Raw genomic sequence first — 72,089 nt, 5'->3', positions numbered from 1 at the left:
CCTAAATATATACAGAGATTTCAAAATCTCACATGATAAAAGATTAAATAATATTTGTTTAACTATATTTTAATTTAATTGATTTATTGTGTATGTATATAATTTACATATTTCTTTAAAAAACTTAATCGTTATATCTACAAAGTCTTATTAACTCATACGATAATACAATTATCTTTTAATAATATGAAGATTCAAAAATCTTACATGATTAAAAGATATAATCGATAAATGTGATTACAACTTAAATACATTAATTTGATTAATGATTTTTTTTTTTAAATTGTGTATTATATGATTATTTACAAAAATTATTTATTTATTATAGAAATTGAAAATCATGACTTCTGCGAGGATTTGTTATTGCACATGATGATGTGATTAATTTAAGTCTTTACGAAGATTCTTAAAATCTCACATGAGACTTAAATAAATTATTCATTTAGATTATAATTAAGAGAGTTAATTTTAATGGTGGGTTATTAGAACCCATATCTAATGTACACAAAATTGATTCTCATACTTGTGAAATCTTATTGATTTACATAGTATGAAATCATTCTAAATGCCTATGGAGATTCTTAAAATCTCATATGATAAAGAGATAATCAAAATATTGTATTTGCAATTGGTGCATAAGATTAAGGTTGGCTAATTTATGCAATAAAGGCAATGGAAGGAATAGAGAAATAAATTATTTTAACAATTTACTATTCTTTTGACTTGATGATATATTCTTTTAAAAAAATCTAGATTTGGCCTAATGTTTGGTTGATATTCAAAGAGGAAATAACATAGATAATGGCACCAAAGTCTGAACGTTTAAACTCAAAAATGATATTCACTTGACAACACTGCCACCAACCACCCAATTCACTTCTAATAAAAACAAATTGATATCTCATTCTAAAAAAGAAGAATGAGACGCGAATCAAGTTTAGGTTGGTCTAACAATAAGATTTCTTCAATATTTGAACTAGAGTCATCATGCGAATAAATCAAATCAAAACTAACTCAAACACAATTAAATTGGTAGCTAAAGAAGAGAAATTATCTAGGAGTTTTCTTTCAAATTGAAAATAACCAAGAATGTAATCAACACCTGATACATATTTTACATATTGGGGAAGAGAACAAGATCAAGTGCAGTAACGCAAATTGAAATCTAGATTAAGAAAACAGGAACATCTAACTCAAAAACACAACAATGGTGTCATTATTCACAAATTCTTTTTCTGGCAAATGGAGATTGCATTTTCACTTACAAGTTTTAAACATATTCAGTACATCAAACTTTTAGCAAGATCAGCCCCAAACCACAACTAATCCCATAAATTATCAACAATATTCTCACAGACTTTTTTGTCAAATACCTCTCGGGCATGTTCTAAGTTCTACATAAAAAATTTTGATTCTTGAATTTTTAATGCCTAGACATATATCCAGATCAATCTACACCTCAATATCTATCAGTGTGTGTGTGTGTGTGTGTTCCTCAAAAAATCTAGATTAAGTGAGATGACATGATTTAAACTTTTACCTGTTTTTAAGCTACGGATTCATTCCTCTCCTACTCCAATCTAGCTTGAACTATTCTGAAAGCTTCCTATTTAGAGTGCTCGACACACTCCTTTGACCCTTTCATCATTCTCCATCCTTTTCTTCTCCAGATTGTTCTTCCTCCTCTGTCTCTATTTTTTTAGAAGAATTCTCAAAAATTCCTCTCAACACCTCGGACTCTCTCAGACTCTCGACTCTTCCCTTTTACATCTCTTTCAATTCCACAGGTCCAGTTGGAGCTTCTTTACCTTCCTTTCCAGACATTTAGACACATTACAATAGAAAGGCAATGTGAGAGTTACAAAATTCTCAAGTATCTCAAGTTTGAACTACTATTGGTCTAGCCATCTCGTGTGCAGAAAATAGTTTTCTTATTCTTATCTATATTGAAGTTCACATAAAGTATATGAGTATTCATAATAGTCGTTCATAGAAATGAATAAAAAAATTTACAATATTTTGATAAATTAGACCATCTCCCTTAATTATAATAATCATATGGGACTATTGCATTTGAAAATTATAAGCATTCAAAATGTAGCACTAAGTATAACCAAGACATCTCTCAATATGGATCCACATAAATAAATTTCACCTCATACATTTTTCACTAAGATTTTTCTTTAGGGATTATCTCAGGCATGTTAGCGCACACACTACAATATAATTTCTATGCATATTCTCATAGCACAAAGCATTATACGTATAAAGCAATTCCCAACATTTTGAGTAATGCTTTCCATTTGAAACGCATATACTTGAATTATAAGTTGAAAATAAATTTAAATAAATATGATATCAAACCAATAACTTGTTTCTCCGTGAAATCTAAGTTCAAAGGGATTAAAATCAAATAAAGTTTAAGATTAAAAGAACATTAGACCACAAAATACGCAAATAGTGGGCTACCAAATTTAAATTCATTTCAAAACTAATGTTTTCTCTAAAATCAAAACATAATGACTTTATACAAAAATCATCATTCAAAATACCATGGAATTGAAAAACTTAATGATAGAAAATATTTAAAATAAATTATCCAGAAACAAAAATAAGAGAAAACATTTATAATAAATAAAGCTGTAAATCTCAATAAGACAAGAGTCTTACTTTGTTCCAATTTTTTATTTGATGATTGTGACTTTCTTTAAACTTTGTCCTAGCTTTCTTTCTTTTAGGTTTCTAATGTATATCTATTTCTCTTAATTCCTTTCCATCTCTTTTTCTGCATTCTCACAACCTTTTATCTTTATTCTTTCTGTTGATATTTATTCTCTTGCTCTTTCGGTGTTGGTGACTTGGAGAGGAGGGATTAAGGATTCTTATGGAACAAGTAACCTTAAGTGGCATCTTATCGAAGGTTTTTGTTTTTTGGCCTAAGTATCTTATCGAAGGTTTGATATTTGCTCCTTCCAAAATAAATTTCTATTTTGTCACATGTATCCAGTGGTTGCTTATTCCTAAAGAAAAGTTTTTTTCCCCCTAGACTCCTCATATATAAATTCATGATTAATTAGATGTTTATAATATATACTAATTAATAATTTTTAAAATGGGGTGCTACATTATCCATCTTCCTGCCCACTGCTAATGAACGCCCCCAAGTGCCTCGCTAATTTCCACCCGAGATCAATTGCTCATTGCCCTACTTTCGGCTTCAAATTATTCATTTTTATTATTTAAAAAAAATTCCTTTATGCCCCACTCCGCTGGAAATGGCGAAATGCATGGGAACTACTGCGTCTTCCTCGCTTTCTCAGTTTACGTTCTCCATTGCTTCATATCACTCGCCCCACCTGAAAGGCCAAACTTGTCGTATTGGAGCACCCGAAGCAAGATAATATTGAATTTAAACGTACCGGGTAGATAAAAATATGATCATATAATGATATTTTGTGACTGCATTCAAAACAGAATGAACAAACCCCATGTTCCACATTATCTACATCTACAGAAGAAACACGATAAAGAACGAGGTTAGTTAATTGACTCAAAACATAATTATCAGCCCCCCACAAGGTTGTGTTTATATATTTATAAAATCAAATTAAACTGTCTTCACATGCGATGCTGCTGTAGCCGCAAGAGTCTGGAATATGCCCCTCCGGTCGGCTCACCAGTTCGCCATGGCTGCCTTGCTCTACGATGCGTCCGTCTTGCACCACCCCGATGCTGTCGACGCCCCTTATGGTTGACAGACGGTGAGCCACAAGCACCGTGGTTCGACCCTTCATCAGCCTCTCTAGTGCCTCTTGAAGCACACACTCTGACTCCGCATCAAGCGCGCTTGTGGCCTCGTCTAACAGAAGTATTGCAGGGTCCTTCAGAACAGCCCTGGCTATGGCGATCCTCTGCTTCTGTCCACCGGATAGCTGAACCCCTCTCTCCCCGACCGGAGTCTTGTAACCCTCCGGCAAACTACTCACAAATGGGTGCACGTTGGCTGCACGCGCCGCTTCTATCACCTCTGCTTCCGACGCTCCTTCCTTGCCGTAGGCTATGTTATCTAATATGCTTGCTGCGAAAAGAGCTGGTTCTTGCTGGACCAACCCAATCTTGAGCCTCAGTGACTTCAGGTTCAATCTTTTAATGTCCTTTCCATCTATCATCACTTTGCCTGCGGTTGGATCGTAGAAACGTTTGATCAATGCGATCACTGAACTCTTGCCGGACCCACTTGCTCCCACGAGAGCTTGGCTCTGCCCTGCGCGGATTCTGAGATTGAGATCTTTGAACACCATCACATCGGGTCGTGATGGGTAAGCGAAATCCACGTGTCTGAGCTCAATTTCTCCGCGAATTGATTCCACCGGGTCAGCATCGGGGTCGTCTGGGTCGATCTTAGTTTGGCGGTCGAGGATTGCGAAGACGGAACCGACGGCTTCACCGCCCCGGATGATCTCCGGAGCGAGACTTACGGTTTCTGCAACTGAATTGGCTGTGATGACGAGGACGACAAAAACTTTGATGACCTTGGAGAAGGTGGAGGCACCTTTGCTGACCAGGTGCGCACCGTACCAAAGAATGAGAGCTTCGGAGGCGTAAAGAGCGAGCTGGGAGAGGCCAAAAAGGAGGCCGGAAGTTTGGCTGCGACGGAGGCTTCGGCGCTGCGGGACATGGAGCTCTTTACAAAAGAGAGATAAGATCTTGTTTTGAGCGTTGAATGCAGCAACTGTCCTGATGTTGCTCACTCCCTCTCCGGCGATCATACTTGTCTTCGCATGTGCCTTCGCCGTGTCTCCGGCAAACCCTTTCAGAGATAGTTGCTGTCCAATTCAAAACATTGAAAATGTCAGTCGATCGATCAATAAACTTACACTCGAGTAAAACAGTAAATTCATATTGCTTCGAGTTTTTTAAGCTGGAAGGTTATAAGGGGACAGTAATTGCAACGGTAATTTAATTTGATTGAAGGTCATTTGGGTGCTGTCACCAAACAGTTCTTGACAATTAATTATTTAATGCCAGTGGGGCGAGTTAATTCAGCCGGAGGGGAATGCCTGCATTAAGACGACGTTGATAGATTGCAAAAAGTAGATTCTTGACCAATCAGCGTCATTCTTGCACAACTTTGCTATCTACAGAACAGACCGTTTCAGAAATTTGCTCGCACCACTATAGTTTGAAAACGAACTCGAGGCATGGATTCATGATAGAGGCATGGATCGACCCAGAGGAAACAATCAGAAAAGATACGTGTGAAACTCCTATACAAAGTTGAGGTTCCCAAACAAATCACAGGCAAAATTTCATCCCAGGACGTTTATGATTACGTTTTATCATTAAAATCGTGGTTTTGGTTTCTGAATAATTTTAAAGTATATTTTTCTGAATGAGTAACTCCGTGAACATATTTTAAAAAATTTAAAGGCCACAATGGATTGTTAGAGTGGACAGTCGTTGGCGTTGGCCCATTAGCATCGAAATTGATGGCAAGGTACGGAATCTAAACTGGAAATGGATAAATTTACGAGAGTTAATGCTTTCACTGGAAGGAAGCACGTGCACTGTTCGATAATGGTGAGACCTTGTCGATTTCCATTTGTCGTTTAGTGCCAGCTCGTATGTAAAGTTAGATTCTGAATTCTGATTGAGTAAAATGGGTATCTGACCCGGGTAAAAATCTTAACCAAAGAAAGTGCAGAGTTACCCAAAGTCCCACAGGGTCAAAAACAGATATATAAATAATTTCACGAAAGGAAAGAGGGGATGGAAGCATGAGTTTACCTGTGCAAAATTAGCCAGAACAAGTAAAGGGAAGGTAGCGAGGATGAGCAAAGAAACCCTCCATTCCACGATGAAAGCTACTATAAATGAAGTTAGCAGAGACGTCGTGTTCTGCAGAATCACTGAGATCCTCTCAGCAATTGCAGACTTGACATCAGCAGCATCCGTCGCAAGCTTTGCTGCTACAAGGCTTGAATTGTGCTCCTCCTGATCGAACCATCCAACTTCATTCCTTAGTATTGCTGGAATGACACATTTGTGGGCAACATCATGAGTATAGCAATATATTATTGCAACAATATAGTCAAACCTTAAGGTTCAAGTATTAAACCATACCCGCAAGCATCATTCTTCGAACCCTCGTAGTGAGATTTTCTCCCATGATACTGAAGAAGTAGTGTTGTATCAAATATGCACCCACGGCATAAAGACCAGCTCCAATGTATATGAAAACGAACTCCTTGGTCTTTTTCTCCATGGATGCATAATTCTTATAGTAAAATACCTCAATCATGTTGCTCATGACTATTGCAAAAGTTGGTCCAATGAAACCGGAGAGAACAGAGCCCACAGCTCCCATGATTGAGTAAGGCCATTCTGGGGCATTTAACTTGAGCAGTCGGAAGAAATAACCCTGAGGAGCCGGATTTTTCTTGTCCGTTTCTGCATTAGACACCATCTCAATCCGACCATCGGCCCCGGTGCTGTACTGGTAGCTCAGGTTCCTCAAGCTCCCAGACCGGAGGCTTAAAGACTTGGTGGATAGCGAATGGCTCAACCGAGACGAGCGAGTCCGGCGAGTTGATGGGTTGGACAAGTCTCTGTTTCCAACCATTTCTTGGAATCGAATCAGTGACGCATAGGCCCCTGCCTTGGTGATCAGTTCTTCATGCGTCCCTGTCTCAACTACTTGTCCTTGTTGTATAACGGCAATGGAGTCCACGTTTCTTATAGTGGATAGACGGTGGGCGACCACAACAGTTGTACGTCCAACCATAAGGCGGTCCAATGCTTCTTGCACAATACTTTCGGAACCTGCGTCAAGAGCACTTGTAGCTTCGTCTAAAAGAAGGATCTTTGGATTCTTCAACATAGCTCTCGCTATTGCAATCCTCTGTTTTTGACCACCAGACAACTGAACTCCTCGCTCTCCCACCTGTCATAGGACACACAAGCCATAGGTTTTTAACATCTAAATTTAAGTATCCAGAACTTGGATCCATTCCAAGAGTTTTCCAATATACCAACCTGAGTGTTATAGCCATTTGGAAGCAAGGTAATGAAGCTATGAGCGTTTGCAGCGGAAGCAGCAGCTTCTACCTCAACCATGGTTGCATCAGGTTTTCCGTAAAGTATATTCTCAAGAATGCTAGTTGCAAACAGGGCAGGTTCTTGATTCACCAGCCCTATTTGACTACGTAACCATTTTAACTGCAACGTCTTTATGTCTACATTATCCAGTAAAACCTCCCCTGTGCGGCCATTCGAAGCAGCAAGTGTCAGACAAATAACCACAAGCTCCAATGTTTAGTAACGAGCTAGCAAAGCATGTTTAGTTACCTTCATTGGGATCATAGAACCTCTCTATCAGAGAAACCACAGTACTCTTTCCTGACCCACTTCCGCCAACAACGGCCACTGTTTTCCCCGCAGGAAAAAAGATTGAGAAATTACGAAAAACAATGACGTCTGGCCTAGATGGATAGCTGAACGTGACATCTTTAAATTCGATATTCCCATGAACGTCGGGCAAACACTTCCCCTCTAATGCATCTTCCACTATGGAGGGTTTCTGCTTGATTATCTCCATCAACTTGTATCCAGCAGCTTTGCCTTTACTAAACGCCCCTAAGTTTGAAAACGACTGCCCCAGACTCCTATACATATCAATATCAGCAAACACTTGGTTAGAAGTTAGAAGACAAGTCATCAGAAACAACACTAAAGTCGCCAAGTAGGGGTCTTACATGCCACCAACAATGGCCGAGAAAATGGCGGTAAAAGCCTTGCCTCCGTCGGTCTGTCCATTCCTGATAAAGACACCGGCATACCAAAAGACTAAAGCCCAGGACATACATGCTATCCCATATGTGCACCCTAAGCCTAAACCTTTAGCCATTCCGGCCTTGTATCCCAGCTTCAGCGTGTTTTGTATTGCATCGGAATAAGAATTTAAGGCCTTGCTCTCCCCAACATATGAGTAAACAGTTCGAACTTGAGCAATTGCCTGTATAATTTTGCACATAACAGAGATTAGTTACCACCCCGATTAACAGAACGAGTCCCTCGTGAGTAACCTGATTCCTTTTCTCGTTTGGGACCAATTTCTTTGTCGTGTTTATGGAAAGCACTTTATGGGCAAGCTGTTACGGTAAAGGATCTGTCGTACAATTAGCCTGTATTACACTTAAAATATTAGATCATAACATAGTTTTGTTTGAGTTCAGATTCTTTAGCTAGTCGACATGGTACAGAACCGACAGAAGAAAGTCATGATGGATTTCAATATTTTATTGGAAAAGTTGAAAGCGAGGAGCTTTAAGTTTTAATGCCAAAGCTTCACATGATAAATCATCATTTGATCTAAAATTCAACAAAGGGTGAAAATTCATGTGGAAGGAGAGCACGCGCTCACTGCACTCAGAATATCTATCAGTCAGAACGCAAAAAGGAGGAAAGAGATTTTTCTTTTTCTTTTCTTTTCTTTTTTTTTTTTACCTGGATCCCAGGAGAAAATTATTGTCAACGAAAGAAGCTTTACAGATGAAGCTCACCTGCTCGGCGATTATGCCGGCATTGGCATAGGAATGACGACTCTTTGAGGTGAGGCCAGTGAGTGTATAAGCGTACAAGCCACCGGCAAAAGCAATGCCCGGAATCACCGCCACACTCAGAAGCGCCAGCCTCCACGCCGACACAAAACCTACCACTAAACCCGCCAGAAAAGTTGAGAGATAGTGTATGAAATTCCCTACCTGCACGCATAACCCACAATACAAACTTCATCGAGCGCAGGATTTCATTTGAACTATCAAATAGAGGAAATTCAAATTCACTGAACCTTCTCACTAATAGCATCTTGAACAAGCAGAGTATCCGTGGAGACACTGAAAACAATATCCCCTGTTCTAGCGTCTGTGTCGAAGAACCCGACGTCCTGTTTAAGCACTGCCTCCAAATACTTCTTCCTCAACGTGCTCACTTGCCTCTCCCCGGTATACATCCAACAAGCAATTTCTGGCCATTCCAATAGAAATACAAAATCCATTACCGGCAGATAAAAGAAATTAATGTTTTCCTTCTTTTTATCGGCTAAATCCGCAGCTATTTCAGCTGTTATCGCTAAAAATTTCAAACAATTAAATAAATTAATCAAATGTGCGTCATGAATAATTAATCAGCCAATGGAGACACCAATGAAATATAAAGCAAGAAGATTAAAGTTGTGAGATTGAGGAGTGAAAGGTGATGCTAACGAAACACGTGGGCTATCACCCACTCTGCTCAAGTGAACTGGCTCCACTCGTTATATAGTATGGACCAAACAAGTGCGACCGATCTTCTTCATGGGTGAGGACAAGCAAAATCTATAAGGAGAAACGAGTGAATTAAGGAGGAACGATGAAAAAGAAATGTCGTACCCGCATACGATGACATGCAAACGACAAGACCCAGGTACACAAAATACAGCGCATACTGCAATGAAGATCAGCAGGGCAAACACAGTGAGAGAGGAGCTTTTAGATCTCAGATCAGAGATAAAAATAAAAATTTATGGTAGAAAAAAAAAGATTGATATTTGAGAAATTTGAATGAAATGCGGGCCCGGCACCTTTGATACTTCTTCTGTCATTTTCTTCAAATCCATCTGGTTCTTGCCAAACCCATTTACCATTTCACCGAAAAGAAGAAAGAAAACAGGCATGGAGGAGCCATGAACTATAGCTCCTAAGCTGCCAGAGATCATGAGTAACCAGTCATACTTATCTGCAAAAGAGAAGAGGTGGTAAAAGGGCAGACTCTGCTCCTTCTTCTTCTCTGCCGCAGCCAATGCTTTGGGCTCCGCAGCTTCCGCCATTACAACACTACAAAGCACGGTCCCCCAAAGCGAGAGAAGATGAGAGTGATTCAGATTCAGGGAGATTTCAGACTAATTCGCTGTTCAATGCCACGAGGAAGAAGATCTGGGCGAGGAAGTCCCTTCACTCTGGTGAATTAGTGTCCCGGTCATTTGGGTTCAATCAACTAGACACACTTCTCTAGCTACCACTTCCTTTGCCGGAAGGGAGGGGGCAGAGAGAGAGAGAGAGAGAGAGAGAGAGAGACACCGTGGTCAAAGGAAGTGGAGAGAACAAGAATGAGGGAGGAGACAGTGGTGGGAGGTTTGATCTTATATCGAAGCCCGTTTTAACTGTGGGTGTAAATTACAGTCGGCGATCAATCAAAGGCTTGGGGGGGTTTCGTACCAAAAAAGAAAAAGGAACGAGCAAAACATTTACAGAAGAAAATCATTGGGTTTTGTGCATTTGGAAATATATTGTGTTTGGTTTATCATTTTTACATGCCTCTTTATCTGTGAACGCGACCTGTATTTGGCTTTTTGCATGCGAGAACTCCAGGACAGGGTAAAAAAATAGTAGAAAAATAACAGGTTTGATAGTGACAGTGACGGACTTGGCGAAATTTTCAATACTGGAATGATTTTTTCAGAGGATCTTATAATGCTGTCAAAAAAAGAATCGTGTTTTTTATTTGCGTTTAATAAGATTTAAATAATTTAGATCCTTCAAAAATTTGAATTTTGAACCTTTTTATTGTAGATTTTGTTAGAGCTTGAACATTGAATGTAATTCTTTATTCTTCTAGTTTTGGAGATTAGACGGTAACTTTTGTAGATTTCTTTCGGAAGTGAACTGCCAAGAATCCGGAAAAGCTTTATTTTATTCTTATATATATATATATATATATATTGTCTCCGTGAGGGTCTGATCAGTTGTCACATGCGTCATGCCACTGCAGAACCTTTGTTTACATTTAAAAGAAACTTCGTTCAAATTTCAAAGTGACATTTATATTCTGTCTGAGATTTTGATGAAATAATAGTAGGAAAGCAGGCTCCTTAAAATGGGTGAGGTAAATATTTTGAAAAAAAAAACTAATAATTGCAAATGTTACGAGAAACTCTCATCATGGAGGCAAGTATATGAAACCAAATATTTAATTTTTTATGGGATCCAAAATTTAAAATATACGGCGTGGTTCATGGTCCGGTCAAGTTGAATTGCTCTTGCACAGCGTGGGCGTATTTAAATTCTTGAGTTGCTATATAGGAGTAGCACATATAAAGACCCCACCATAATATGAACTTGAACATATGCGATTTTGAGAATTTCTTCTATTTATTTGTTAATTATTTTTTTATTTAAAAATATAATATATTTTTTTAGGAGTTGTATATTTAAAAATATAAAATATTTTTAGTCTTTTGAGATAGAAGAATTATTTTTTTTAAATGTGAATGACTTTATATTTATTGTAAGGTGTTTAATAAAAGTAAATATGAAAAGATGGATTAATAAAAAATAAATAATTATTTCATTAAAAATAAGATTTGATAAAAAATATTTTATATTTTTAAATTAACTAAGTGTTAGATATTGATCAGAAAGATACAGTATAATCACAGTCACAACCTTAATATTTTGATTTAATAATTAGTGAAAGGGAAAGGAGTGGAGAAAGGTGAAGGACTGGGCCCCATAGCTGAAGTGGGAATGTAGGCTGTGCTACTGCATACATAAATGATAATGACACATGGACAGCCACTAAGGTGATCAAATAAATCATTCGGGACACAACATGAGGAACCCTATGCACTACACTGCACTACACAAATAAACAAATAATGTTGTTCACTTCCTATTTATATACTCTCTGAATGTTCATATTATTCACTTCAAAATAATCTATATTTTTCAAATACAGCCTAAGAGAATTTCCCTACAGGCATGCCCATGCATAAATCTTAAAATACACATGATATCTTTATAATATTAAAATAATTAAGAACTTGGAGGTTATGACCTTGCAATCTCCTGCTTCTTGGTGGCTTACGTGTTACTTTCTCTAATTCTTATTATAAAATGATAGTCATATCCTTAAAATTATTAAAACCATAATAGATAAATAAGGAGTAAAATTGAAAAAATTAATCACTCTAATTTTATCTTATAAATAAGTATGAAAAGCCTTTGAAATTTTACCTTGCACTAAGAATCCATTCAATATTGGTATCCTTTCATTCAAAAATATAAAATATTTTTAATTGAATCTCACACCCAATAAAATAATTATTTACTTTTAAATTAATCATATCTTTTTATATTTATTTTTATCAAACATCTTATAATAAATATAAATCATTATAATATGGAGCACTTTAAAAAATAATAATTACATTGTAAAAAATTAAAAATATTTTATATTTTTAAATATTTAACTTTTTAAAAAAAATTTTATAATTTTAAACGGTAAAAGTATAATTTAATAAAGAACAGTGAGGGAGGGAAAGGGCAGCGGATCACTTTTTGCCTGTGATTCTGCCTATGATAACCTATAATTGCATTCATTAATTACAGTCATGACATAATATCATTGTCACCGTCACGCATCTCAAAAACATTCCCCTCTCCCCCTCCCCCCTTTCCAAAATGTCACATCCATCGTCTTTTCCCACTCGGCCTCCTTATTCCTGGCCCACTGGGCTCACCCCATCATTCCCCGCCAGGCCCAACTTCGTTGTCTATCATCTTATCTCTTTCTTTATTCTTCTCCAACCATTCGGAAATTGATGCCCCAAAGACTAGGGAACTGCTCACCCAATCCTTCAACTTCCCTTTTTAAAATATACAAATTGAATTTTGCATTTGCAATACTCTTATTATTATTATTATTCAATTCTACATGTCTTTTGTTGTTATTTTTTATCCTGGGGCATCGAAAACATTTTATATCAAAAAAATTGTTTTTTTTTTCAGTCAATTTCATTTTTATGTACTAAACCGCCCTGCTCTCTAAAGCTCAGGAGTCCTGATATTATAGTTTTTCCAAAGCTCAAAGAAAATACAGGAAAGTGAAAGAGACCACGTAGTGGATTTGGCGATGATGTAGCCCCTTTCGGGAACAAGTGACTGTTTTGGTAGACTAATATTGTACTTGTGCGTGTTTTGCTTGTAGCATATATAATGCATCGTTTGACATGCTTCGACCAATCAGGATCCTTTTTTCTTTAAAGGAAAAAATTGCATTTTAACGATCAGTTATTGGCTGAGGATATAGAGTCAAGACTCAAGATTATGGACCTAATTTTATAGTCCGAGCTCTTATTTCATAGCCTAATTGTACTTAAATGAACAGACTTTGTGTGCATTGAATATTAATTAGTTGCTGTAAGGTGTGCATTCCCTCATAATGCATCATGATTGTTTTACAAGAACATTTATAAGGTTATACTAATTCTTCATCATATGGGCAGCGAAGACTAAATTGACAAATTGATTGTCGTACGCTCTTTCTGCCCCATCTGCTCCATTCATGTCTACTATACAGTTATACCACTTTCTATGGTTTTCTCGGCTGATGTTCTCCCCCGGGAAAAAAAAACGTGTCTTCTTTTTTCCCTGAAAAGGGTGTCCTACAACAATATAAAAAATGCAACTTTCCTTCCTCTTCCAACTTATTCTGTGGGTTTAGATATGGAAGCATGATAATCAGATCGTGTTGCTAATATGATCATATATATGAAGCTTTTTAACTGTAAAACCTTTCTTTCAAGAGCATATGGGGATGGCATAGGGTCGTCGGCCCATCTCTTATATAACAAAACATTTCATAAACCAAGTCGTCAGTGTTTGCTTTTGTGGGGACCTTGATGGAGTCATCATGATTTTAATGATTTGACCAAACCAACTGTACTGGGTATGACACTTCAGATTTTCAAGGCAAGAAAAAACTGTTTCAAGCACCAAGGGCAAATGATGATGGAAAGCACAAGTAACAAAGTCATTTGGATTGTTCACAAGAAACTTGTTTCAACTTTCATGAGTGCTTATGAATTTCACAATGGAGACCGTGTCTCGCTGTTTGGAAGAAACTTCAGACACAATCTTGTTTTCGCAATAAAAACTGCACTAAGTACAAACCTTGCTTCTTTTGGAATCTATTAAGACGAACTTAAAATATAGTTTTTTGTTGGGTCATGAAACTCAACACTTTACTTTTGAATGAAAAAGTGCCAAAGCCTTTTTTTTTTTTTTGAATGAAAAAGTGTCATCCCGCTTTGAGAGAGAGAAACTCAGATGCTGTGTACGTGTAGAAAAAACAGTAGAGTATAATTGGGTTTTGGAGGCCCATGAGAAACAATTGGATAGCATACAGAACTGCATAGGGTTTCTTTCTTTTTCTTTTCTTTTCTTTTTTTGTTTTGGAATGGAAATGGCAAGCCTAAGGCTCGAGAACTGCATAGGGTTTCTAAAAAGGGGCACAGTTGAATAGATTTGGGGGACTTACGATAGTGCAGAGCCTCTCTCTCAATCCTGATATACTTCCATTTGATGGAGAGGAATTTAAAACTAGAAGCTGCTCGCATTGTCTGTGTTATCATTTTCAAATAGCTATGCCATCCTCCGACCCTATGAGAGGAAAAAGGACCCCCTGGGGGGGCGGGGGGATTGCAAGTGAAATCAAACCTGTAACCTTTCCCTTAAGGACGGTTCTCCCTTCTCGAGAAGTCTTCAAGTGGGCATCATTTAGTTGAATTTTAGAGTAGCATAAGGTGAAATGCAAATAGTAAGGACTTTTTTCCCCTTAAATCTTAAAATAACTTGTTAGGGGTTTGATTTCCACTTAGTTTACAAGTGTGCGCCTTCCACCCCACCACCCAAAAGATGTACATCTCAATAGAATATTAATTATAGACTATACTTGGCACATTATAAACTTTTTTAAAGATAATAAAAATAGAGATAAAAATAGAATATATAATTTTTTCAAAATAACAAATCATCTCTATTTTTTATATTCTTCCCTGTTTTTCTTGGCTTCCTTCATTTTCTTATACTGTCAATTTATAAAATTTATGAGTTTGTTTCTTTTTCTCCCTAAATAATTATAAATTTTTCCTTTAACCTACAAAGCTATCAACTCCCCCTATTAACATATTTCAAAAGTGTTATCTCCTCTTTAAACAATAATGACCAAATTAATAATTAAAGCAAACTTACAAAACTAAATTAATAAAAATTAAACTTAAGGAATCAAATTAATAAAAGAAAAATCTAATGGACTAAAAGTATCATTATTAAAGAACAAACAAGCTTTACAATGATTTCTATCCCTACTTTAATAAGAAATATTAATTACATAAAAAGGTGGCAAAAATATAATTACATAAAAATACAGACTACTTAAAGCTACAACATTGAACTCTTTGGTCATGGAATGATGGTATCATGGAAAAATGATAATGCATCAAAACATGCAAAAGTGAAACATGTTTAGTGTTTGCCCCCTTTTGTTTTCGTTCCTTTACAAGATGATGTTAGCTGTGAGAAGGGCCATTGATATGATGGGATCCTCCAAGCAATATTGCCAGCAGAATACAACATATATATAATTTCACAGTCCACGTCAAAGTACAGGAGGGGCACACCTCATTCCTTACAATAAAACAATGGGCAGTGGAATGCAGGATGCCTCTAATTTGGTTTGTCAGCGTCCGTGGCCTATTTCAAAGGCTTGGCCAGCCCACTAGCTCATTGTGCAGTTCTCTATCTCTAACATTTGATGCAATTCATGCAAAAATATCCTGATCTTTTTGAAATAATTCACTGATCTTCGACTCTTTCCTGCACATTTTGATGAATCGCCAAAGGTTATGGTCTACATAGAATAGCAAGAATTTCTAGGTGATAGGAATCAGAATAAACGGCAAGTCATATGTTGAAGTGATAGAGAACCTTGGATCCGCTCAGGGGGGAAACCCAATTAATAGTGCATTTACGATTACTACCTTAACATATATTAGTATTTGCCAGGAAACATGAAAAAAAAAAATCTTCCTCCAGCAAGACAGAATATCTCTATTATTCACAACATTGACAACGATTTACGTGTACTCAGTTATTTTCTAAAATATTTTCAGGCAATAATATATTTTCTAATAGCCTGTGCGCTCAGTTATTTTCACGATTATTATATGCATGACTGTATTGGGGGACGAAAAAGACAGATACCATCCTGAACTACGGGGAACTCAGCGACTTCATTTTATGTCTAAATCCTTTTTGATCTCTTCCTGGGGGTTCATCTACTTTAAGAGCCAATCTTCACTGTTAAGTTTTCTGTTGGCCAATGACTTCATTCTAAAGCTATTCATAAAAGGGGAGGAGAAATACAATCACCGCAGCAATTTACATGAATTTATTAACTCCTATACAACAAGGATGCATCAAAAACATTGGCATACAAATGGTTGTACAGGTTGTCGCTATGAATTTTGCAAGCTCAGAGAGCTGATAAAGAAATCACTTTAATCCTTGGGGGGGGGGGGAAGCTATGATCCCAACAAATAATTCCAGAACACAGCGGAAACACCTGCATAAAAGAAAGCTACAAATGGACTCATTTTTTAACAGAATTACCTCAAAAGTAGCTACATCAAGCAGCTGCTTTGTCTGACTACTCAAGCTGCAAGGACTTTTCATGATGTTTCCTGAGTTGCAGAAAGCACAATTTATCGCCAGACAAGTAAGAATTAAGTGAAATCTTGAACAAGGGTAGAATTCGCAATGTGGATTATAAGCGGTAGATGGAGGAAAATAAAAGGTCACAAGCAGATAAACATACAATGGCAAACATACAGAAGAATAGATGTGACAAGAAATGAAGAATGCCGAACTATTCAGCCAGGTGAAAAATAGGTATATGCCATTCTTCGGATAGCAGATGAGAGTCAGCCACTCAAAATGCAGAGTCAATAAAAATTAAGAAGTTAAAAATAATGCTTTCATGCAACAACACCCCCCTCAAAGAACAAAAAAGCAAAACAAAACAACAAAAGATTTACCGTGCAGGGCAACAATATTGTCATAGCATCACAATCATCCCCTCTAAAATCTTAATCACCCACTCTTGAGTATCCTCATCCAATAAAAAAATAACAGAAAAGAAAGGAAAAAGTACACTACAAAACAATTCCAACGGAAAAAACAACTCATCATTAGACCAGAATTTTATGGAATGCTTTCATCCATTTAGCCACCCACTACACTAGTACAAAATCCACAAGCCACAATTATATTCAACAACCAGAATTTATAAGACCCGCTAATGAACCAAAGGGAATATAGAAGTGCATGCCGCTATCAATGACCAGAGACCTTATGTGAGAATGTCACATGCAACGCTGCTAGAAATGAGATATTCACATACTAATGCAAAAATTTTATTTGAAGAAAAAGGAGAAGTTTATTATCAAGAATATAACCATAAAAAAATAAATTTGATCCAGGTCTAACATAGAGGAACTTACTTGTTAAATAATTTAATGGGCGACCGTGGCCTTGTGTAACCATAACCCTTTTTTTCGGTTTTTAGTTTCACTGCATTGTTTGATGCTGGCTGACCTTCCATTTTGGCAGTGTTTCCTTTTGCTGCATTACCCCTTGATTGTGGCTTCCAATTAGCTCTGGCAAGAGATTGACCAAGTAACTTAGCAATGTCATTGGCCATTGCCTCAGCCTTCTTCACATACGGAAAATTATCCTCGTTAAACTGGTTTGACAACCACAAATAGGCAGATAGCACCTGATGCCTAGTCTCCAGGTCAATAAGTTCTGCATCATTCTGAGCACAACCTTTTGGCATACCCATAGCTACATTGACTGGGGCATTCTGACTGTAAGTTGTAGCAAACCTTAGTAGGTGGTACATTGATTTTGGATCTCTAACATTAACAGGAGCAAAACTGAAGTTAAACCGATCTTTCAAAGATAATCCTGGAACCTTATCCAACATATTAGCAATTTTCTTTATGTGATCATATCGACACATAAAGTATGAATGATCCAAACGACAACTTTCACCAAATTTTTCAAGCAGCTGGCAAAATGTTAGATTGGGAAGTTTTCCAGCAAACAATTCAATCTGTTCACAACAAGGAAAAAGACCCACCTTCTTAACATCATCAAAAGGTTGTTTCAAACAATCAATCAAGTAATCCAAATCATCTAAATGCAAGGTGGTGGCGAGTCCATCTGGATAAATACATCCTCTTCTACCAGCTCTTCCGGCAATTTGCTTAACTTGTGATGCTGGAACAGGAACAATTTTGTCACCATTATACTTTGAAAGGCTATTAAAAACTACCCTTCTAATATTGAGGTTAAGGCCCATCCCCACTGCATCACTAGCAACTAGAACATCATACTCATTACTCTGATCATTAAACAAGCTAGCTTGCTGTCTCCGAGTTTCTGGTGGCAAGCTTCCATATATGACACAACAACGATGTTTGGTGTGTTTCTCAATGGCCAGTTTAACCTCAAATATCTCTCTCCTTGAGAACGCAACTACACAATCACCAGACCGAATATTTCGAAGATCTCCTAGAAGGGTCTTTGCCTCAACCACTAATGGTTTAAACCTCTCATATTGTTGCTCACGCAATTCATCCCCAGTTTCTTGGCATATCTTTCGAACAATATTCAATACACTAGGATCTCCACATAGGTGTATCTCATCAGCCTTCAATCCAAGCAGTGCTCTTGTCCATGCATGGCCTCTATATGGATCTGCCATCATCTGAATTTCATCAATAACAGCCACGTCATACAATTCATTTGTTGAAACCATTTCCACAGTACATGCAACATGACTGGAAAATGGGACATACTTCTTTTCTTGCCCAGTAAGGAGACTGCAGTAAACCCCCAGTGCATTGACCTTGTCAAAAACTTCCATAGCCAATAATCTGAGTGGACTACAATAAATTCCCTTGTTTGCTCCCATAAATCGTTGTAAAGCATTATATGTCTTACCACTATTCGTCGGCCCACAATGATAAATTATCTTTCGTTTCATAGCCCGTGCAAAGGGAAACCAAGTGTCCGGTTTTCTGAGGTCTGCCGACTCATACATTGTCCGGAACTTCTTGATTTCATCAGGAAACTTTTCTAAGCAATATTCAACAAATATAGGGAACAAAAACTTCACAGCAGCATCAGACGGACCAAGTGACACTATGAAATTAGCAAGATCAGCCGGACATGCCATGATAAAAAAATCCCGGAACTTGTGCACGGCAGTGGGGTAAAATGACAAACCAATGTAAATAGCAAGAGCCTGATTGGATGCCCACCCAGAACTGGCAAAGTAACGAAACACTTCCTGCATAGTTTCCCAATCTTCTTTATCCATGTTTGGACCCCCTTTAGCATTACAAAGCTGATGGTACAAGTTTACTGGATCACAAGATGCCATTTGCACATATTTTTCACTTTTTGTTAATCCATCAGCATCAAGGTTATTTCCATCATTTTCCAATTCAAGAACTGACGAACTACATGCATCATTTGCATTATCCTTGGCTTCATCCATAGCAGAAACACCTGCATTATCATCATTTTCAAGTTCAAAATCGACAGGCTTCCCAGAATCTGCATCGTATTCAAAATCTGATTCGGCAAGGGTACTATCCTTCATGTCATCATTGTCGCTGTCATCCAATGATGAAAATGACCTAGGGAATAGAATTTTTCCACTATAAACCTTTGAACTTGACCTAAAATATATCAGAGTTAGTGGGTTTACCAACCGGGTCGAAAAAGGATGAACCAGCACATTATAAGTTGAGGTAAGGGGACCCTCAGGTTGCCCTACATAACTGTGATAATGATTCAAAAGAAGAGCTGGAAGCCTTGAAACACTTCTTTTACGATTACAAATTTGAAGCAGAGAAAAGGCAGGGCCTTTAGCCATTGGAGTTGTGTTGTAGAATCTTCTGCTTATATTGTAAAGTGCGTCGAATTTACTGGAGAACTACAGTTGATTAAACAGTGTCTCAATGATTACAAATATCTGGCGTTAAAATCAAAGGAAAGACCTGAAATAAAAACATAATCAGAACTAAAATAAAATTAACCGACAATTCCAGAAATAAAATGAAATCAAGACCAAATGCAGAAACCAAAGGAAAGCAAAAGCCAGAAACAAAAATTCCAAAAATAAAATGAACTAAAGTGAAAAGGGGAAAAACTTATAAAAGAGGAAAAAAAAATCACAAACACAAGGAAAGAGGTTAGATTAAAACAAGCATAGCAAAGCAACCAAAATAAAAATTGAATCAGAAGCAAAGAGCAGACAATGGTTCCACAAAAAAGAACCAACATGTGTTTCCAAAATAAAAATGAAAAGCGTACAGCATATCCCAACAAAAATCTGAAACCAATAATCCTACAAAATATCCTTATACATATAGAAAGAATCAATAATCAATAAATAAATAAGGAAAACAAAAAAAGAAGGCAGAACAATTCTGACTTGTTCCATTACTTGCAAGATATGACAACCAAGATAGAGAAGATTTGAGGCAATTTGAGACTTGAGAGACGTTGAGAGGTTGATGGAGTGGACAAAACAAAGGCAGCAGATGCATCTAGTTTTAGTGCTCAGCAGGGTGTTGAGTAGGGATAGAGTTGGAAAACGGGCAGGCCCGACCCTTATAGGCTCGACCTTTAAGGGCTCAGGCCCTTAAGCCCGGTTTTCCAAAATTTTCCCAAATCCTAAGGCCCACCCTATGTATAGGGCTCAAGACCGGGTCCGTAAGCCCAATTAAATAAAAATTAAAAAAATATAATTATAATTTGATTAGAATATTTTAAAATTAAACATAAAATAAATCAAGGTAATACTCTAATTGGCAAAAAAAAAAACAATAGTTTGGTTAAACTTGGTAAGAATCAAAGCACCTATCTAAAACAATCAATGATCAAAGTATTAGCCACCAAGCACTCATGACAAGGAAATAGCTGAGTGGAAAGCAGATCGTGAGAGGCATGAGGGAGAATAGATGCAATAGACATAAGGGACGATAGGCCAAACAGATGCGAGAGGAAGAGCCAAGTGACTCTGAATAAGGCAAAGATCAGAGATGAGGCAAGGATGATCGACGGCTAACAGGAGTGCAGAGATGCCGATTGAGGGAGAGATAAGTGACAGCTGACAAAAGAGCAGATGAGTGACTGTGAAATCTTCAATATTCAGGTTGAGAGAGTGAGAGTTTCAATCAAACAAAAAAGGATGAAAGATTAAGAGTCGATCAAAAATTAGAGAAGTTAAGCCTTAGGCTTTTTCTCTACGCACAAGTTTTACATAAATTGCAATAAAATAAAAAGATAACATGGCTTAGAGGGCTGCTCAGGCCCAAACCCATTATTTCAGGGCTGGGCCCAAAAGCTTGATTACCTTAAAAAAAAAAACCCTATTTTTCAACCTCGAACCTTTATTTAAATAGAACTTACAGGCCCGACCCTTGTTCCCAATTCTAAGTAGGGATAGGAACAAGCTAGGCTAAGTTTTGGCCAAATAAACCTGAACATATAACAAGGGCTTCAAGCCTAGTTTGGTCTAAAGCCTTTTTAAAAGCCTACTTTATCTGTGACCTTTAAAAAGACTTCCAAAACAAGGCCTTCTAGGCTATAAGTAGGCTGAGACCAAAATGTAGGCTTTGAGTAGGCTTCAAAGCCTATATGCTGTAGGTATAGGCTTTAAGCCTATTTATAGCCCACATGTAATTAAAATGAAATTAAAAAATGCATATAAAAATTATTTTAAAGAGTTAGTCTAGACTATCATCACGTTAATAAAACTATAATAGTATATAGAACAAAACAACATAACCAATGAAAAGAACAACACAATACAACGAACAAAACAGCAATCAACAGCATTATGGGTTCTAAGTTAAAATTTCATGAAACCCGATACTCAACTAATGTTACTGATGCTCAATTGCCTGACTTAACATACCCTTGTATTAAATTACAATAGAATTCCTTTTTTGTTTGAGAAACCAAAGCCACTCATTAAAAATTTTAACTCATCTATTTTTCGTTCAAGCCCCTTCAATGAATAAAAATAAGCAAGAAATCCAAAACTGGATTCAGCCAGTCTAACCCCCCAAAACCGTCATTGTTTCAACAACTTTTTCAGCTTCGCTCACTGATTCAAGTGCTGCATTACAAGCAAAATAACAATCAACGGCATTTCTGAGTATTGATTATGTTTTTAGACTTTTTAATCATTCAAGCAGCAGATATTCACAAAACCGTGGGTCTGGGGATTCAATCATTAACAGGAAAAATCAGAGCAAAAATCGAAACTTGGGATTTAGTCATTTCCAGATCTCAGAACAAAAACAAAACCAGAAGAAGAAAGGTAACGACCTGGAGGAGTAAATCGAACCTTGACAGCAACGCAAGAGAGAGGCAGACGGCAACGTGAACCTTTATCTGAGCGGCGAGTGCGAACAGCGACGTGCTCTGCTCTCAGTTTCGAAGTTTCAGATTAGCATGGAGGAAGGAATGAGGGGCCGCGCTCTGCTCTCTTTCGAAGAGAACGTGAGGCGGTGAAGGTCAGTGCAGGAAGGAGGCGCCGGCTTGATTGGGTTAAGGAGGAGAAATTATAGCGCAGTGACCCAGAAATAGCAGGATTAGCATAGTTAATAGTTAGGGAGAATTTTAATAAGAATTAATAAATAAATAAGACTTAAATTTTTATTTGAAAATTATTATGGACCCTAAATTTTTAAAATATATAAAATAAATTTTAAATTTTTAAATTTATAACAAAATAAATTCTGATCTTTAACCTTTTTAATATTATTACTATTCTCGTGAGTATTATAACAGTTAGGATTAAATTCATAGGAAAATAAACCTTAAACACTACCTGTATGGATAGTAATAGTGTTAATAAATTAGTCAGAATTTATTTTGCTATGAATTTAAAAGTTTAAAATTTATTTTGCATATTTTAAGAGTTTAAAGTCCAGAGTAATTTTTAAGCAATAATTCAGAGTTATATTTGCTCATTAATCCTTTTAATAACAACCCCTTAGATCACACTTATTTAAATTTAAAACTCTTAAATTTTTGAAATTACATCATAATCCAGAGGTACTAAAGCCAAGCAAACAAGTTGAACTCACGGACTAATCAGTTTAACCCGCACAATCTGACGGGTTGGGTTAAAGAAATTGACTCATTTTTTAAAACAGACTGGGTTAGCCCAACACGTAAAATTAGCGAGCTAAAATGGGCTAACCCGCGGGCTAAATGGGTTGGCCCGCAGGTTAGCATATTTTTTAAAAAATAATTTTTTATTTTTTAAATTACATTATATTTTTTTATAAATCTACGATAATGATAATACTTCTTAAATATATAATTTATGACTCTTAAATATCTCCTTTACATTTGAAATATAATGTAAATTTTTTTTACAATTTACAAATAAAATTTTTGTTATAATTTGTGAAGATGATTTATTAGTTTTTATAAAAATATTTTGAATATATATTATTTATTAATCTTATAAAATCTATTGATTGAAATTATAAATATAAATTTACTGAGAAAAATAATATAGGTTTATATTTAAATTTTCTTCCTCAATGACAAAGATAGCACACCTAGGCGAGAAAATGATTGATAATAAAAATCTAGTAAAATAAATTTGCTTGATTGAATTCTATATTTATTTTATTTTATTTATAGGTTTTTTAAAAGTTAATTTGCTTTAAAATATGAAATAAATAAATATATTTATATCATATAAATTTTAAATTATTAAAAAAAATTTGATAATTTTTTGCAGACCAGCCCACGAGTTAGCCAACCCGTTAGAAAATGAGTTGAGTTAAATTTTTCAACCTGTTTTATCTGACGAGCTGGCCCAACCTAACCTGTAAAAATACCAACCCGTGCAGGCCAACCCGCGGGCTGGCCCATAACCCATTTGCCCAGTGCTAAGAAGTACTAATTTGATATTAATTTTTTTAAAAAAATGAAAAAATTGTCACTTAATTAAATCAATATCAAAACTTTTCTATTTCATTTATTCATTGTCCTACTTCACTTGTTAATTTACTTACAAAATATTGTTAATTAACCTACTTAACTTGTTTTTATTTTAAATGTTTAAATCACCTTAAAAAAACTTATTAATTCTTATACTGTATATTATTCATTTACTTATTAAATTTTATTTATTACTCTATTTTACTTGTTCATTGTCAAACTTTCACTTAATTTCATTCCAAGAAAATGAATGAGTGAAGTAGAGCAATAAATAATATTTCATAAATAAATGAATAAGTGAAGTAAAATAACTCTGATATTAATTTAAATTAAGGGTAATTTTTTTACTTTTCTCAAAAATTTAATATTAAATTAGTACCCCTAAATTGCAGTAAAATTTTAAAAATTTAAGGTATTTGAATTTAAATAAGTGTGACAAGGGGTCTTTATTAAAATCTCCCTCATAGTTAATACATATTTAAATTATAATATAAAATAAATAAGTTAAGTATAAAAATTATATATATACATGTAAATAAATAGAAAATTAATCCATTATTCCTTATAATTTTTATCATTTTAAAATTAAATTTCTATAATTATTTTATTTTAATCAAATCCATTATATATGTTAATCCCTTAAAATTAAAATTATTAAGAATGATTTACTTTCTCAAAACAAAAACACTTTTAAAAATTATTTAATACAAATTTAAATCTCAACTCCTTGATATATTAACTCACAAATCTCATAAAGATAGTGACATGACTCACACTCATGCATTGTGATTAGATTTTTTTTAATACACAAGTTCCCCATAGAAGCAAGTGCAAAGCTACATTTTATATGTAATAAACTTACTTAGAAAATGATAAGTTAATTATGTAAGTTTTGAGTTATAAAAATTATATAATTAATTTTAAAACTATGTGATATTTTAATAAAAATTTAAAAGTTCTTAATTTTATTTTTAGAAGGAAAAGTTAAGGATTTGAACTTCAAAGATGAATAAATCTAGCAGATCAAATTATAAGAACTTAATTAAAAAATAAATTATAAATATCTAATATAAATTTGAGAGAGAAAAAATTATATGAACTTGTGCCTCATTTGACACCAAGAAATTGGAGAGAGAAATGGAAGCAAAACCCATAAATTGTCATTGAGTTCTAGAAAAATTAGTTCCATCAAATATGAGGGAACTATGTTTCGCAAATAAGCTTAAAGAGCCAAGTTCCTACCTCACTTCCTTTCATGTTTTCCCTCTTTACCCTTAAGATGCATTTGATTGGGGGTTTTGTGTAAGGTCTCCCTTAATCCACGTTTAACTTCAAAATTCAAGGTAATTGTGAAAATAACCTAAAAAAATTACTAAATTTGCAAACTCTACAAAAGTGAGATTCTAAATTTTCACAATTCAAACATTCCACTATATACATATTTACCAAAATTAGAGTACAACAACTTCACGAAAGCATGGGAATCTAATTTATATTATAACATTTGCAAAGGAAGTGGAATTTTTCAACAAAAATAGCATGATGCGCCACAGCCCATATGTCTTTATGACATGTACCATAGCGCATTATATAAATTTGATAGCATCTTTACTATCACAAAACTACTTTGGGGGCAAACTTCCGACGTGTCCAATTTCTCCATCCAACATTCATTTGAGGTGATCTAAATATCTATAAAAAGTTTTTTCCTAACTCTAGTTAATGAAACTAGTTTTATAATCAAATTATTTTTTAATCAAAAATTAAACACTGATTTCTTAACTCACTCCTTTTCACAATTTAAACACATATTAAGTGTTCTAATTTCATATCAAGTGCTAAAAACCCAAAATATACTCAAGACCACACTGAATAGATTATAATGAACCTGTACAATACACCACGTCACACTATTAACACATCTAATATATTTTCAATACTCAACCCTATAATCACAAAAAATAAAAAAGGGAGTCTCAATTTCATAAATCATTCATTTAATCGTCATCATTCACATGACATACTCATTTCTCACTTGCACTAGTGTTTTAGCCCTTTTTTAGAATTCAAAATTAATACATATACATCATAAGGCCTAAAATACACAATTTACTTCAACAATCTCATAGTGTAAGAAAGCCAGAAACATGTACACCCCTAGTTTGCAATATCATGTAAAGTATATGCATGATAATCAAAATAAAAATAAGGCCTGCAAATAGGATAGTAATCTTATGCCTCGAATTGTTTCTCACAATCTTGACTCGATAAGCTAGTTTTTATAATATTGAAAAGAGAGAGGTGAATACAATCACTTAGTAACCAAGGTCTATATAACTTATACAAATGTATGTCAATCAATTTAAATGCAAGTGATAATCCATTGTCATACTCATATCAATTTCTCATTATCAATGGCATAAATTCATGAAATGACAACATGATAATAATTTTTTTTTGATATTACAATGATTAATCACATGATTTCATTTCAAAGGACACAATATATATAATCATGAGGCCTTTTATCATAATATTCATGATCACACATCTCTTATATCCTCTTTATGCCCTCAACTAAGGAGATCATTTATGTGACGAGACTACCCTAGCTAATTACGTGTGAGAAGCTACCCAGCTAAGGTTGCTTAATTCACTTTGTGGGTTATGGTTTTTGCCAAATCTCACACTGTGAGATATTGTTCTCCCTAAACTAGCTTCCTTGTCAAACAGGTGAAAACTAAAGCAAGCTCAAGTCTTTTACTACATAACGGGATAGTTTCTCGTCAAACAAGTGGGATGATATATATAAATAAATCTAGGAAAACTATTGAGCTCTAATGATAGCCTTACTATGTGGATTTTAAACTCACTACTCATTTTCTTAAGCAAACTCTCGTGTCTCATGATCATGCAATGTATAAGAAGGTGATATTCCTTAGCATGCAAAATACTCAATTTACAGGTATGCTGAATATTATCATTGCACTCATGTTACACATAATATTCACATAAACACATAATAACAAATTATTGAACTCCACATAAACAACATTTCATTGAACTCTACTTATAAATATTCTCTGAACTCTATAAAAATTATTTCATAGAACTTCACAAATTCATAATATTTAATTTTCAAAAATTTTATGCCATACTTGCATTTCAATTAATTTCCCTCACTTCAATTACAATGTATAAATCAACTAACACACAAGTACAAAAGAGATTTTTTTTGGTTTTCTCAAACCTTTGAAAAGTTAAAGGTTTAACCCTCAAGTATACACTTTTAAAGCTTTTACAAAACCTGAATGGTGCCAAATATAATCACTCTATATTTAATCATAATATTAATCATCAATATCTCTTTTAGGATAATTTTTCAATATATAAGTCAATATTTTTAACTCTCACAACTCAATTCCCTCATGCATAAGAGTACCTACGGGGTCTATTAGCTTCCTTTATCTCATATTATCGGTGATGAATTATTAAGCCACTATCAATGGCCATCAGACACCTACAACTACTCTCATTTATGACAATTTCGGGTATTTATGATCCCTCGACAACCAAAACTCAAAATGCCATAAATTTTAAGTTGAAATAATCTAAACAACTCTCATTAACTCTATTTAAGATAATGAGTTTAGATCTATAGCCTCTATAGACTGAAAATCATCATTTCTATCAAACCCTAACTTTCATATTTAAGAAAATAGAAGACACAAGAGAGATTTAAGTTTAGGGAACTTACTTCTTGGGTTGAGAAGCTCCAAAACACTCCCAATACTTCAATCCTTTAAGCACTAGTAGAGCTCCCTTAGTTTTCTCCTTCCTTATCGCTCAAATTTATTTTTGTCCTCTAGTTTTCATATTAGACTTTATGTTTGATAAACTGAATATGGTGCATGGTATGGGGAAGCACATTTCATGTTTTGATGACTTGTGCGCTGCGGCATGTGACATAGAATCATTACACTTTATTTTTTTTACTTTTTGATGCCCAAGCGACCTGACTTCGCTCTAAAATTAAACTTTTACTTAGCTAATTAAGGGTTAAATTTTTTTAAGATGTTACACTTTGCAGGGAAGGGCCTTTACATTGCTCCCCTCCAATTTTGAGTTTTTTAGAGGAGATTTAAAATTTTTGACTAATTTACCTTAACTATTTAATGATACTACATGCCATTCTCCACATATATTGCCTCTTTACTAGCTTACCCTCCAAATCTTGATGATGCTCTTACATGACGACTTCCATTCACATTGGAGGAAGGAGCAGGAGCTTTCATGGGAGATATATCCCAATTCTTACAACAACAATTCTGAGGAGAAACTAGTGTGTCATAGATATTGCTAAAGGAAAAAGGATAAAGAGAGAATTGTGCTGATATTTAAAATTTGAAAAATTTGATCCTCTCTCATCTATTAATCATAACTGATGGTTACCAATAGAGGAAAAAAAGAAAAATTATTCTTGTTCTTTGTTTTATTTGCTTAATAATAAAAAATATTTAATTAATTTCTATATATAATAATTAATATAAAAATATTAATAAAACACCCCATTTAAAATTATAATTTAATTTAATAAATCAAGGTGGAAAGTTAATTTATGCAAAGAACAATTAAAAAAATAAATCAACCAATATGAAAGGGTGTAATAGTAAATCAATTAATTCCTTCTCTCCCCTCCTAAATCAAATGAAAGAGCATTAAAAACCCCTCCCTTATAACAAAAGCAAACAAGATATAATTAAATCTTCCCCTTCCCTCTCCTTTGAACCAAACATGCCCTTAATTTCTTTTGTCACGTTACAAGCCTTGATGAATGACAGGACTCCTCCCTCTTCTCCTAAAACAACGGCGACGATCCAACATCACTTATGACCCTATTACTTTTGTCATTGAGCTCTAAGCTTGACCTCGCCGATTCCAATATCATTAGTCCATTCCTTGCTTACATTCTCTACACCCTCATCCATCTCTCGTCCAGCCTCATCAAATATCACCACTGCCCCTCTCCCACTCTCTTACTCAATTGTCAATGACGCTGCCCCTCTCCCTCCCTCTCTCTCACTCCACCTCTTTCATGGAGTCCCCCAACTCCACTGTTACTATTGCCAACACCTCCATTATCTCCTACCGGTCTAGTTTCTTGGTTCCCCAATTCAAAGTTTCATGAATTTTTATCTTTGATTCCCTTCTCACTTGATTGCGCCTAGATCATTGTTTACAATTAGAGGCTTTAATTATCAATTGATTGTCACTGTCGTGCTTGCTAGTTCATGGAAGAGATAATGGTAGAGGTAGAGATAATGAATTTTATTTTTAATTTGGGGCTTTCATGGAAGTGAAGAGATAATGGATTATTGTCTTGATTTGGTTAGTATCTATGATTTGTTGCTCTGTTTGTAAAATGATGGTTTCATGGGTTCTCACATGATGATTTTTTTTCCCTCCAAAAGTGGTTCATGATGGCTGGGAATGCTTCTAGGGTGGAAAGGATTTTTTTTGTTGGAGGGTATTTTGGTATTTGTATATTATAAATATATATTTTAATTAAAAATTATACTTCACTTTCGTATGCATTCCAAACATGTTTTGAAAGTTCATTGCCACCTCACATCTTTTTGCATATCCACTTCCTTTTTCATTTTGAGTTCCATCTAAAATTCTTTCAAATGATCAAAGGATGCTTTGTAAGTTATTTTTCTTATAAATAAATAAATACTTAAACATACTATCTTTAAACAAATAGGTGTGGCCATTAATACCGGTAAAAAGCTTTAAGTCTGGCCTATTTCGGTTTATGAATAAGCCAGATTAAACCAGGCTCCAACTAATTGAGGTCATAGACTGCCTGAAAGACCCCCTTGGCCCTTGCTACTGAATAGGAATGTGATCATAATCAGAACAGCATAGTTTCATTCACTAACCATTGAGCCATCTGAGCCGTTGATCGAAAAATAATACTGACCGTTGGTTCAATTAGGGGTTTCATCATGGAGTCAACCAGTCAATTCTTGATGGACGATGGCTCGCCATTTATTTCTGAACCCTGAAGCTCAATTTATCGTATTGTTTGGGCTTGAGAGTATTGCTTGGCTTAAGTAGTTTTTCTATTTTTTGACCATTAAGTAGTTTTTCTATTACCAGTTAAGAAAAACAAGCAAATGAATATTTTAAACAAATGTAACGGAAATACTAAGCTGATAAAAATGCTCTTGAAAAATATTACAACAACAAATTAGTACTAGAGATGGATTGGTAGAATTTAGGGAAAATGATAATTAGGGACTATATAAAAATATTAGTATCAATTACAGATTTTAAATTATTAAAATCTCAATAACAAACTATCATTCTTGCTTATAATTAAAAATATGTTAATAATTAGTTGAAAAATTAACAAAATATATTTGAAATTATTTGTAATAGCAATTGAAAATTTATTAGAGTTAGTTGTGAATCTCAATTTTTTACTATTAATATATAAATAAACCATTTGAAAAATTAAGAAAATACGCATGAGATTATTTGTAATGTTTGTTAAGAATTTATAAGAATTAATTGTAAATGGCAAACCAATCACTTATGATTTTTTGTAGTTAATGTATTGATACATTGTTTGAAAAATTTACAAAATACACTTAAAATTATTTATAATGTTAGTTAAGAATTTATGAGGGTCGGTTATACATTGCAAGCCAATTACTTATGAATTTTTGTTATTTTCTTAAAAAATCAAAAAAAGATACTTAGAAATCTTTATAAGTTAGTTGAGAATTTATAAAATTTAGTGTGAATCTTACGTATTTGAGTATTTTAAGTTAAATCCAAATAAACCAATCTAAACTAACGACTCTTGCTTCTAAGTTAGAGTAAGCTGATGATTATTTTTCCTCATCGCGTCGCACTGTTTCTAAGAAGGAATTGGGGATATTTTAAAATTTCTATGTTGATGACAGGTTCCTTGTCCTTTGTTTGTCAAGGAGCTTGGATAGAAGGGAAGAAATGCATTAATTTGAATCCATGGATTACTAGAATATTATAAAAGGAGAATTACAATCAAATCTCAAATAAAAAAAAACTTAAATATAGTACATGTGAAATTTTAATATTTAACAAGCAGACAGGATTTATAAGTAAATTAGTAATAATAATTTATTTCAGCTAGGATTCATATGTAATTCTCTCCATTATAAATATTCACTAAATTAAAGGGCCCACCGGAGGATTTTTGAATGCTGCTTTAAGCTTATTAAATCGACTATAGAGAGAGAGGGGGATAAATGCAGCATGAAATTTTTTAATTCGGGTGAACAATAAAATAACGAATACGTTGGAAGCTTGCCTTGTCATCTTGTGATTGTCGTTGACTTGTTGAAGATAAAAGCAGATGTTCATCGTCATCAGCAAGTGTGAAGGCAAAGAGCAGAATCATAAATAATCGGGATACTTCAAAAAACCCCCCACAAGACTACTGATTCTGCAGTCTCTTCTGAGCCTAATTTTGGCGTCTTACAAAACACATATATTGAGCACAACGTGGGGTGGTGAGAGCTCCATTCAAATTCAAAGGGTTTACTTCCCTTGACTTAGCGATCGATTTCTTAGTTCTTACGTAACTGTTCATTGAGGGGCTAAAAGCACAGCTTCTTAATTCTCATGTTCTCACCACCAAAGTCATCGCGATTTTCGTCCAAACAGTCGAGTCCTCCTGAATCAACGGCTCGAGCTTCGGAAGAGCAGACCCCTCCTCGGGACGCATGATATATGGCTTTGGTCTAAGCAAATTTAGTACACACGGTGAGTTCCATGCAATTCGAAGCTGCTTAACAGCTTTCCATTAATTATGATTCTGAGACTAGAAAATTCGTGAGTCTGGTGTGGTTTTCCAAGATTTTCTATTCACTAGATACTATTTGGGTTTCATATATATAAGGTGTGATGAATTTAATTTTACTTATTACCGTCAGTTCTCTTACAGAGGCCAGCGAGGTTTTAAAATAGTTTGAAGTCTCCTGAACAAGAGATCGATTCAGAGTGCAAGACTGAGACAAAAAAGAGGGTGATGGAGGAGACGACTGAGATGGATAAGATGAACGACGATACCATGTTGCCCGGTTTTAGGTTTCACCCCACGGACGAGGAGCTTGTTGATTTTTACCTCAGAAGAAAGATTCAGCAGAAATCTCTCCCTATTGAGCTTATCAAGCAAGTGGATATTTACAAATACGATCCTTGGGATCTTCCAAGTGAGAACTCTTAATCAAGACAGACACTGACATTGATATTTTCTCTCATATAAGCACTTACATATAAGTCAGTGCGTGCGTGCGTGCGTGCGTGTAACAACACTTAACACCCCGAATGGCCACTTTTTTTCATTATTGGCTAAAGCTTTGACACGATTTTCGTCTCTTTTTGTCATTTCTGGAAGAGCTTGTGGCGAGCACTGGGGAGAAAGAGTGGTATTTCTACTGTCCAAGGGATCGGAAATACAGAAACAGCCCGCGACCAAATAGAGTGACGAGAGCTGGATTTTGGAAAGCCACCGGAACAGACAGGCCTATATACTCGTCAGAAGGCAAGTGCATCGGCTTGAAGAAATCTCTCGTGTTCTACAGAGGCAGAGCCGCCAAAGGCGTCAAGACTGATTGGATGATGCATGAGTTTCGCCTCCCTTCTTCCCCAGATTCACCTCCTCCGCCCAAGAAGCCCTTTGACAAAACCCTCTCTCCACAGGCACGTATTCTCCTCAACTTCTTCGTATTTTTCTCTAAACCATGCTTATCGATGCGTGTCTTTCTCCAGGATTCATGGGCGATTTGTAGGATATTCAAGAAAAACTCCATGTCCATGGCACAGAAAGCTCTGTCTCACACATGGATGGCTCAGTTGCCGGAGAGCATGGTGTCTGATATGCTCGCTCAGAGTGCAAGCCGCAATCACTTGATTTCAGAGAACATGTCTTGCACGACAGAAATAGGATCAGCATCAGGCATGAGGCACTACGGAGGAGGAAACAGGCAAGAATTATACGAGCAGGTATCTAGTGCCAATTACCCGGCTTCAGATTTTCTTATCAATGCTAGCAACACAGTGGTCTCCAACAAGGCCGCCCAAATCCCGGTCTCGAACGCCGACGTAGCGGACACCTTTATGTTCTCCACGTTCGAATCATCAGGCCCTTGTGCCTATATAGGCTTCGAAGGGCCAAACAATATTATGTTTAGCGGCGTCTCAGTAGTGAGCACGCCTCATCACGACGTACAAGGACTAAGCATGACTACCTCAACAGTAGCAGAAGCCATTGGGTTTCCCTTCAGCTTGCCTCCAGTTTCGAACGATGCTTGGAAGCCTATTCTGCCATGGGAATCACCACCTTGTCCCAGCGACATGTCTACAAATAGATGCTGCATTTAAATCAACCGCGCGTGTTCCTTCCAGGTGGACAAAGCAATATGCTTGATTATTACAGTCACTACTAGTTATTTCCTGACGAATTAGTACATTTATCAGTAAAATCATTACCATCAGGTTCTGATTTCACTCGTAAATGTACCGGGTTGTTAATACTTTCTTTTTCCATTTTTTATTAAACGCCACTACCACCACGGAACGCGGAAAATAACCACAGATTTTAAAGACCAGGGTCGCTTGCTTTTTAGCTTTAATTGTTCCCCCCTCATATATGATCAGATGCTTGGTGGGTTATACCATGTAAAATATTTGATGTCTCATGCATGACATTGACATCTGATAAATTCTTTTCAAGTCCTTTTTTCTGGTGAAATTCAAGTCCTTTTTTCTAATATGTCGGTACTCCTTTAATTTCCATCTTTTTCAATCTGCGCGTGATCATGAACATCCTTGCCTGTCCGATTAGTTTATCTCATCATGTTATAATACTTGCATGTCTTATCGGCCGTCGAGAAAATAATAAACAGAAAACTGTCACGGGAGAAGGTCGAGTCCTGCTTAATAAGACGAGAGTAATCAAGAAATAAAAGGAGAAGGTTCTGAAAAAAATTTAATGCTAATTACCAAAAAGAAAAGGATAGCAAGCAGGGTCTTGCTAAGTTATTGATTCATGTAAGAGAAGTTGTAGCTTCCACTGTAAAATTCAATGCATATCACATTAATTTTGAATGAAGGGATATAACAGTAGTATATAGTTATATACCGAATACATTTGTATTTTGCGCGAAATTACAAGAAACATGACGTTTTCAGAGGGTCATTATCTAGTAATTATCGCGTACGCGATGAGGGAGAGCAGAGGAAAGCGCAAATTGAGAAGAGGTGTGAGGAAAGCGAAGGCGAGGGAAGGCTGATTATGATTAATTAGAAACAGGGAAGCAAGGGAGCTTGGAGATGTACAGAAGGTTTGATTTTGACTAATTAGAATCAAAAGCAACATACATGTGGAAAGCTGCACCATTAATTTTTTATTAGATCTGGAGTGCCATTTGCAAAATATATAATATATATAATTTACCTGCGGGACATTGCATCCTCGTCAAGATGGCCGAGTTGGTCTAAGGCGCCAGTTTCAGGTACTGGTCCGAAAGGGCATGGGTTCGAATCCCATTCTTGACAAATTTTTTCCCCCTCCAAATCAATTATTGGATCTGGACGTCACGCCCTTTGTTGGCAGAATATATGGACCAGCCAATGGCCACCACCTCTTAAGCCGTGATAGACATTAGACAATGGTAGTCAGGTTGGGTTGACGAAGCAGATACCCGTGACCAGTCTTCGATCAGGAACACTCGCATGTTTTCTCTTAAGATGTAATAAAAATATGAAATTGGAGAATGTCTTTTTTTTTTTTTTGGGTAATTGCTAGCAAAGGAACGTGCTTGTAGTAAATGAAACCGCGGGTTCTAAAAAGATGTAACACAACCAAAACAAAAGAAACGAGAAAAAAGGCTTCAAAACAGAGCCAACGCAGCACGCTCTTCAGCTAATAATGTCTGCAGTCTGCACTTGAGGAGGCGTCGGTAAAATAACCACGGCAGGAAAAAAAAAAAAAACAATCGTTGTGACCAAAAAACAAAAACTAGCGCTGGGATGATTTTACCAAGACTAACCATGCGAATAGAATTTTGCCTCTAATACTCTATTTGGTTGGAAAGAAAACATGGAAGGAAAGAAAAAAAAAGAGAAAACAAATTATTTCCTGTTTGGACAGGGAATAAAAATTGAAAGGAAAGAAAGTGAGAAAAAAATAAGGTGTGAGACCCACAGTTTTTTTTTTTTTCAATTTTTCTTTCAAAAAATGAAGAGATTTTGAGAAAAAACTTTTTTTCATTGTCTATCCTCTCTCTCTTATTTATTCTGTGCTCTGACTCTCAGATATTACTTTATTATATTAATTTAATTTTAATTAAACAGTTTGTTTTATAATTTTTAAATTTTATAGATATAAATTATATTAATTTAACTAATTAATTAAATAATTTAGCCATTGGCTACATCAAGTGTCCAGAATTATATTAATTTAATTTTAATTATTTGATTTTAAAATATAATATAAAAATACATTTTCAATAAATAATTTGACTTTAAATTAATTTGATTATGTTAATTTTAATATAATTTTTGGTTTCAATTTATTTTCAAAAATATAATTACATGAAATATGATATATTTTAATATAAAGGTATTATAGTTATTATGATATCTGTTCATTTTCTTTCCTTTCTATTTTTTTTTTGTCCATCTAAACAGGAGGAGTGATAATTTTTTTTTTTCAAATTTCTCTTCTCTTCATTTTCTTTCCTTTCATTTTCTTTCTTCTCAATTTTTTTTCCCATCCAAATAGAGGGTAAAGCAACTGCGATCGTTATTCTAAAACGGAAGAAAATAAAACAAGAATCAACTTCCATCATCACACACTGACAAATCAAATGGGTGGACGGTTATGCTTAGATAATGTTTAGATTGACGGATTTAAATTTAAAATTTAAAATTTTGTATTTTAAATTTCACATTTTAAATTTCTCTATTTAAATTTTTTTGTTTAAAAAATTTTAAATGAATAGGAGAGATGAGTAAAATTCAAAATGAAAGCAAAAAATTAAAAATAATAAGTTTATTTTTATTTTTCAATTGATAAGAAACAATGAGTTATAATTAGAAAAGATATGAGAATCGTATAGAATTCATAATGAAAATATGAAGAGAATGAGAGATTTAGATTTATTAGATATTCAAATCACTAAAGTGTAGAAAAAATTTAAAATTATAAAGAAAATAAAAACAATGGATTTATAATTTCTTGATTTATCCAATAAAAAAATTAATCCAAATCTAAATTCTTGTTAATTCACACACACCTTTAAAAGATAGAAGTTTTGGGCTCTTCACCTCAACATTTATTAACGATGGCAATGAGCCAACTAATGGAGCTCAGAGATTTAATGATACTGTGGTGCAACACCAGTCCAATAGTTACAGATAATCATTACGATACTTCAGGGACGATTATTCTTCTCATGAATTGATTTTTAATTATCACTTCTTTAATTGCTCAAGTCTAACAAAATTAAAACACCAAGGTCGGATTGTCAACACACCAAAATTCACCAAAAAAGCTGGCTATCGCAAATGGACGCACATTTTTTCTTGAAACCCTGTTTTAGCAGTTAATGAAACCTGTACTATTCGTTTTCTAGATACCCATCGCTCTTTATAATTAAAAAATGATTGACTCCTATCCCTTGACGTCTAGAGTCTAGACTTTACGCTTGGCTCAGAACGATGACACTTGGATATAGCAATGTAAGTCACCCTCCAATTCACAAAGAAGCCAATGCCAATCACCCACGCATGCCTGACCATAGACCCTGGTCTTGCTTATCCGGCCACATTTCTGGCGAACCTTCTGTTGCTACTGTCGGGAGACTTATTGGATGCTATAACATCGCGCATGTTGTTTGTTCATAATTTTTGCTTAATTCTAGCACTCGTAATTAAAATCCATAAGCTGGAGTGCTCGGCAACCTCCAACCGAATTAAAACTGATTTTCCTTTACCTAGTTAAAGGGTCATTAACCGAACAACGATTGAACTAACTATTGCAAGCCCCGACAACAAACGAGTGGGACATTATGACTTGTGAGAACTATTCCAAGCCATTGATATAGGCTTTGCTCATAAGAAACAAACAGCCAACAGTCGCTCGTAGACAACTCCAAAATGCATGGCAACAGTCGTAATGTATACCAACAAATAAACTATAAAACACGATAAAACACGCAAACACACGATATAAATCCAAATTAAGTTCCACATTCACAATTGACAACATCCGAAGTCAAAATTTCTCAACTACATATTTTAACAAAAGGCTTTGTTTTCAGCGATGACCCCATCAACCAACCGATTTAACTCCTTGATGCTAGCTTTTCTTTTGCCTTCTGGATCTTCAATACCTTTTTCACAATCTTTTGCTCTTCAACCAAGAAAGCCCGGATTATCCTATACAGAGATTACATAACCCTACTCAATTACTTTGCTCCAGAGAAATTTAATCAAGTATTGGATAATCATTTTATTAGCAGCATACCTTTCTCTAACAGCACCTCCAGATAATACACCTCCATAAGCCCGATTAACTGTCCGGCGGTTCCTAGACAATCTAGACCTCTTGTATTCAGCAGGTCGCAGGTGTGGAATCTGCAGATTAAATTTAGACCAGAAAAATCACGACAAAAGATAGCTCAAAGGGAAAGAAGGAAAGGCAGGCAAGGAGAACAGGAAACTTGGTTTAAGATCTTCAATATAGTTTACATGGTAACTCAGTCTGAGACGATGCAATGATGCTCGATGGATAATGGTGGAGTAAACAGTGAAGAGAATACTTTAGAATATAAAGAAACAATGACAAATAGAATGTAAGGTAGCTAACATGAAGAATGGGGAGGGGAACAACAATTTCAAGCTAGATAAGGAAGAAGGGGGGAGGGGATAAATGAAAGCATGATGCTTAACCATCGGACAACATACTTCTTATCACATGCATTCGTCACATCATCAATAGTTAGTCTCTTATAGCTTAAGTGGCCAAGTAGTGTCATCACTCATGATCCCTAAAACAATAAAAGCCATGATGCAGTTTCAGTTGTAACAACAACCAATAATCATCACCAGTCTTCGGTTCAGCAGGTGTACCACATGTAGAGGGCACTGGCCACATTCCTTCCACACCATATCCTTTCCTTTTGGCCTCACTGAATTTGAGGAACCCCAGGGTATGACTCTCACTCATTAAACATCAACACATGCCAGAGATAAACTGACAACTTAAGACAGACCATCTGAATGAAAGAAAATTTAGAAGGCAAGAACAGATATCCAGCACAAAGACAGCATACAGGGAGGGGAAGGGAACATCAGAACTCAAGAAAAATCAAAATGCAGCGGATAGATTTTTTTCCTTTCATAGGAAGAACATGCAGTTCCTGAATAGGAGGATATCAGATATTTTTATCAAGCTCTGGCTTCTTCACAAGCATAATACTTCTATAATCAATCCTATCTAAGGAGCATCTCTATTTTAGACGCTTTATCGAAAGGGTGAACAATTTATTTTGTTCTCCAGCAATCATCAACAGCAAAGCCTAAAAAACAAATTGCATTCTCGACAATGTAATGTTCACTCTACTTTCTGTTAGTTCAAAGCATATTATCGAACTCCATGGGCCAAATTAACTACAAAAGCAGCAAATGTTCATGAAATTCAGAAGGAATCAATACCCCTTGGATCCTCTTCCCAGTAACAGGGCACTTTGGTCCACTCGCCCTCTTCTTTGTAGTCTGATACACCAACTTGCCACCTGAAAAAAATCATCAGGAGTTAAAGAACCAAACAGCATATATTGTCAAAAATACAATCCAACGAATCAAGAGTCGTGACCGCTTGACAACGCAAGCATTGGTACAAATGATGTGCATAAGAAACACAGAAGCATTGATAAAGAAACTGAAAGGATTGAAATAATAATCGGAAGACCCGGGCCAAAAAGCATTGTACAAAATTGTACAAAACGGTAAAGCCAAAGAAGGTGGAGAAGTAGTTCGTACCAGGGGTTTTGACGACCCTGTGCTGATTGGATTTAGTGGCGTAGCTGTGACGCTTACGATACGTGAGCCTCTGAACCATTTTTCAATTTTCAGTGATCACTACTCTGTTTAGAAGGAGCTTGGAATAGTGTAGAAAGCAAATGGGATTGAGGATGTGCGCCGGAAGTGTTAAATGCAGTCCTTTGACAGGGAAGGCAAACCCTAAATTGAATGGCTCTGAGAATCCCACCTTAATGTTGTCATAGTTGATTGGGCCGCACCAAATTTTATCCATTCGGCTCAAGCCCAACTAGTCCGCGGTGTTGGCGATCCAACTTCCAAGCAGGAATAACTTTTTTTTTTTTAATAATGGAGTAAAAAGATTATTTTAATTCAAATAGGAATATGATATCTTTTTTCAGCAATCGCAATGTTTTTAGTGAAAATAAAGATAATTAAAATATGATTTTTATGATTATAATAATAAAATTTAATGAACTTAAAATTCAAATATTTTATTTTTTAAACTATTCACCTAGCCAAGCAATTTATATTATTAAAATATAAGAGTAAAAAAGTATCAAAAAATTATACAAAAGTAAAATGATGGCTCATTAGCTACTCTGGAACCTTAGTCAACTTGGCATGAGAGGATTGGTCAAAAAAATCATATTATATTTTTGAAGTTTGGGTTTTCAGTAAAACAAGACAATTTCCCATGCATTGCACGGGTTGGATTTAAGAGATTTAAAACAATTATCATGGATATCAATATTAACACATTTGAGATTGTTAAATTTTAAAGAGTTCTTCTATTCAATCATTTTCCTTCTTAAATATTTTATATGCATACATCTTCTCTTTGTTTCTCAAGCTTATAATAAGTTACAGAGAGAGTTTAAAAAGGTTAAATCTTTGATGATTCCATCATATATGATTTAGTTGAAAAGCTTTTGGATAAGTATCATACATCTGAATTGAATTGTTTCTAGTTATAGAATCTCTTTCTAGTTACTCTAAAACAATTAGGAGATTCTTTAAGAAAAATATGGGTTCTGTTTGTGGTGGTCACATGCTATGGGTTGGTGGTCCTGCTTTTAGGGGTAAAATAAATTGCAAAATAAAATGCCATATATGAATAAAAGTTTGTCCAAAAATTAATTATATCTTTATGAAAATAAGAAGTTGGAAGGCCAAAGCATAACAATGTAGGTTTTTCCTTTGATCATATTCTCTTTTGTTTACTATTGTCGTTCACTCGAAGAGTAAGTTAGAGAAAACTTTTTTATCTTGATATTTGTAAAATGAATTACTTGACAGAAGCTAAGGTTTATCAAAGGCTTCTTTGTCAACCACCTACAAACACACAACTTTTAAGGGGATCAATCTTAAATGGATTCAATTTCTAAATAAATACTATAATGAGAGACTTTTGTTGGGAATTGATATTTTGGTACTAGGAGTGATTGGAGAAATTAAAATAAAAACATATACTAATTCAATAGTAGATTATTAGAAAAATGATTTTGCAGGTTCCAATAAGATGATTGAGAATTTAAATATTTAGAATTTAATCTTTTCCAATATTTGAAATGATTGAGATTTAATTTTTACTGTTAAACATTAAAATTGGTATTAGAAAAATAGTTTTGTAGGTTTCAATGAGATGATTGATAATTTGAATACTTAGAATTTAATCTTTCTCAATATTCAAAGTGATTGAGATTTAATTTTTATTGTCAAGTTTGAAATTAGTATTTTACATATTTTACATAGTTGACCATAAATGTTCATCAATGGAGTGATGGAAAATGAGTGAATGGAATATGAAATAATTAAATTTAATGAGTTTGTTATAATGATTATCTTTACAAGAAAGAGGATGAGTAATAATATAAACAAAGACAAATCTAATAGAGTTATAATGGGAGTATGGTTTTCAAGTTTCAATTTTTAGTAATTGAATATTATTAGGTGGTTTTCGTACTCATATTTTAATGGAAGATTTCAAATTTAAAAGAAAGAAGAAACACAAAATGTAAATTTGAAAGCCACAATTTTTTCAATTTGTGCAAGTTGAGCAAGAAAAAGCTATCAAAACAAAAATCATACTTTCTATTTTACAACTGGGTTCTTATGCTCTTCATCTGATGTAGCAGAATCGATCAATTGTGACTTTCAATAAGATTTTACAACTCTTCGACTTGATTTCATTATTTCCTAAACTAGTCGAACAAAGCTCGTTCAATGATAACAAAACCTGCCAAACAATTTTTAAAATAAAACACATGTGGAAAAAGAGAATGTTGATGGATGGTTTTGAAATAAAACATTCTTGGAAAAAAGGCAAATGTGAACGGCATCATCTTGGACACCTCCTTGAAGATTTTCAAGGGGAATAAATCAAAAAAATAGAGGGAGCCAAATGAAGGATTATTGGAAGAATCGTTAGGAATAAGGCATGGTGTAAATGAAGCTGGATAGATGTTTGAAATAAATGCTCTCGCTTGAAATGAGAATCAATAGGAGGATTGATGAAAAAACGGAAGATAGAAGAAATGGCACAAGAATAAGTTGAGTTGCATAAGAGAATTAAATTAAGACCAAAGTAAATTGACCAATTAGGTTGAATAAGAGCTAACCAGTCATAGTCCTCCTACACGATTTGTTAATATATATTGATTGATGATTGGATGAGTATTTTCTGCTAAAAATAATGAAGGAAAAAGAGAGAGAGATGAATCAATCAATGAAAAATATCAAAATATAAAAGAGAAGAGCACATGTAAAAACAAATAAAACAGTGATGTAACCATGAGCACATGCTCAATTGATAAAGGATAATAGTCTTAAATTTGAATTTTGAATATATAGCTGTGTTTTTGTTAAAAAAAATATATAGCTGTGTTAAATATTTATTGAAATTGCTTCACCCTTAATTAGAGTTGATAATATGAGTCAATCCGTGAGTTGTAATCTAACATAACCCACATCTTGGTATATTGTATTTTTGTTAAGCTACTAGTAAAACATATTTTTTATAGTTTTTATTTTGAAAATTATAAATTCATCTCTTTTTATTATTTTTTATCATATAAAATTAAATTTTTTCTCTAAAAATAATTATCCAAATAATAATAAAAAGTCTTTCTAAATCATTAAGAAAACACAATGAAAATTTAAAATACATTAATACGATTCAAAATAAATATATACTTCATCACAAACAAACATAATAAAAGCTTGAATTTAAATCCAAAGCTTAAAGATAAACTTTGCAATGGAAAAATCAATAGTACATTAAGTTCCATAACAACCCTTGATGAAATGCCCAGATTATCACTAAAAAAGGGATGGAAGATAAATTTTGTAATGAATTAGATGATCAGGGGGAAAATAATGATGATCCAATAAGATATTGGATTTGAAGCATAAAACCAAAGATAACGCAATAAGCTTTTTATCAATTTGTTTTCAGATATTTTACTACCATATATGTATATTCTTTTTTGGAATAAAAATTCCTTCCCCAGGCTCAATGCACACGTGGAAAAGCAAATTATTTTTAAGTAAGATTGAAAAGTTAAAAAAAAAATGCGAGCTAACTTGCCAATCTGTGAGTAAGCTCATTTTGAATTCTAGTTATATAATGTGAGTCAAAACTGTCCCGCATATAAATGAACTTTTTTTCTCCAATCTAACCCACCATTTTTTTGTGAGTTGGTGAGTTAAGTCTGTCGGTTCAACTTATATTATCAACTCTACTGTCAATATGGCTTCAGCAATTTGACACATGAATAATAGGTAATTGTATTAAAAAAATAAAATAAAACAATGACATCAACCTTTATAAACAAAACAGTGACAACAACCCAAATCAAGCAATTGGAGTTCATCTCCTTGAATTAATCCTTAACCTTGGAAATGAAGCAATTCCACAATAAAAGAGCCTATGTAAGCTAAGATTGATAGAGAACACACATAATAACTAGAATGATAAGAGTACATCATCAATTAAAATTAACATGAATGGTAGAAGTACTTATAACTTAAATAAAACCTTATGTATTTAAAAATTTAGTTGCATAGAAAAATTTAAATAATATATACAATTTAAAATTCACAACATTGTGTAGTTTTCTGTTTTAATCTACTAGTATATCACAACAACATCCATGCAACTTAGAGTTCACATACTCGTGCGACTCAAAATACATCACAACAATAAGAAGTATCCATCACCTTGTATCGATCACCCACGAAATGTATAGACGAGCCTTGCCCAATTGCCCATCACGGGCCATGATTTAGCGGTATGGCAGTATCACAATCCACAACATCTATTCTACACATCATTAGCAGTCCTAAAACATAATATTACCATCCAAATCCATATTCAAACTTTAAGATCAATTATTGATTCTTTCTTATATATCCTCATATCATCTGCAACAGAAATATACTCCATGTTTTTAACTAGCTAATGCAACCTGATCCATATTTTTAACTATAGTTAAGGGTTATCGGGGGATGGGGATTGCTCCTCTCCAGTTCTGGCTCCTTGTTTATATGCCCTCCTCTCTATTCCCCTTAAACCAAACAAAACCTTGTAAGAAGGATGATGGTATTCCAGACGCCTAAGAGAGAGATGGCGATCCACACCTAACTATTTACAAAGTCAACCTTCACAACTTGGTACGTCCCAAGCACAACTCTTTTTCCCACAGCACAGTTACGGCAAACAAGTTGGAAAGAATAGCCTGAAGCTTCATCAATGGCTATAACTGATCTCATTTAAATTCTACACAGTAATGCCAAAAAAAAAACATATTTTATATTTAAAATCAGAGTAAACTCCTTAAGTAGTTCCTATAATTAGCGGAGACCGGGTAAAAAGAATTAATTCTATCAACACCAATTACGTCTCTTTTGGGCAAAAAAAATAAAACCATTATTATGATACTTCTCTTTGACCAATTCAAAGAGAACTGGGTGGGTCTTGCTGTCTTCCAAGCTCCAAATGTCATTCATGGTAATTTATTATGAGTTGTTATGGATAGGAGAGGCATGCGAGGTGGCATTGCTTCCTTGCCTCGCTTCAATAATTGTCCACAATCGCCATCCATGCATTAGTGAGGAGGGCATACTGGGGCAGTTTTCTCTTGGATTGGCTATGCACCAAATCGAACAAGTTAGACTTTCTACCTACAAAGAAGATGATGATAACCAATTTATAAAGGCTGCTACAGTCACTGTCAATAATGCAATGCCATCTATCTATAGTATTAATATGATGAAGAGATAAGGGAGAGAGCTTGCAAGCCGGCCGGAGTCGGCTTTTAATGCCTGCACATTAATGGGGTGGTGGAGTTTTAGGGAGTTTAAAAGCAGTGCAGCCACATTGAATGCGACGCGGTTTTGAGGTGCACAAGAGGGTCTTCACAGGCTGACTTTGCCTATTCCCCAGCTTGCTCCTCCAGTAAATGCTCTTGCTGTCAACTTTTGACTCTTTGGCCCTTCCTTTCCTATTTTTACTCCTTCAAGTCAGCGTAACACCCTCCACCTTCATCACTCACGCCCCTTCTATATATGCTCATCACCACCCATTTCTCTTGGCATCCAAAGCTTGCTCTCTCCACCAAAGTACAGAGTGGGAAACGCACGGAGATTATATAAGTTGCAGCGAAGAAACAAGCCGAGATGGGGAGACCACCGTGTTGTGATAAAGAAGGGGTCAAGAAAGGACCTTGGACTCCCGAAGAAGATATCGTTTTGGTCTCTTATATCCAGGAACACGGCCCTGGCAATTGGAGGGCTGTGCCTACTAATACAGGTTCATATATTATTATTACATTCCCTCATCTCTACGTGCCGTGATTCCTCCTTTTGGGTTCTCTTTTTCGGGCATTGCTTGACTTAATTTGCTGGGGGATTTTTCAGGGCTGTCACGATGCAGTAAGAGTTGTAGACTTAGATGGACTAATTACCTGAAGCCAGGAATTAAACGTGGTAACTTCACTGACCAAGAGGAGAAGATGATAATCCATCTTCAAGCTCTTTTGGGCAACAGGTAATTAACTACTTGATTCGTGGAGTGTTTAACTTAACAAGGTTCCGTTTGGATATTAAGTGGCGTTCATGGTTTGTTGCGCAGATGGGCGGCCATAGCTTCGTACCTTCCACAGAGAACCGACAATGACATAAAAAACTATTGGAATACCCATTTGAAAAAGAAGCTGAAAAAATTGCAACCAGGTGGTCAGGGCAACTCTAGGGACGGATCATCAGCCTCACGATCAATGCCACGAGGCCAGTGGGAGAGAAGACTTCAAACAGACATCCACATGGCCAAGAGAGCTCTCAGCGAGGCTCTATCTCCGGATCATGAAACACCTTCTTGCTTATCCGAATCAAATCCCTCTAAGCCAGCATCCCAGGGCTTGAGCTATGCCTCAAGTGCCGATAACATAGCTCGTTTGTTGAAAGGGTGGATGAAAAATCCACCAACGGCGACCACAATAAGCTCTGCAATCACACAAAGTTCTATAAATAACCTAGCTGCTTCAGCCTCAGGTTCAGGCAACGATACTGCTTCTAGCGAAGGAATTGCAACAAGTGCATCGAAGGGAAACAGTACAGTTCAATTATCTGACACTAGTTTTGACTCCTTGTTCGGCTTTGAGTCTTTGGATTGCTCTTCGAATTCTGATTTTTCTCCCGAGGCTACTCTGGACAGCAAGCCGGATTGTGCAGGCGCAGAAATGCCCTTTCATTTGCTTGAGAAGTGGCTTCTCGATGATGCTACTACGATCTCATCAGGTGACCATGCAGGCGTCCATTTTTTCTAGCTTGGTTCCATTTCTGACTCTGGAAGTTCATTTTTCTCACTTCTAGCCTTGACTTAAGCCTTATCAAGCCTGATTTCTTCTCATTTAAAGCTTTTTGGTGCCTCTGTGTAAATTTCGCCCTTATTATTATTATTATACATTCTATCTGTGTTTAATTTATTGACTCGTAGAAGTAACTAATGACATTATATGTTTTTAAATATTCCCTCCCTTTTTATATATACTCAAAGAGGATGGAATTGGCAGGAAATGTGTAATAAATATTTATTGAAGAAATTTGATTAACCATGATAACTATGTCTGAAATAAAACAATTGAATTAAAATGCCTTCATAACTATGGATCAATTATTTTCTGTTAATGTAAATTATGAGAAATGTTTTAAAAAATATGTAATAAATACTTATTGAAACAGGTAATTTTATTTATATAAAAATATAATTAAAAAGTAATAGTTTCTCCTACAATTAAAAACGAAAATAGTACTTATTTCCACCACTATATTACATTCTGCTAGGGAATTTCAAGAAATTAGTGTTTGCACGTTACATTTACGAGACTGAACTAATTATTAAGACTTGCCAAAAGCCCAAAAGAAACTCTGATTTTTGTTTCAAAAAGTCGTGTGTTTTTTTTTTTTTTTTGGGTGTACTTTCTGTTTTACAAATTGATCATGAAAAGTAGTCAAACAACAATTCGGGCAAAATTAGGTTTTATTAAAGTTCCTTTGGACAGCAAAATTGGAATCCAAACGAAGGAACATGCTAGAAATTAAACTAATTAGATTGGTCGTGGTGATTGATTAATGATTAGTGAGCAGATAAACATTTAGTTAAAAGCATATCACAAAAATTTAAAAATATGTAATGAGTAGATTTGGGAATTTCGTCTCACTAGCTAGAAGTGTAAACCACAGACAATAACCAAAACTTGACGTGCTGATCGATTCAGGGCACGCAGAAAACTTGACCTTTTGGTTTTTGAAGCTCCCATTGTTTAATTATTTGATCCAATGATTTATTGGGGAATTGGAGGCTGCACTTTTTAAGAATAATTTTCGAAGGGGCGCTTGGTTGGCAAGAGCGTGTGAGAAAGAAAATGGAAATGACAATGAGCTGCTGTGAATTAAACAGCAGGTATACATGTTGGACTAAAATCGAAGAGGATGGAACTGGCATTTTTTTTTTTTGGGGAAAAAAATCGAACAACTTTGATTTTCTAAATTTATTTATATTGAGAAGAAGTAAGTGAGAATGAATGAAAAATATTTTACGAATATTCAAATAAGAATGACAATATATATATATATATATATATATATAACACTTTCCCTCCGACGAAGGTTTTGACCAATATAATAAAGGGAGATAGCGTAAACGAGTAGAAGAAAAATTCATAGAAAATCATGCTATGATTATTAATTAAGATGAAAATTAAATGAAATAGAAACTCGCTGAGTCGTGGCTATGCACAATTGAATATATCAGAGCGATACTGACGAAGAACCTAACTTGATTGACTCAATAAATGTTTGCTAAGCAGTAAACAAGCACAAAAATAAATAAATTGAATGACACCCATACACCCAAATTGCGGTTAATTTGCAGATAGCGTAACAAATTAACAAAGTTTTTTATCTGTTATAGTTCAGAAAGAAATACTGCCCCTTCCTTTATAGGACATTTTTGTGAAGTATGTTTTTTATAAGTCATTTTTATTATTATCATATGAACTAAGAAAAATTTTAAACCTGATTAACTTGACCTAAAAAATTCAATAAATCTACAACTTTATTCCTATATATTAAATATGCATACTTTAAAAATAAAATATTCTACATTTAATAATAATTTTTTTAACATTTAATAGGGGTAAAAATGTAAAAATATATATAATAATAATTTATATCTTATAATAGGACCAAAATAAATTTTTTTCCTTTACCACATAAATAGGACGAGGAGAGTAATATGTTTAAAATATAAGGTATTTTTATATTTTTAAGGTATAATTAATATTGCTTTTGAAAAAAATGCCTTAAAAACCCACCATTCTTAGATTCCCCAAAGAAAAACATTATATTAATTGAAGTAAACATGAAAGAATATTCATTTATTTTAATAGGCTACTTTATGAATATTTTTGCCTCTAATTCATTGACATGCAGCACTGGCATAACATGCGGGACTGCAATTCTTACTCAATGGACGTTTTTCTTTCATTAGAAATTGGAGAGTACGTTTTGTGCCATCTTTTAGAGTTGATGAGGAAAATAGCATCATGCTAAAATTAAGTATGCTTCTTCGCAAAATACTTTCAGTATTTTTGCATCTTAATCCTAAGAAGAACTGCTTGAACCGTTGAAGTCGAAACCAATCAAGAAATGGATATATAAAGTCTAATATTCATGTTTTTTTTAATATTTATCTCTATAACAAAAAGAAAAAAAAAGGATGATGAACGAATCCAAATAAAATTTGAATTGATATGCAGATTAAAAAAAAATTGAATTGATATGAAACGTGCTGAAATTAGTTGGAGATGGGAATTAATGCGTGCTGCAATTTGGGTGGGCTTTCCCACAAGGGAAAAAGAAAAAAGAAGACAAAAAAATAATTTGTATGGATGATATTAAGTGGTCGCACCACAACCTGGAAATTATTCACTCTTATACACCTAAGCATATAAACCAAAACACTGTAAGAAATAAACTTGAATCAACTGGACTTTACAGGATGCACAGTCCATCGCTCATAAATGATATACGAAAAAAGTATTATAAAGAACAATGTAACATCACAAGATCCCTCTTCCTCTCATTTTTATGACAGTTGTATGAGATATACACTAATCAGCCATAAATGTACATGTGATGCATTTTATTTTCTGGGTCACCTGTTTTGTTCAGGTCCTTTAAAAATTGCATTTTGGTTTAATGCAACATCAATACACACACGCGCACACACACATGTATATATAGGAGCTAGTATATGCGGTAAAAGAAAGGATCAACTAAAAGAATGCAATATCAATCAAGAATATAATATTAGTATCATAAATGTATAAGATAATTATATACTTTTTATAGATTTTTAAGGTGGTGATTGGATTAATGTATTGGAATTTTGATTTTAGATTTCACATTTAGAATCCATGTTTTTACAATTTTTTGTTTGTGTAGCTTAAAAAAGTTCAAATGAAGAAGAGAGATAGAATTGAGATTCAAATGAAAATAAAAAATAAAAAATAATGAGAGTATTTCTATTTTTTATTGACAAGAAATGAGAATGAGAAATGATACGAGTCATAAAGATATCAACAGTGGAAACATAAAAACAATAAGACATTTGAAGTGATGAGAATTTCAGTGATTAGGGCATGGAGATAATTTAAAATTATAAAGGAATTATAATAAAAAATAGATTTTGATTTGGAAAAATTAATCATTTAGTTCTTATAGTTTTAATTCAATTGTAACTCGATCCTTAAACTTTGACTCATTGTAACTCAATTCTTATAGTTTTTGTAATCTCTTTATTCTAGTCACCATTAACTCTAAATCAAGGTAATCAAGGGTCTAAACCCAATAAGGATTATCAAGATTTCACAATTTGCACAAATGGAATCCTAAGATTTCAATATTTAAGAATACTCCTATACATTTTCAATAATTTCAAATCAGAGTTTAAAACGTTTGTGAAAGCATTGGGATAAAAAAAGAATCAAAACATTTGAGTAAAATCTCAAAACTATAAATTGTGCAAAAAATGGCAAATACATTGTGATTAACTGCAGGTGCACCGCGGTTCATTGTATGACTTTGACAGCACTTTATTGTCAAATTAACAGCACAGGGGACAAACTTTTGATTCATCCCAAATCTCCATCTGATATCAAATTAAGGTGATCTTGATGTCTATAAAGAGATTTCTTCTAACTCTAGCTAATGACACAAGTTTCATAACCAAACTCACCTTCTACCAAAAGTTGGACACTTAAAATTAAATTCACTTCTTTTTCACAAATACACACAATTAGGGTGCCCAAACTCTCACACATGTTTCAAAAGCTTGCGCCAACCTATAGACTATATTTAATGGACTATTTTGTACTCATGCAACACACCACAATCATTCAAATATACACATATCATAATTCACCCCTCAAACCCTTAATTCATAAAAACACAAAGGGGAGAAAAACTTTGCATAAATCATCATTATTCATCCCAAAAATTTAAAACACACTTTATCCTACTTATACTAGTACTTTAACCCAATACAAACTTTACAACCATATCGCACTAACTCAGGGTACAAAATACACATGATTTTCATAATGATAATGCAAGTAGTCAAAAATAATGAAATGAATCTTAGTTGGCTAGTTATAACCATCAAAGTACACATCAAAATAAATCTAAGAGGCCTATTAGTAGGATTTACTTAGAATTCTATGCCTCAGATCTTTTTCCCTAATCTTGGTGCTAGGCCTTAAAAATATTAAAAAATGAGAGGTGAACACAACTACTTAATAACCAAAGTCCACCTAGCCTATACAGTTGTATATCAATTAAAATAGATGTAAATGGCAATAAGCATGAATATGATGCACATAAATCAATTATAGCCTCAGACACAACAATAACAACCATATAACTAGGCATATGATACATGTCATCATATATATATATATATCAATTATGCACATCATAGGGTTGTGAAAATAACAATCATACATCCTTAAAACATGTCAAATCACAAGAATAATAACCACGTGGCCGAAACTAAATGATGCATGATATATGCCAACCTTATATCCTTTTATTACCTTTGATATGAAACCAATAGCTATTAAGTGGCTATATCCACAACTCAGACTAACCCAATCTTTTATTTGTGAGGAGCTATCGAACAAAGGTTAACTCACTTATTTGTGCACCTCGGTTTTTCCCAATACTAATAACTATGCAATGTCGTACCCCTAATCTCGCCTCCTTATAAATTAATGGAAACTAGTTAGGTTTAAATCTATCAAAGAATAAGTGTTACAGTCCCGAATCAACTATGGGACAATAGCTACCTTGTGATTCCAACTATAAGCCGCCAATACAATGTGTGTTTAGCAATTTACTCCTTTCCTTAGAAAAACTTCCGCTAATGATCATACTATACGCATATTGACACTTAATATGTAATTTCAACACAAATCATAATCTACTATCACATTTGTCACACTTGAAAAATGTGACACGGAACTGTCGCACCCAAAAAATGTGACGCGGACGGTGCGCGAGCGGAGATCCCGGCCTTCACAGTGGGAACCGGATCGAACAAGGAGTCGCCATCAAGATTTTTGAGGTAAATCTCAGGAAACCGATTAAAAGAAGGATAAGGGTGGTCTGTGAAATCAGAGAATAGGCTCGGGAGTCGGTTGAGTGTGGGGAAGGTGTTAAGCATCCCACAACACTCGTTCGTCAGAACGGTTACCTGAAGTTTGTTGTGCTCTTTTAAAATGGTTTTATAATTATTTTAATTATTCCTTTTGTATTCATGTGTTTGATAAAAAATGATAAGATATTTATTTACGAGGGAGGACGGACTTGACTCAGAATCTAACTCTGAGGCCTACGTACCTTGTGATGGAGATCAAAGTCCACGTAGTTCGGGCTTAAAAGTTTGTTGGTGAAAATATTTTTGAAGAGAAATTAATTAGAAATAACTCACCATTTTGCAAATAAAATAATTTCTGAAATTTTGATATGTGTCTTTTAAATTGCAAGAAGTAATTTGATTTTAATTATTTTCTTAATTTTTGGATTTCAAATTAAAGAAAAGAAAAGGGTTTAAAATTATTATTATTTTTTTATATTTTATGATTGAGGATTTAATTGCAATACCTGCAAAACTTTATTGGTTCATACGGTAATACAATTGCTCTAAATATCTACGAAGATTCTGAAATCTCACACGATAAAAGAGTTTGGCCATTTAATTAATTTATTTATATTATTATGTATATTTTTAAGTGTTAATAATAATTTTAAGTGTGTATATATATGTTTTAAAGAAACTTAATCATCATACCTGCAAAGCCTTATTAGCTTGTACGGTAATATGATTATCCCTAATATCTATGGAGATTCCAAAATCTCACACGATAAAGGAATTAAATTTAATTAATTGATTTAATTAGTTATATAATATATATGTATATATATATTTTAAAAACTAAATCGTTATATCTGCAGAGTCTTATTGACTCATACGATAATACAATGATCTTAGAAGCCTACGGAGATTCAAAAATCTCACATGACTAAAAGATATAATCGGTAAATATGGTTACAATTTAAATACATTAATTTGGTTAATTAAGTTTCTTAAATTGTATATTATATGATTATTTATAGAAATCACTTATTTACTATAGAGATTGAGAATCACTACATCTGTGAGGACTTATTATCCCCACAATAATGTGATTAATTTAAGTCTCTATAAAGATTCTTGAAATCTCACATGAGACTTAAATAAATTATTAATTTAGATTATAAAAGGAGAGTTAATTTTAATATATAAGTTTTGCTCTCATATCTGCGAAATCTTATTGATTTACGCGACACGAGATTATCCTAAATATCTGCAGAGATTCAAAGTCTCACACGATAAAAGAATTAAATAATATTCACTTTGAATATATTTTAATGTGTAATTATATAACACATATTTTTTAATATAAAAATCTTAATCGTTAAATAAATTATTAATTTAGATTATAAAAGGAGAGTTAATTTTAATATATAAGTTTTGCTCTCATATCTGCGAAATCTTATTGATTTACGCGACACGAGATTATCCTAAATATCTGCAGAGATTCAAAGTCTCACACGATAAAAGAATTAAATAATATTCACTTTGAATATATTTTAATGTGTAATTATATAACACATATTTTTTAATATAGAAATTTTAATCGTTATACCTGCGAAGCCTTATTGACTCACGCGGTAGTACGATTATCTTAAAGGTCTACGGAGTTTCAAAAATCTCACATGACCAAAAGATATGATTGGTAAATATAATTATAGTTTAAATTCATTAATTTAATTAAAATAAAAATGTTTTATTTTATTTACAAAATTTATTTATTTACTTACCATATAAATTGTGAATCACGATATTTGTGAGGATTTATTATCCTACACGATAATGGGATTAATTTAAGTCTTTACGAAGATTCTTAAAATCTCACATAAGACTTAAATAAATAGTATAAAGAGAGAATTAATTTTAATAATGGACTTTTGAAACCCATATAAATATTACAAAATTGATCTTGATACCTGCGAAATCTTATTAATTTACACGGTAAGAGATCATTTTAAATGTCTGTGAAATTCTTAAAATTTCACACGACAAATAAGTAAAAAATAAGTATACACTATTATTTTTTGGATCTCAATTACAAAATTTAAAATTCATCTAAAAAGAAAAATGAAACTCCTTTTCAATGGTGACATAATGAGCATGCAAATAAATAAGAAGATAATAAAAACAACTAGTAGCTTGGCATTTAAAAGAACTAACTTATAAACATACCAATTGATGATATTTGAAGCAAAATATACTCAAGAGTTTATGAAGTAAATTAACAACTAGCAAGTTTTTTAACTAAAGAGATCTAAGATAGAAATCTTACCATTAATTCAGACTGCAACCTTCAGAGATCAGGATGAGAATCAATGCTCTTTGTTGATATGTTGAACACCTATTTCTACGCTCCCTAGCTAGACACAGGGATCCACTTGCACCCTACTCCATCTTCTTCAACTTATTTGTAGGTAATTTTCCATCCATATTGCTGTTGACAAAACCAAAATTATGACCTCTCTGCACTAATTCTTCCAAAGCAATACGTCTACAACTAGGCCACCACTGAGCCTTGACCAGTCCAGTACCACAAATAGCTCCCAAGCACCGAGCCACCATATACACCAAAGCTCGGATGAACATCACCTTCCTGGCCAAGAACAACCTGAATGTAACTGTAGGATTGATGTGGCCACCAGTGATATTGGCGGTGCCATAAACGAGGATGAAGATCATGCCACCGAAGGCCCAAGTGATGCCTAAGAAGCCCACACTGTCACAGAAGCCGAGCTGCTTTTTTTGGCTGATAACATTGGCGATAGTGACGTAGAGGAAGAGAAGGATGGTGATAAACTCGGCACTTCTTCTTTCTGAGCTTCCTTGTGCACACTTTGTCTGTGTGTCCTGCTTCTCCTTCACTGGTGCTTTCTATGTCTCCTTCTCTCTCTCATCCTCCTTCTTGTCTCTCACTTCATCTCTCTCTCTTGTGTCTCTTATTGTGCTCTGTTTTTGCTTCGTTTTTCTTCTCCCTTGTCCGTTTTTCTCTTCTGCATTTTTTGTTTTTCCATTTCTCCTCCACTCTCAATTTTTAATTTTTCCAAAAAAAATGCTCGTCTCTCTCAATCTCTTGCTCTGTTTTTTGTTCTTTTTTTTCTGTCTAGTTTTCTCTCTTCTCTTCCCATTCTTTTTTTTGTCTCTTACTCTGTTCTCTCTTTTATGCTCTCTCTTTTCTAGTCCCTTCAGTCACTGCTCCCTTTTCCCTCTTTCTTCTCCTTTTTTTCCTCCTTTCTCTCCTTCTCTTCCGTTTTCATGCATTTCGTTCGTGCTCTGTTTTTGGCCTGTTTTTTGTGCATGCGTGTGCTTGCTTTCTGCGTTGGTCTTTCGTGTTTCTGCTGCTCTGCTTCTTCTTCTTTTCCTTCTTTTCAGCTGCATTTTCTGTGTGTGCCATGCTTTCCATTTCCTTTTCCATTTGCTGTCTGCTTTTTGCTGTTCTCGCATGTTTCTGTTTCTGCTTCTTTTGTGTGTATGTCCAGTTTTTTTCTCCTGCTCTCTGTTTTATTTTCTGTTGTGTGTTTCATGCGTTCTCCTCTGTGCTGTGGCTTTGGTTTCGTGTGTTAATTGTGCACGCAAGTTTGATCTAGTTTTTTTCTTTCTGGCATTTTGTGACCGTGTGTGCTTGCTCTGTGAAGCTTTTACACCTGGCCAAAAGTGTTTTCAGTCTACTCTCTCTATACGTGCATGACCAGCATTTTTTGCCATTCTTTTTAATGCTTCTTTTTGTTAATTAGATTAAAGGAGAGAAAGGAAAATTTAATATATTTAAATGGAGAACAAAAAGATTTAAGGAGAGAAATTTAAAAATATTTAAGTCTAAAAAAATTGATTTTCAGTATTTTTGAATGGTTGGGATAATTTAGGAAAGATTTTAAAAGACTTAAACAAGATTTTTTTTTGTTATGTTAAAATTATTTTTTTTAAATATAATTCTAAGAAAGGAGTAAATTTCATTTTGTATTTTTATATTTCTTGGTTATTGATTATTAAATTTAAAAAAATTTTCGGACAAAATACAGTGTTCACAACATTCACAAGATTTTCTCCCTCCAAAACACTCCACATGTTAAGTATCACATATTTCTCAGTTTCATAATTTCTATTCAACACGCTAGTCATATATGTAAATAACAAGCATATGGTTCTCCACAATACCAAACAATTCCACACATATAAAAAAAATCACATTGCCAACATTTACATCAATAGTTTTCACACACTAAACAAGTTCCAAGTCATTAACTCTAACAAGTAACTAATTAACATACAACTATTTAAACTAAATTTTACCTGATTATCTCAAACATTTGATAGGTTAAAGGTTTATTCCTCAAAATAATCACTTTCAAAGCTACTTTTTAAGCTTCAATGGTGCTAATACCAATAATCTACAATCATATCATAAGGATATTCATTATTACCCCATATTTAGGCAATTTTCAACATTATAGCTTCACATACTCTCTTTCATCAAGCCATAAACTCACTACCCATCACACCTAATGGGTTTATTAGATTCCAATGACCCACATTATTGTTAATGAGTCGCTAAACCACCATTAATGATCATCAACACTCCTAACAACTTTATTTATTGTTATTTTTATGTATTAATGGTCCCCAACCACTAACAACTCACAAAATTATTAATGTAGAGTTTAAATACTCTAAACAGTCCTCATTATATCCATTTTGGTTAATGAATTTGGACCCATAGGTCACATAAATTAAAAATTACTCTCCCAACTCAAATCCTAACTTAACTCTTTATAAAAATGGAAGAAAAGGGAAGGGAAAGACATAGTATACTTACCTTGTATGTTGGGAAGCTCCTAAATATCTCCAATGGGTTCCAATGTCGTACCCTAGTAGAGTAATGTGCATGCCTTTCATTTTTCTCCCTCTTTTCTTTTATGATTTTTCTAACTAACACGAACTAATTTAGCCAAAATTTTGGCTGCATCTCACAGCGCATGGCATAGAGAGGCTTTTCTTTGTGATTTTGCCTCTATGAACCATGGTAGACATTCCTCACACAGTGGCATGTGGCACAAAGGACTCTTCTTCACTTTTTCCTCTACTTTTAATTCCTCAATGGCCTGGCTTTACTTTAAATTCACATTTAAGGCTGAAATTACAATCATTTACCCAAATTAGACATCTCTAACCACACACCACATTAATTCTCTTAATTACCCCCATTAAACTTAATTAATTAAATTTAAATTTGTAGGATGTTACAATTTTAACTCGATTGTAATTTAATCTCTAAACTTTTTTTTTACAACTCAGTCTGATTGTTTCAATCATTTAAATATTAGTCTCTATCTTAAAAAATAAAATTATAGGGATTAAAAATATTTTAAACTTTTTATATTTATAAAGATTAACAAGGTTTGTTTATTTAAAATATTAGTAATGGTAGTCACATAATTTAAGATATAGAGACTAATATTTAAATAATTAAAAATATAAGGACTGAGTCGTAAGAGTCAAAGTTTAGGAACGGAATTACAACTGAGTCAAAATTTTAGGGATTGAATTACAATGAGTTAAATTTTAAAGATTGAGTTACAATTGAGTCAAAATTATAAGAACCAAATGATTAATTTTTTCTTTGGATTTGAATCAAAATCAAATTCATAAATTTTTCTATGTCCAAAGCAAATGAGAAATTTGGTCCAAAATCAAATTCCCATTAATCCAGAAGCACCATAGAAGTCTTCAAGTGTCACTGAATCATTGATTTAAAGGTCCCCTGCCCCAGCAGGCAGCTGCAGGAGTAGCAATATGTTAAGTTGTTGATCTTGACTATATGAGCCAGCTTTGGATGTTGTTTCACATGCCCGGCCAAGTATTATAAAATCAGATCCAACATACCCAAATGAGAAGGGAAAGTACTAATTAAAATGAAGAAATATAAATAAATAAAACATGCTTAGAAAGCGTCTTGCAAGCCCAACCACATAGATAATTAACTCGTTGAAGACCGAACATGTGCCTTCCACCTCCCAAGCACGACCTTCTGAGCCCATTTCATTCTGCATTAAGTGCTCCATGTGGACTGCGTATATCTAACTTTCACATAGCATGCAATGTTATCAAGTAATATCTAACTTTCACCAGTAATATTTTAAATAATTATATATACGTGCGTGCGTGCGTGCGTGCGTGCGTGTTGCAAGAAGGCTGTTGAGTGTTGACATAAATTCTGCAAGTGCCGCGAGAGTAGGTTATTGAAAACCAGGTGTGAAATCATAGGGCTTATTCAGCATTTATAATTGGAAGAAAGACAGCGAAGACTAGAGTGTTATCAAGTACACTTGCTGTATGGCACATTGAATAATATTGCCTCGTTTTTCATTCACATATTTGGCACCAAGGCCATGAGGGCTCATCATTTGGTTTATTTATGTATAGGCCATGCACGCCAGTACTCATTTGACACAAAGGAATCAATTAATAAATGAGCTGATTTGGGTTTTGCTTCTAGAAAGTTAATTAGTTCCTTGTACAGCACTAGATGTAAAGTATAATTAAAGTTTAAACTAGTCAGTCAAAAAGGTGCGTGCTTAACTTCTAGGAATCTCAGAAAAAGATCGAACGCGTGTGAATGTTTAAAAACGACGGCTGCTCAGAATGACATGATGATGAAGAGTTGGTACCTGTCATGTAAACATCAGAAAACAAACAGTAGAAGTGGAGACTCACCGTAATTTTGGCGAGCGAGACCCATGATTCGGTCCAATATTCGTTTCAGTAACGACACGATAAAAGGTTAGGTGATAAGAATTAATTAATCTCAGTGAAAGAGAGGAGGAAAATGGAACAGGTCTGGTCATCGTAATTAATATGAATCGATGACTAGTTGCAATGACAGGGAAAAGGGTTAAAGGAATCTCTGGATTAATGGCTCGTGTTCTCGCCGTGATGAACACAGGATTAACCCTACATATCTAATGTAACCATGTAGGGCCATTCACGTACAACATTTCTTAATTATAAATCTCTATCACCAGAAGGTGCCTTTTCGATATTAAAAAACAGTAGTCTAAAAGATTCATTGAACACGAGACTATTTCCAAACAGTAGTTTCATCAACTAGTCAATGACCAGGCAACTCGATTTTTGTTAGAATAAGTAAATAAATTGTCTTTGTGCGCTGTCTGTGGGCGTGTTTTGGCCGTGATTTTTTTTCCCCCGTTCGTATAGTTCACAATAAAACTTTCACACATCTCCGTCTACCTATCGGAATTATATTCACTCAAGATTCTCCCCTCTTGATCCATTGGATTGTGTATTTGGAGTGAAAAATCATCATAATTAATTTATCATGTTGCACAATAAAACAAGACAATTATGTCGTGAATCATACCTTCAGTGTGTAACAGTATAATTTAATTGACGTTAGACTTATCATATAAATCACATTAAAAACTACAATTAGAAAAACATAATCAAACGACAAATGTTATTTGTCAGGTGAGTTTACGGTTTAATATTAATTATGATGAAAATAGGCCTCTAACAGGATCATTACATTGCAACAAAATTTAAATCCATATATCCTCTCGAGGTATTATGGCATATCCTTGACAACTAAAACTAAGCAGCCTTCTCTGGAGGGTAATAAGCTTTCATTTAGACAACAAAGAAATGAAAAATAAATTTTTCATTGTCGAAACCAATATCAATATATAATACAAATGAAATTAATATACCAAGCTGTACTTTTCATTCTATACAATGCATAAGACAAAGCCATTTAGTCATGTAAATAAAAATAAAAGGAAAGACATCAAAATTACTCTATGTGTTTATCTTTTCATGGTAAAAGGGAATATATTTCATGATTCTAAAAAAATATCAGTTGGAATCTTAATTTCTTAAAAAAATTACATCTTTTCAATTTTACCCTCATTAAATACCCTATATAAATATTTTGATAGTGATAATTAAAAGGGAGGATGACATTGAAGGATTTAAAACAGAAAATTATTACAATAAGGGCTTATCATTTTTATATCGGATATTGTGTTGTGAAAATACAGATATGTTGTTGTGAAAAGCTAAACCTTTATTTGTTAAATTTTGAAGAAACCCTAACAAAAAATACAAGTTTTATCTTTTCACAACATGTCTATGTTTTTACAACACAATATGCGATGAAAAATTAATAGGCTCTTAGTTTAATAATTTTGCCCTTTTGAAGGCCTTCATCAATGTCATTCTCCCTAATTAAAATTTCAATACATTACTTTTAAAAAATGATAAATTAAATAGGAATGTATTTAAACAAATAATTGTAAAAATTATTTAATACCTTGCATTCTAAACTCAGCAAGACTCTTATAAAATGTCATATATTATGGTTATGAGGGAGTATGTACCAAATAGGACATGACATTTTTCGGGGTGGACAACGGAAAAAGGAGAAGCATGGCAACGCAACTTTTTACCACTTCCCATTCTAGTAATAACAAATTCTGTTTTGGAAAATACACACACATATTCCCTCTGTTCTTATATATAAATAATTTTTTTAAAAAATTTATTTTTAAATATAAAAAATTGTTGGCATATTTTTTTAATGAATGAATTATTATATCTTTATTAAATTAGACAAAAAAATAAATACTCTCATTAATTTACTTTAAAAAAGAGACTTATTTTTTATTTATAATAAGTAAGGATAAAATTAAAATATTGGTGTGCTTTTAATTAAATAATAAATTTTTATTAGTTTACGTAATTTGATTAAAAATATCTTATATATAAAGACGGAGAGAGTAAGAGAGATGGCATGATGATTTTAGGGGGCCAAACATGTTAACTTATTTAAATATCAGTGAAGTTGAATTGATGTATTAAAAAGTTTTATATTAAATAAAGTTAAATTTAATAATTAATATATAACAAAAAAATTCATAAACTTGAGTTTTAAAATTTTGAGTTAATTAAAATTTGGTATTTTTCCATCATTCTTTTCCCATTTTTCTTCTGCCCAGTTTTTGTTACGATTACTCCTCATTTTTAATAAATGATATTGGAGTCACGTTGCCCATCCGGCTTCCCTAACAAAACTTATAATACGCTAAAGAGAACTTTTCGCATTTAATTCTGGCGAGAAAACAATTCCAGAGAGAGTACATAAAGCAGTGGCTAGAAATTACAGTTTGGAATAGAGTGTAGAAACTGTCCGTGGTGTGGTCCTAAGCAAGAATGGCATCTTGCACCATCTAGGGCAATACCTTCATACACCCAGAACCCTTACGTCTGCTTCGTTTTGGTGTTCGTTCTGACCCATTAAAGTTTTCTTGTCTGCATCAGGGATGAGAATCCAAGAACTCGTTAAATTTCTCCCTCTAATTAATAAATTTAGAATTAGTAACCATCTTGATCTGAAATTATTGGGGCGCATCTTTTATGGGTGGCTAGCAGGATCTGATTAGTAAAGCAAAACTTGTGATTAATTAAGCAGAGACTTTAATTAAAAGATGCTTTATTGCCCCCAAAAATCATAACCACGAGTCCTTTTACGGTGGCTTGATGGCTTCCACGACATGGGTTGCGTAGTTGAGAAGCAATAGATTTCATCTTTTTCAATCTTTCCAAATTGTCATCATTAGTCCTAATCACATCTGCAATCCACCTTAGTCAACCACCCTTTTGACTCATCTCTCTCTATATCCGTAGGCCCCAGCCCCCAAAGTATTACCCGCGAACAATCACAGTATTAGTATTACCCAAAGTAATACTAATACTCTATTTAATCCTAATTACAGGGCAAAATTAATTACTTATAACTTCAAGGTTCTTCAAGAATGATAGTCAATATCGTCTAACTTGTAAAAATGTTTAATTTTTATATTTGCCAGAGTTCACTAAAATTAATGACCACAATAAAGTGTGTCTATAGGAATTACAACGTGATATAATTAAAGAGGAGCAATATTGGAAAAAAAAAAAATTAACTACTACATCTTTGCCATATTTAGGAACAAATATATTTTTTAAAACTTTATCCTATAATTAAAACATAAGGGATTGCATACTAAGAAACCATACCGACTAAATGGACTCCACGTTAAACATTACGAATTAGTCTGTGTCTGTTTTTATGAGTACTGCATGCATGCAGTTAAAAAAAAAAGAATTTTACTGTTTATATTCTATATCAGTATGGCTTATATAATAATTTCTTTTTGCAATTGCCATGCGTTACTTTAGATTATATATTGAGATTTATTATTCAAATTAAGCAATACAAGTTATTGCAAACACAAGGGTATCTTGGATTAAGGGAGAGTATTATGATATATTATCTATTGAGATTTATTTTCTTGTGATTTGTTATATACTGAAATCTATTTTGTTAACATTTAAGGAATATTTATCTTCATTAATTATTATTAGGACTGTCTATATATTGTAAACTTTTTTATATTAATAGAGGACGCCACGCAACTTTTTCAGCAAGTTTCATTTCCATTAATTCTCTCTTTACTTCTTTCACCATGTTTTATATGTAAAATTAGATTAGATTTGCGAGCTTACTTTTTTTTTTTTTTTTGCCAGGAAAAGCAAGCTTAATTTGTTCATCTGAGTTCGCACAATTGGCTGTATACTAGTTTAGTAAAGGCTAAAGCTATCTATTTAAGTTAAAGAAAAACCTTTATTAAATTAACTTTGTCATCCAATACCACGTGATCAAATAATTTATACAATATCATTTTTATATGAAATAGCCTTATTAACTTTAACTTATGTCCAGTCTCTTTTACATGTTTGTGTTCAATATGTAAAATCAGAGAATTGGTCAAATTTGATTGTGCTTGGTATTAATGGAGGATGAATGTGAGGAAAAGGAATGAAAGGTGAAATATATATATATATATATATATATATATATATTCAAAAGTGTATTTGGTATGTTGCCAGAAGAAGCTAGGAATGCTTAGAAATTCTGTGTCATGTTTCTATGACGCTGCTGAAAAAATGCTGGCCAAAAAGTAAGTCGGAAAAAATATTTCTCGAATATAGAAAAAGATTTTTTGGGGGGAGGATTAACATACACTATGGCTTAGGGAAAAAAAGGGAAGAATTAAGAATAAATCTCACTTAATAAAATTAATTATTCACAAGTTTATTAATAACTGGGTTTATAAGGCGTAGTTATTAATAAACTTGAGAGTAATTAATTATGTTGAATGAGACCTTAAAATAATTACCTGAAAAAAGAAAGCAAGGCTAGCAATTTTCTTTAAGAAATTTAATATATAACAAAAAAAAAAGTTACTTGAGAATTCCATCTGCAATTTTACTGCGTCGTGGACATATATTTTTTCCTCAAGTATTTTATATTAATTTTAAAGGTTAAGATCCCTTAGTATTGAATTATAACTATAATAATTGTTAACTTCAGATCTCAAACGGTATTTCTTTTCCTTTTTTCTTTTGATAACCGATAAAACTTCCTCCGTATAAATATAGTATAAGGTATTTTTTAAAAAATTAAATGTTAAAATATATAAGATAATTTTAGTGTTTTAAGATGTAATATAATTAATGTGCTTTTTCCAAGAGTGCCTATATTAAACAAATGACTTTATATTTATTTTAAAATAAAATATCATATTAAATAAGGATAAATATGAAAATATGGTGTTGGTTTAAAGGCAAGTAATTATTTTATTAGAAAGCAAGATTCTATTAAAAATACCTTATAATTTTTAATAGAGGAAGTAACAATTTTTAGTTTTATTTTGTTTATTTGATTCCAAGAGTGTTCATATTTTTTTCATTCTTTCATTTATATATTTCTCTCTCCTAACTATAACATAGGATATTTTCTAAAATTTTTATTTAATTTAAGATATAGAATATTAAGTAATTTTTATAATTATACTCTTACTTCATTTATTACTTTTTTAAAAAATAATGTATTAAAATTTTAATTCTCATAATCAAAGTATTTATATATAGTATTCAATGAGGGAAAAATTAAAAAGATATAATTTTTTTAAAAAAATTAAAATTTGAACAAATATTTTTTTAAAACTTATAAATTAATTATCAATACTCTATATTTTTAACTTAAAAGGGAGTATTTCCAACGGTAAATTAAAATGAAAAGTCATTCTCACATTCATTACGTCAAGCGTAATGTTAATAATAACTTACAATAGGTGCTGCAACAGGACATAGCTGTTTTCGTAGCTCGTTGTCCTGGGCAACAAATAAAAATAATAATAGCTTGTTTAGAACATATATTAAAAAAATTATATCATATAATTTAAAAAAATTAATTAATTATAATAATTATGTTTTAAAATAAAAAAAGTGGATTAAAAAGTCATATATTGATCAACATAAGCATACATTAATTATTTTTTGTTAATATAAATTATGAGTGATGATTTAAAAATGTGCAATAAATACTTATTGAAATATGTGATTTTACTTATAAAAAATATAAGTTAAAAGTAAAAGTTTTTCTAATGATTAAAAACAGAGTAGTAACTCACAATAGCATCATTCTTTCATTCCAAAACTCAATTTCTAAGGTATGCATGGAAATTATTGTTTGGGAGATTATAACTTTTAAATGACATTTAGATTTTTTGAAAGATTAATCTCAGAACTGCTGACTGTGAAGATAACTTGGAAAAATAATAATAATAATAACTCACAATATTTGTTATTTTATTCTCATTTTTAGTCTTATTTAATATTCATATATTCCCTTATAATTTTTCACATTTGTCGATCATAATCTTATGGATGATTAATTTCAAGCTGAAAATTAAAGATTAATTTTTCTCCTGACTGAAATTGATGAAGGTACTGGGCGGTGATATAGAAGCAGCAATATACATCAATAACACATTAAACAAAATCCGGCATAATTAACCTCATATGTATCAAACTCGAACACTTTGGTTTAATTTAGGCATTATTATACATATAAAACCTCTACCAACTTAATTTGCTTACGATCAAACTCAGAAGGCAGTTCGAAACCTTTGTGTTATTCTCTCGCACTCGTTTTTAGACTTGGGGGAGCGACTTACAGTAGTTTAAATATTAATTTAATTAAATAACATATTTTCAAAAATATAAAAAATTAATATTAAATATTAAAAAATTTAAGACATTTTCAGTGTTTCAAGTATAATTAAGTGTTTTTTTTTCAAAAATATCCTTAATAAATAAATTATTTTATTTTTACTAAGCAAAACATTATATTAAATAAAGGTAAATATAAAAATTTGCTGTTAATTTAAAGGAAGTTAACTAATTTATTGAGGAGTAAGATTAAGTTAAGAATTGTTTATAATCTCTCCATTTAAAAATATAAGGCATTTTTGAAGAGTTGGATGTTAAAAAATGTAAGGCATTTTTAGTCTTTCGAAGTGTAATCATTGTTTTTTTTTCAAAAATATCCCTATTAATAGTGACTTTATATTTTTATAGGGTCTTTAATTGGGATAAATATAAAAAGATAGAGTTAGTTTGAAAGTAGATAACTATTTTATTGGGGGTTGAGATTCAATTAAAAATGCCTTATATTTTTTAACAGAGAATGTATTTTTTAATGAAGAGAGTAATTTAATTTAAAGACACAAAAAGAGAACTTAAACGATTTTGGTTCCCATATTTTATTTGCACACATGCAGACTACAGGGTTATCAAAGTACTGATGAATGAATTTTCTCCTTATTTTTCTAGTCAACAGAGCAATGTATTAGATGGTGTCTCATCAAATGATCATATCATTGTACGCATCATGATATGTTCATCCTTGCATGAAGCGATACATCGAATCAAAGTTTGATCACCACTTCTTCCATTTATTAATCTTTCTGCATAATTTCGTTTTAATCAAGCAAAACGAGTGAGATCTTTTCATGTGGCAAGTGACAAGTATTTCACAAATACAGGGAGCCACGCGCCCACATACCTACACGTGTTCGCAAATCCAAATTTTGGATGATAAATGAATGGTGGTGATTTTGTCGTATTACAAAGTTAACTACGCGTTTTCAAGCCAAGCGTTACAGAAAACATCTAACTGGTTCTGTATCAGTGCCCCCTGCAAAATTGCCTTTACGTTTTCATCGGGGGCCACTGTACATGCAACCATTAAACCCAGCTTAGTTGCATCATTCAATTCTTTCTAACTAGGAGGTAAAATGACAATTACAACCCTTATTATATGATTAATTCCAATCTTAGGGCCATGGTCTCTATCTGCAATCATAAAAGAAATGAGTTGACAAAAATACCCTTACAACCAAGCGTAGGAAAAAAGTTTGAGTGAAGCTCAACTTTCTTGCGAAATTATTCCCATCACTCTGAAACTGCTCTCTTCATGCAAAAATACAATTGCTCTCGGACTTGCAATCGTTACAGCATCACAATTGCTCTAATTTTCTGGAGATTTTCGTCTCTCCTAATTAATTACTTGTCTCTCTTTTTCTTATCTGAGTATTTTGGTTCTGTTTTTATATTTTGGGTTGCAGCACAGCTTTTGTTTAGTTCGTGATGAGATATATAAGTGCTCCCTTCTACACCGTTTTCTTCGTTTTTCCTCTTGTATATCCAGTTGAAAAGGGTAACTAAGCTATTCTGCTGATCTTTATCCACTCAATAATGCGTTTTCAGTTAGTAACTTATGTGAAAATTACAAGCTTACACTTTTCAATTGTTAGACATGAGGACGAGCGAAGAGGGCGATGCGGAACAGCACCTATTTTTTTAGACAGCACAGAGCCTCCACCATCAAACCAAAATATAAAAACATATGACAAAGGAGTCACATAAAACAGGAAAAACGGAGCAATATTATGCAGCACCGATTACAAGACAACCCATTCCACAGGCTGTTTTGTGTGAGAATAAAAAAAAAAAAAAGGCTTCCGCAGGCTATTTTCTATATTAGGTCATGAGGGTAATTTTGTGAACTCGTTTATTTTTTAACCGTAGATAAAGACAATGATTATATTTAGCATTTTAATAGCTTGAGGTATTCAATTGTCATTAATAACTTTAAAGACATGCAATTATCATTTTCTCTAAATAGAACTAACCTAATTTTGTTTTATTAGTTGTCTAGTCAATTTGGCCCATTGAACCCAGCACTATTTTAGGTGAAAATAGAAAAGCTTTCCAAATTAAACCCATCACAATTTGAAGGGTTTCCCTGATACATACATGAATCTTTTTTTATGTATGTGTTAGTTTGCGATAAATACAGTTAGTTTAATTGTTTTCACCCACAGCAAATTTTTTTTTTTTTACCAATCACCCCCAGCAATTAAACGAACGAAATTGTAATGGTGACTATCAGAATTAGAGGCACGCCAATTAAAAAAAAAAAAGGCTGTAATGAACTGTTCATGTTTAATCACTTGCATATTGAGAAGATCTATCGGGTTTTCCTTTTATAAATACATATACTAGGGTTAGGGCTTCTCACAACCATCACAAAGTGAAAACTAAAAGCCGCACCCATTTTCCACTGTTCTCTCTCTATCTTTCTCCCTCCCTCCCTCCCTCTCTCTCTCTCTCTGTGTGCCGATTTTCATTTCCTGATTAATCAAGCCAGTAAAAGAATTTCGACATGTATATATAAGTAGAGCATTTGGAGGGGTTGAAAAAGAGGGATTAGAAGAGAAGAAATTGAGAGTTTAAGTCAGATTTAGAATATGAAGCGTCAAGTATTAGTGGTGAGAAAAACTGAAGGCGGAAGAGGGTCAAGCAGGAGCGTGAGGTACGCAGAGTGTCAGAAGAATCATGCGGCTAATTCCGGTGGATACGCCGTCGACGGTTGCCGGGAATTCATAGCCAGCGGGGAGGAAGCAAATGCTGCTCTTACATGTGCTGCCTGTGGATGCCACAGAAACTTCCACAAGAGATTGGCGGACACTGCTGATGAGTCCTCTTCACTTCCTTCAAATTAATATTGGGATCTGAGCACCCTAAAACTATGGAGCTTCCTGCCATATAATATAATATGTTATTTGATTTGCACATATGCTTGATTCATCTGGTTTCGAGGTATATATATGTCAGTAATTGAACAAGAAAATCCAAGGTAAGAGACCATCGTTTCATCATGAGGGGGCGCAAGGGATTGCTATGGATCCATCTAGCTACTTCTATTTATACTTGATTAATTTGGGATGATTCATCTAGTCTCGTTGTGTTGTGGATCTTGTTTTCAACCTTTTGTTGTGTAAGTTTCAGAGTTATGTTCTGGGTTTGCTAATTAGACTGGGAAAGAATGAGGATCAAGTTGATTCAGGATTGATGCAATATATATATATATATATATATTTTACTTTATATTCTGTGTCATTTTCATGGGATGCTGATGTTGATTTAATCATTTTAGCAGATTCTTAAATTTAAGGCCGCAACTTCCACTATAACAACCTCCACTTCATTTGCCTGCGCTTGCTCCAATATTATTTTCATTTTGGGTTTTGCCGATCCACTCACTGGTTTCAGTCAGCCAATACCTCTGGTACAGACTTCTTTAATTCATTCATTTTTACTACATATATCATGCGTCCTAGCAAATTGTGAAACAGTACAGTCCAGGGCACAAAATAATAATAATTAAAACTAAGAGCTTCAGCCTTTAATTATTGATGATCGACCATAGCTCATCATTTATCTGGATAAGCCAACTTACTATGTCAAACACTATTTTCGTATCTCTTTAACACGCACTCTATCTCTCTCTGCTTAAGGCACGAACTGGTTTTAATATGTTCCCAAATAACGCGATCTAGTTGTTGATGTTCCAGATCACTTGTACAGTACAATTGTCTAATCATGTTGGTTGTTGGAATAAAGTCTCCCTATTATAACTCTTGCTTAATGATAAATTAAAGTTGATTCGAGCTATAATAACTCAAACTCAAGGGGCAAAGGTTAGATTATCTAATGATCGGTCAAAGAAATTGATTACCAAAATTAATCAAATTCAGGAACATCAAGGTTATGCTAATTAAGCTATTAACTAGCTTGGGCTGTGGAAATGTAAGCTCCTGTAACATGAAGGAGGGGGTGTAAACACTAAATAAAATGAATGCATTTGAAGCTTTATGCGTCAACGTGTGGAAATAGAAGAAGTGTGAAGAGATCGATCACATTCAGATGAATTAGAAGCCACCATAATACATACCTTTGAATATCCATATTGCAATGCAACTGAAAATCGCAAACATCGATTTATTCATCGCACGGCAAATAGAACATGCTAAGGCAGATATTTGTGAATGACACTTGAGGGTGCTCTATATAGATAGTATTTCATAGAGAAATAGGAAAGGAACATGGTTGAGGTCCAAAGATATTTTCCATGTGAGTTACTGCAATAAGCAAAAGCAAAAGGGAAGATGTTAGGCCTTAGATGGAGCTAAGGATGAACGAATTTTCAGGTATGTGTTATGAGCGAATCAGGTAGATGTCAATTCCAGAATACAAATGCATAAAAAAAACAAATGTCCCGACTTGTATTATTGTGAATTGAATATACCGGTACATGCTTCGTTTCACTAGCTTTCAGGTTTAATGAGATCAGTTTTTTTGTCCCCTGAAAATATTGATCAACCAACAAATATTAAATCCATTTTCAAGAGAGACGCGTTTATATGTTGTCTCCCTCTCTCCCTCCCTCTCCCTCTCTCTCTAAAGATTATATGTTAGGTAGAGGAAGAGAGAGACACGTTTATATGTGGTCTCTTTTTTTCTTTTTAAGATTATATATTAGGAATAGGAAGTGACATCCCAAAAATGGGGGAAGAGAAACCGACAATAACAATGAAAAGAGATTATATTTTAATTTAAAATTTTAAAATTCAAGTTTGTTAATTTTTTTTAATTTTATATTAGTTATTAAATTTAACTTTATTTAATATAAAACTTTTTATATCACCTCAAGTTTATCTATACTTAAACTACCTAACATTATATAATAAAAATAATGTGTATAAGGTTAAATTTTATGTACTTAGCTTTATATATTTAATATACTTTTATTCAATTAAATTAATGCATGTGAATTTTAATGTGTTAATAATATTAACAACAAAAATTTGTTATAAAATAAATAATTTATAAAAACACTCATGTTTTGATTTAGATGGAAATTAAAAGCACCTTAAGTATACATGGTTAAGCATATAAATTTTTCTTTTTGTATAAATATATACACTGGCCTGAGTCTTATGGACCAATTTCTATGAGATATATCGTGTAGTTCATTAATTATTACATTCAAGGCTCAAGATTAAATTTCCACATCTAAAATCCCCGTGTTAGATTAATGAAATCGTTTAGGGTGTGCATGTAGATAATAAGATTTTTCATTCGTTTTAAATTATCAAAAAACATTAATTAATGGTGTGTTTGGATTAATGATGATTTGAATTTAAACTAAATCCTCATTTAGATACACAAAAATTGTTTCAAATTATAATTCCTTCATAATTCTAAATTCCCTCCACACTATAATCATTTGAAATTTTAATCACTTTAAATATTTTATTCTCTATTAATATTTCTACAATTTTCGTATCTTTTTCTCATCATTTGTCAATTAAAAATAAAAAAATTATCATTTTTAATTTTTTATTTTTATTTCAAACCTCAATTCATCCCTCTTTTTCATTTTGAATTTTTAAATTACTCAAACAAAATATTTTAAATACATGATCTAAATTCATTGATCCAAACGTTTACAAACGAGAATTGATATTTTTTTCTTAACCTTACACAATAGAAATGGAGAACTTATGTATTCTAGCTAGAATGAACCGAAATAAACCAAATGAGAAAAGATATTCTCCAGTCTTACCTCATCTCATCCGCCGCCTCATTGTTATTTCCTCCATTGGCACCTTAGTATAACGACTTATAAACAATTAATTATAAACAACTTTATATAGATATCAATTAGAGATTCAGTTAAAATTAGTTAATGCTTTTAAAATTTAAAAATTATCCCTGATTAGTGAAATTCACTAATTAGAAGATTAAGCTTAGTTAGGTTGAGAATATCATAGTAAGTGACGTTAGTGAGGGGGAATTAATTGACATTTTAGACGAAAGGTTTTATATTAAAAATTATTGGAAAGAGCCTCATAACAAAAGCTAAATGAACTAATATATACTTCTTCTCGTCCTTTTTATAAGACCTTATTAACTGCTTTATTTGCATGAGATTAAGAAAATTAATTAAATATAATTTTCTACAACTTTTTAAAATTACCCTTTAATTAGTACTTCTTCCGTCTCAAATTATAAGACACTTTTAGATAAAATCTCACACACTAATAAACTTCATTAAATACATTTAACAACCTTATCTTTTCAAAATAAAAATATAAACTTTTAAAAATATCCATTATTTAATATATTAAAAAGAGATGAGATGAAAATTAATTAAAAGAAAGAAATAATAATAATGTAATTAGTGCGTTTAATGAAACCTTAATCTATTTAAATGTCTTATATTTTGAGATGGAGAAATTTTTTTAAAAGTGTTTTATAATTTGAAATAAAAGGAGAATGGTTTATTAGGTGGGAGAGGGGTAGAAAGGAAAAATTGCCCAAAAAACTCCACCTCAAATTTGTTTGCTCACAAGAACTTGGAAGAGATTTAGATTTGAGGTCCTCCGCGCTAGCATTAATTAAGAGCTCCAAATGATCAAAATAACCTCACCAAATCCTCTCCATCACCCATCACAATTTCCAACAACAACCTCTACCAATGTGTTTGGATAGCAAATATAATGATTTTTGGTCCAAAAAATTGATTTTCCACAAAATTATCCAAACACTCACCTCTTTTGGAGAATCAATTTTTGGCCAAAAATTCATTATTTCCAGAAGTTGAGAATCGGAGCTTCTATAGAAAAACTTGTCCAAAATGTTGGGAAAAATTACAAAGACAAACCCAAGCAAAAATTACAAAAAAAGCATATAATTTAATAAAAATAAAACCAAACTCTCTTCTTTTCTCTTTTTTTTTTAATAAAATTTAAACTTTGCATCTTCAAAAAATTGATATTTGGTATTTAAACATTAAATTATATACTAATTTATATAGTTAAAAATTAATTTTAATTAAATTATCTAAACATCTTCAATTCTGTTAAAATCAATTTTAAAAAATAGTATACAAACACATTACATTATAACATAATCATTTATGATTAAAATTTATCACTTAGTCAATTATTTTCATAATTATTATACTCAATTGAAATCCAAACGGGCACTACACCACTGACAACACCTCTTCCTCTCCTTACTCCTCCGTCCCTCCTCTCCTACCTCCTCCTCTTTGAATTTGGGCTTGCAAGACCAAAAATGTCGGCCCCTTCAAAGCCACTCCTTGGCCCTCCCTCTCCTTATTCCATCATCACCTAATCTCATCAATCAACAATAAGATTCGTGTTTGCTTCGGCCTCTTCAAAGCTGTAGATCTATGCTCCAAAGCTCTTCGATCAGCATGGTTAGACTTCGGAGCGTGAGTTCGCTCAACTTGCTTTTGAATGGCCTTCATCGTTTCATAGATCATGCTTGGTTTATCTTTCTCCTGAAACTGAAAATCGTTTCTTCTTTGTTTTGTTGATCAGCACGGTCTAACTCATTTGTATGTTTAACTAAAACTCAATAAAATTAACTTATATGAATTAACTTAACGTATGAGTTAATGATTTCAAAATTGAAAGCAAATCGTAAAACTTGCATTGATACTCGAAGCCAATTCCAATATTTTGTTCCCCTCA

General features: G+C 33.4%; 5 protein-coding genes and 1 non-coding gene across 9 annotated transcripts; 3 read left to right on the top strand and 3 right to left on the bottom strand.

Annotated features, from left to right (window-relative positions):
• Positions 1-3,435: 3,435 nt before the first annotated feature.
• On the bottom strand, positions 3,436-10,168 carry LOC129320453 (ABC transporter B family member 19-like). The gene is given in 11 exon segments (XM_054965920.1): positions 3,436-3,659; positions 3,662-4,826; positions 5,788-6,029; positions 6,124-6,943; positions 7,036-7,259; positions 7,348-7,664; positions 7,755-8,014; positions 8,562-8,762; positions 8,849-9,024; positions 9,429-9,483; positions 9,620-10,168. Coding segments are annotated over 11 exon segments (3,747 nt in total). The 5' UTR covers positions 9,866-10,168; the 3' UTR covers positions 3,436-3,618.
• A 4,955-nt stretch (positions 10,169-15,123) lies between these two features.
• LOC129320292 (DExH-box ATP-dependent RNA helicase DExH18, mitochondrial) lies at positions 15,124-22,521 on the bottom strand. Of its 3 annotated transcripts, none has more exons than XM_054965671.1 (4): positions 22,290-22,521; positions 17,378-19,948; positions 16,488-16,558; positions 15,124-15,692 (listed from the first exon to the last, which is right to left on the bottom strand). In XM_054965671.1, the coding sequence occupies exons 2-3, from the start codon at positions 19,822-19,824 to the stop codon at positions 16,525-16,527; spliced, it is 2,481 nt and encodes an 826-aa protein (XP_054821646.1). In that variant the 5' UTR covers positions 19,825-19,948; positions 22,290-22,521; the 3' UTR covers positions 15,124-15,692; positions 16,488-16,524. The 3 variants fall into 3 exon arrangements, with proteins under 3 accessions (XP_054821646.1, XP_054821649.1, XP_054821659.1); XM_054965674.1 differs by having other exon boundaries at positions 22,309-22,521; XM_054965684.1 differs by lacking the exon at positions 22,290-22,521 and having other exon boundaries at positions 17,378-19,454; positions 19,661-19,828.
• Positions 22,522-31,512: 8,991 nt separating this feature from the next.
• Positions 31,513-33,708, top strand: LOC129296062 (putative NAC domain-containing protein 94). Of its 2 annotated transcripts, none has more exons than XM_054934664.1 (3): positions 31,513-31,739; positions 31,921-32,188; positions 32,374-33,708. In XM_054934664.1, exons 2-3 carry the CDS (start codon positions 32,005-32,007, stop codon positions 33,357-33,359), a joined length of 1,170 nt encoding a protein of 389 aa, XP_054790639.1. In that variant the 5' UTR covers positions 31,513-31,739; positions 31,921-32,004; the 3' UTR covers positions 33,360-33,708. The 2 variants fall into 2 exon arrangements, with proteins under 2 accessions (XP_054790639.1, XP_054790645.1); XM_054934670.1 differs by having other exon boundaries at positions 31,910-32,188.
• A 746-nt stretch (positions 33,709-34,454) lies between these two features.
• Positions 34,455-34,535, top strand: TRNAL-CAG (transfer RNA leucine (anticodon CAG)). The gene has a single exon. It is a non-coding gene; the product is annotated as a tRNA-Leu (tRNA).
• Positions 34,536-37,192: 2,657 nt separating this feature from the next.
• On the bottom strand, positions 37,193-39,231 carry LOC129320741 (60S ribosomal protein L34). Its single transcript, XM_054966323.1, has 4 exons — positions 39,027-39,231; positions 38,700-38,779; positions 37,510-37,619; positions 37,193-37,421 (listed from the first exon to the last, which is right to left on the bottom strand). The coding sequence occupies exons 1-4, from the start codon at positions 39,103-39,105 to the stop codon at positions 37,328-37,330; spliced, it is 363 nt and encodes a 120-aa protein (XP_054822298.1). The 5' UTR covers positions 39,106-39,231; the 3' UTR covers positions 37,193-37,327.
• A 5,257-nt stretch (positions 39,232-44,488) lies between these two features.
• On the top strand, positions 44,489-46,053 carry LOC129289887 (myb-related protein 306-like). Its single transcript, XM_054926647.1, has 3 exons — positions 44,489-44,838; positions 44,946-45,075; positions 45,160-46,053. Exons 1-3 carry the CDS (start codon positions 44,706-44,708, stop codon positions 45,851-45,853), a joined length of 957 nt encoding a protein of 318 aa, XP_054782622.1. The 5' UTR covers positions 44,489-44,705; the 3' UTR covers positions 45,854-46,053.
• Positions 46,054-72,089: the final 26,036 nt, after the last annotated feature.

This window comes from Prosopis cineraria, unplaced genomic scaffold, assembly GCF_029017545.1.
Source record: "Prosopis cineraria cultivar Desert tree isolate PC_DT_omini unplaced genomic scaffold, ASM2901754v1 PC1, whole genome shotgun sequence".
Lineage (NCBI taxonomy): Eukaryota > Viridiplantae > Streptophyta > Magnoliopsida > Fabales > Fabaceae > Prosopis > Prosopis cineraria.
Note: the sequence above shows the minus strand (reverse complement) of the source record. Positions and strands in the feature narration are given on the sequence as shown.

What these genes read in the sequence shown, in the direction of transcription:
- LOC129320292 (XM_054965671.1), bottom strand. Translation starts at nt 19,824, where the DNA reads ATGGCTAAAGGCCCTGCCTTTTCTCTGCTTCAAATTTGTAATCGTAAA. An exon ending in CCCATTAAATTATTTAACAA is followed by an intron (nt 16,559 to 17,377) that starts GTAAGTTCCTCT and finishes TCTGCAACTCAG; the next exon opens with GAAACATCATGAAAAGTCCT.
- LOC129296062 (XM_054934664.1), top strand. Translation starts at nt 32,005, where the DNA reads ATGGAGGAGACGACTGAGATGGATAAGATGAACGACGATACCATGTTG. An exon ending in CGATCCTTGGGATCTTCCAA is followed by an intron (nt 32,189 to 32,373) that starts GTGAGAACTCTT and finishes CATTTCTGGAAG; the next exon opens with AGCTTGTGGCGAGCACTGGG.
- LOC129320741 (XM_054966323.1), bottom strand. Translation starts at nt 39,105, where the DNA reads ATGGTTCAGAGGCTCACGTATCGTAAGCGTCACAGCTACGCCACTAAA. An exon ending in CAGGGTCGTCAAAACCCCTG is followed by an intron (nt 38,780 to 39,026) that starts GTACGAACTACT and finishes GATTTTTTTCAG; the next exon opens with GTGGCAAGTTGGTGTATCAG. An exon ending in CTGGGAAGAGGATCCAAGGG is followed by an intron (nt 37,620 to 38,699) that starts GTATTGATTCCT and finishes TTTAATCTGCAG; the next exon opens with ATTCCACACCTGCGACCTGC.
- LOC129289887 (XM_054926647.1), top strand. Translation starts at nt 44,706, where the DNA reads ATGGGGAGACCACCGTGTTGTGATAAAGAAGGGGTCAAGAAAGGACCT. An exon ending in GGCTGTGCCTACTAATACAG is followed by an intron (nt 44,839 to 44,945) that starts GTTCATATATTA and finishes GGGATTTTTCAG; the next exon opens with GGCTGTCACGATGCAGTAAG. An exon ending in CAAGCTCTTTTGGGCAACAG is followed by an intron (nt 45,076 to 45,159) that starts GTAATTAACTAC and finishes TTTGTTGCGCAG; the next exon opens with ATGGGCGGCCATAGCTTCGT.